This window comes from Mirounga angustirostris, unplaced genomic scaffold, assembly GCF_029215605.1.
Source record: "Mirounga angustirostris isolate CCGP_5_RB_7025 unplaced genomic scaffold, mMirAng1.0.hap1 SCAF_9, whole genome shotgun sequence".
NCBI classification, from domain to species: Eukaryota; Metazoa; Chordata; class Mammalia; order Carnivora; family Phocidae; genus Mirounga; species Mirounga angustirostris.
Window position 1 is genome coordinate 142,649,845 of NW_026991717.1, and position 67,572 is coordinate 142,717,416.

The 67,572-nt window shown below is 65.3% G+C and overlaps 1 protein-coding gene across 2 annotated transcripts; it reads left to right on the forward strand.

Annotated features, from left to right (window-relative positions):
* Positions 1-7,544: 7,544 nt before the first annotated feature.
* KIF26A (kinesin family member 26A) lies at positions 7,545-47,408 on the forward strand. 2 transcript variants are annotated; one of them, XM_045901626.3, is made up of 16 exons: positions 7,545-7,768; positions 8,120-8,365; positions 20,385-20,831; positions 28,048-28,238; positions 34,564-34,753; positions 39,068-39,277; positions 39,800-39,893; positions 40,184-40,446; positions 40,579-40,744; positions 40,855-41,017; positions 41,396-41,510; positions 42,162-45,000; positions 45,534-45,739; positions 45,841-45,861; positions 46,242-46,389; positions 46,645-47,408. In XM_045901626.3, exons 1-16 carry the CDS (start codon positions 7,727-7,729, stop codon positions 46,824-46,826), a joined length of 5,523 nt encoding a protein of 1,840 aa, XP_045757582.2. In that variant the 5' UTR covers positions 7,545-7,726; the 3' UTR covers positions 46,827-47,408. The 2 variants fall into 2 exon arrangements, with proteins under 2 accessions (XP_045757582.2, XP_045757581.2); XM_045901625.3 differs by having other exon boundaries at positions 7,546-7,768; positions 41,348-41,510.
* The last annotated feature ends 20,164 nt before the right edge of the window (positions 47,409-67,572 follow it).

Consider the following 67,572-nt stretch of genomic DNA (forward strand, 5'->3'; position numbering starts at 1 on the left):
GAGGCCACACTGAGGGGTTCCCACCCCCCACGGGTCCCTCCGCCCCAGTCACTGCCCGTCCCTGGAGGGAGAGGGAGCAAGAACACGAGGGGAGAAGGAAGTCAGCGGTGTGTGGGGCAGGTGGGCTGAGGCCTGCGGGGTGGGGTGGGAGGAACACAGGAGGCCCCTGGAGGGGATGCTGGTGAGGCCACTGGGCCTCTTGGTGCACCCCTCACCCTCAGCGGTCTAGGGAAAGCCCCTGCCTCTCTCAGGCCTCAGTTTCCCTATCTGCACAAGTATCTTCTGTTGGTTCCTGGTGTTGTTTTGAAATTTCAAAACAGGTGATCTCCTACTTTTCCTTCCACCAGAGACTGTGGCCAAGGTGCGCCATCTTCTGGCCGTAGGTGGCAGTGCCCGTTCTAGAGGCGGCTGTGTGACGGGCTCCCCAGAGTCCTGCCTCTTCTGTGACCCCGTGGAGCCTGGGAGCTGGGGAGGCGGGGGTCTGCTTCTGCTCCCTGTCAATGCTTGGCCTGAGCAGGGCTCCGGGAGCCCAGACATGAGTCTAATTCCTGCTCTGGAGAGGCACAGGCGCGGAAGTACCCGGGCTTGGGGACTGGTCCTGTCTGCGGCTGGGAGCTTTCCTGGAAGAGGGGGCATCTGAGTTTGGCCTGAAGGTGGAGTTGGCCAGCCCTGCGGGAGAGGTCCAGGCGAGAGGACGCAGCTGCAGGACTTGGCTCCGAGTGGGCGGGAGAGGGGGGCTGAGCCGAGTAGAGGAGGGCCAGGCTGGCTGAGGGACTGCCCCTTCTGGCTCGGATTTCTACCAGGTGCCGGGAGCCCTGGCAAGCTGGGCGGGAGGGCCGGCATGCTCCGTTGTCACAGTGAGGGCACCGGGCACTGGTTGAGGGGTTTGGGGGCCACTTGGTGCTGCTATGGGAAGGCTTCCATCTGGGCCTGCAAGTGTCGTCAAGGTCGTCAAGGCTGACCTGGAGGGGGTTGCTGGGAGGGCCTGGTCAAGTCATCCCAGGGGCGGGGGCTGGCACTGCAGCCTTGCTCTGGGTGGGGTGGGGAGGAGGAGGAGTCAGTTTGGGGCCGCGAGGAGGCCAGAGCAGAGATCCGGGCTGTGGGCGGGGGGGGCTGGGCCAAGGTGAGGGATGGAGAGACAGGAGCCTCTCTGCAGTGGGAATTCACACAGGAATTGGCAACAAACACCATGCCCAGGATTCACTCATGCTTCTATTTCTTCAACAAATATCAGGGGGTATCTACTCTGTGCCAGGGACGTGGGAGACAGCTGACACTCTAATGGGGATGATGGACGATGAACGAGACAAAGAGGAAACATTTATAGTGGTTCACGATGGGGGCTAAGGAGGAAAATGAAAGCACCCCAGGTCTGGGAGATGGTGGGAGGGGCTGGAGTTGCAGGTATGGTGGGCAGGGAAGGAAGGCTTTGCTGAGGGACCTACCAGAAGACTCCTGAAGAGGGAGAGAGAGAGCCCTGTGGATGTCTGGGGAGCAGCACCCCTGCAGTCGTCCCACCGTCGGTGGGCCCCGAGTTTAGAAACGGTGAGGAAGCCTGTGGGGCTGGAGCAGAGCGAGGAGGTCGGTGAGGCCTTGCGGGGCACCGGGGCTCAAGAGATGGGAAGCAGGGGTTTGAGCAGAGAGGCCCTGTGGTCTCACCCACCTTCTTAAAGGCTCCCCCCGCTGCTGTGTGGAGAGCCGACTGAAGGGGCCGCAGAGCGCCGGGTGGGGGCTGCGGCAGTAAATGTGATGTCGGCAGAGATGGGGCCTGGGCGGCGCAGGCCGTGGAAAGTGGGTTTTGGCTCTGGACCTGCTGCCAAGGTAGCGGGGCCAGGAGGTCCTGGTGGCTAGGACGTGTTGGCGGTGAGAGCAAGCAGGAGTCAAGGCTGACTCTAGGTTGACTGGACTGAGTGAATGAGCAGATGAATCGTGGAGAACCCACCTCCCCCCACTCCCTCGCCCACCCCCCTTCCTGGAGCCCCTCCCCACCGAGTGGAGGAAAGGCCGGGGCGGGTCCTGGAGCAGCTCCGCCCCCTGCTGGCGCTGGCCGAGGTGCTGAAGCCACAGCGCCTGCCCCGGTCTGAGAGCTCTGGGCCTGGGGCTCCTCCTGGCCTTGGGGTGCCCAGCAGGGGCGGGCACACAGCAGGAGGGGCAGTGGGGCTGGCACAGTGAGGGTCCCTGTCCTACAGGGAGCCGGCCCGACGGCCGGTCTCCCTCTCTACCTGACAGACCCTGATCCCACCGTGCACTGTGGGGCTGACTGCCTTGGGCTTCTGCTTCTGCCCCCAGGCTGGGAGCTCCCAGGTGAGGGTCCCCATCCGTCCCGCGCCTCCACAGCGGCACTGCTGAGGCCACTGAGGCCAGGCCCTGGGGGCGAGGGGGGCGAAGAGGTAGCAGGACATAGGGGTTCTTGATCATGGGGGCACTGCATGGGACGAATTCTGGCAGGTTTCTTTGCCACTCCGTGCCTATTTCCTCGCTTCAAAACGGGAATCACAGGAATATGGTCAAGGGGGCAACACAGAGGGTGGTCCACAGCTGATGCTAGTGTTTGCTTGTCCAGCAGAGCGGACTGCCTTCCCACAAGCACGCAGGCGCCCCTGAAGGCTGCCCTCAGAGCTGGGGGTCTTCCCTCGTGGACACGGCTGGGTGGTCATCCCTGGCTGCTCTCCCGAGGCATCCTTCGCCCATCCTTCCACCCCCAGCAGGGGTGCCGAGGGGAGCCTTGTGAGCCGACCAGGCCTGCGGAAGTGTGGGAGGGTCCCAAGGCCCCTTTGAGACGAGGGGGAAGTTTCCTTCTCTCCCCACTCTTGGAGGAGATGGGTGCATCTCTAGTGCTTGCACCTCAGATCATTCGACCTCAGGTCGCCTCAGATCATTTGACACTTCCTTATCTCTTCATTAGACCCTAACGGCCAGGGTTACAATCCCACAGGAGTTAAAACCACGCAAAGGGAAATAAAGTGGAAGTGTAAGCCTCCCCCTGACTCCACCTTCTCCTCTTCCTGGAGGCAATGACACTTCCCTATCTCCTGTGTCTCCACGGAGGGTCCAAGCCTTTATGGGCAGAACTCGCTAGAAAAGACAAACCTGACCATGCCCTAAAGTGTGTCTGGGGCTTCTTTCCAAGAGCTCCGGGTTTTGACCTGCGTGCACTGTCATGGAGGGTCAAGTGTTAGAATTCGGATCCGGTTTTCCTCCACCGCAGAGACTGCTGGTTCTCCCGGGTGCACCGTGGGGTGTGTCAGGGTGCCAGGGGACCTGCCCAGCCCTCCCATTGCTGGCTGAAAGGACTGGCCCCTTCTTTTAAAGGCTGCCGTGGGATTGAGCTGGAGGCCACCACAGGGCATTGGGCCCAGGAAGGACTAGTCTGTGAGTAAAGCAGGGGCAGGAGGGCTCCCACTGTCTCTGGCAATCCTGGAGAGATGGTGGTATGCTGGGCTCAGGGCTCCCCACACCTGACGCCGGAATCTGACCACTCCAGCCCAGTATCCTCCTGCCTCCTTGAAATATTGCCACGTGGGTTCTGATTGGAAGCTGAGTCCAGCAATTAATCCCGTCAGAACTCCACTCAATTGCAGGGGGTTTTCTGTTTTGCTCCCTTGGCCTAGATTTCCCCAGGGACAGCTCTGACCGGCGCCGCGTGCTTGGTAAATTAAACGTTAAAAATAATCTCCACGATGACTCTAATCAATCCACTGAGATGGCGGGCAGCCTCCCCCCAGAAGAGCTGGGTCCACTGGAGGGACGCCCCCCCGCCCCAGGCTCGGGGTCTTGAAGGGGGGCAGGACAGTTCTCCCTAATGCCTGCCTATGGGGGAGGGGAGAAGGTGGGAGGTCCCCAGGGTGGCCTGCTGGAGCCCAGCTCCCCCTAAATCCAGACTGTGGGAGCCCAGAGGAGGGGGCTGGAGACTGGAGTTGGGGGGGGGACTCGGGCCCCTCTTACAGCTTGTCCTGATCTCTGCCCCAGGCCAGTGGGGGCCATGGGGGCAGAGAGGGGGCAGCTCCTGTCGGGGTGTCTCTCCTCACTGGAAGCCTGGGTGGGGGCAGGGTGCTGGCAGTAGCTGGCCCTGTGACCCACAGATAAGGTGTTGACCATGTGTCTTTTGGGTGCAGTCAGGTGGAAACAATGTCCTTCAGCGTCCATCTGTGGGAGTCAGGGGGAGGTACCTGGGGAGCAGGAGGGTCTCCTGGCCCACAGGGGCGTTGGGGGGTGGGAAGATTCCATGGTCCTTCCATGGGGCCGAGGGGATGGCCTGGCTGGCCCAAGGGTAGCACACTAGCCAAGCTGTTGTGTCCTGCCATCTGGACAGCAGGGCTTCTGGAAGGGCCAGCGCTCTGACCTCCAGGCCCCCGATTGCTCTCCAATCTTCTCCCCCTTGGCGCTTACCTTCCAGGTCCTGTTCAAGGCCCATCTTCCTAGCACTGTTCCCTGACACCTCCTCCCCTTAACTCTCAGACCTTCCCCAGGGGCCCAGGTTATGTAGGCAACCTTGTCTCTCTGCTCAGTCCTCCCCAGGCAGGTGTCCCGCGGACCCCTTCTGCCCCCCCCCCCCCCCGGGGCCGCACACATTAGGAGCCACGGATCTGGCTCGGACTTGTTATCTGGGCAGATCTACCCTTGATCCATCCCGAACTCCGACCATAATTTGGCCTGGCCAGGCGACTAGCAGGAATCCTCCAGCCCGTGGGGAGTTACCAGGGGGGCCAGAGGCAGAGAAGCTGCTGGTGGCGGCGGAACTGGGGTCCTGCCTACAGGCCGAGGCTGGGGCTTGGGGTGGACGCTTCGATGCAGCCGCCCTAGACAGGGGCGTTCCGGAGCATGGGCAGAGCGCGGAGCACACAGCCACTGGGCTCCCCACGCGTCTGCAGGGACGGGGACTCCCCGGGATGGATTCGAGAGGGGAAGGGCTGAGGTATGGCCTCTGTTCACAGAGGTTTCCGGAGGTCCTGCTCAGCGCCGCCGCTCCCCCACCCCCCACCAGCCCTGAGCTCCCCGGCCAGGGCATCTGGCAGGGGCCCGGAGTCAGGGAGTGAGGACCCAGGCCGGGCCCTGGTCCGCCCCGTCAGCCGCCCCCCGGCAGGCGGGCCTTCGGTTCCCCGCGCCCCTTCGCCTCGGGTCCGCACCGCCGGGTGTCTGGCTCGTCGGCGCGGCGGAGGGGGCGCTGTCGGCGCGGGCGGGCGGGGCCGGAGCGCGGGGGCGCGCGGCGCGGCGCGAGCGCAGGGGCCGCGGGCGCGGGGCGCGGAGGGCTGGGGGCCTGGCGGGCGGCCCTGCGCCGAGCGGGGCGCGGCGGCGGCGGCGGCGGGCGCGCGGCCAGTGAGCGCGCGAGCGGCGGCGGCGGCGGCGGCGGGAGGAGCTCCCGGCCGCTCCCCGCGCTCGGCTCCCCGCGCTCGGCTCCCCGCGCTCGGCTCCCCGCGCTCGGCTCCTCCATGGCGCTGCCGGGGCCTCCCGAGCCGCCCCGCGGCGCGCCCCGCAAGGCGCCCAGCCTGCTGGAGATGGGGGCGCTCTGTCTGGACTCGGAGATCATTCTGGGCTTCACCAGCCACCTCCTGCGGCGGCGGGCCAAGGTGAGGGCCGGGCGGCGGGACCCGCGGGCGGCAGAGGCGCTGTCCCGAGACTTTGCGGCGCAGGGAAGGGGGCAGCAGGTCCCGAGCAGCGTCCCGCAGGCCGGGCCGGGACCCGCTGCCGCACTTCCCGCCTTAGTGCGGTCCCACGTCCCTCTCCCCCTGAGGCTGTGTCCCGAGCCGAGGCAGTCAGCTGGCGCGGAGAGAGCAGCGCGGGGACTCCGGGTCCCACGGCGCGCCTTGCCGGGGGGCCGGGGGTCTCGCGGCAGATCCGGAGTCCCCGAGGTGACTCCGGGTCCTGCGCGCACCTGCGGGTTCTGCCGGGCTGCGTGCGGTCCCTCTCCGGGAACCCGGGTGTGGGGTGTGCGTGTGTGTGCGGTGCCGACCGCACTGAAGTTGCGGGCGTGGCCGGGCCCGGGCGTCGGACCCGGGCGCTCGGCCACGGTGGGTTTCTGCGGGCGACTGTGGGGAGTGCGTGCGTGGCACAGAGCCGCACTTCTCGGGCCCGGGTGTGTGTGTGCGTGTCCCAGACTAGCTGAGGGGCGGGGAACGGTGCGGTCTGCAGGCGATGCGGCGCGGGGACTGCCCCGCGATACCCAGATCCGGATGGGGCCTGACGCCTGTTTCCCTTCGAGCGGCCGAGATGAGATGGGAGGGGACAAGAGCTTGGGCCCCCGGCTCGGGTGGAAAGGGGCCGGAGGCTGTGGGATTGCGGAGAGAGAGTGGGGAGCCCCTGCCCACCTTATTGCCCACGACCTCCACCACGTGCCAGATTAGGAAGGACTCGGAAAGCCGGGCGGGGAGGTGTTACGATCCACTGTTCATCTTGGGGGAGTGCGTCCGTGGGCAGGGAGGACCTTCCAAGTAAAAGGGTGGTGGGCAAAATGTAATGAACGTGTCGCCTTGAGGGGCGCAGGCGAGGCGAGGAGCAGTCCAAATCGGTGTGAGGGTCTGTGTGCGAGGGGAGTCGCGGGCCGGGGTCTCCGACTGGACCACGGCCCGCCAGCCGGCCCCTTCTCTGGCCGGGCTCTTCCTGGTGCCCGGGGCTCGTGGCGCCCGGTCGCTGCAGTCTCGCGCTGGCCAACAGGGGGCGCTCGCGCCACGGGAAGCCCGCGGCCGCGCCCTCCGAACCCGACCCGGGATTTCGGGCCGACGGGGAGCCTGGACCCGGAGCGGCCCGCGCCTCGGACAGCGGCGACTCTTAGGGCCGGGCTGGAGCGGGAGCAGCCGGTCGCCGACACGGGGGGCGACCTCTCAGCCGGAGACAAACAGGCAATTAATTCCGGAGCCAAGGTCCCATCTGCCAGGCCGGCCGACAACAGGTCCCGTGCACGTCCCCGGGGCCCGCCGCGCCACCTCCTGCCGCTTCCCGGGCGCACAGCGCGCACACCCACTTTCCCGCACACGCGAGGCTGCGAAGACACGCGTGCCGCTTGCAGACTCGCCAAGAAACGCGTACTCTGGCGCAGGCACTGCGCGTTCCGAGGCGCGCACCGCGGCGACACTCACCTACGTGCGACTGTTAGACCCGAAGGGTGGCCAGCGACCCACGGAGTGCGCTGGATTTGCAGGAAAAAGCGAGGGGAGTCTGGGTCGGCGTTCAGCCCCCTCCTCGTCCCGCCTAGCTGGGCGACCTGGGGCAAGACCTCCCCCTATGCCGCCTCAGTTTCCTCGCCTGTAAAGTGAGGAGTGGGTCGGTGCCTCCCAGGAGACGCGCGGACCCCACTGTCCCGCGAGAGGAGCAGGAAGGCGCATGCGCGCAAGTGTCCCGGGTCTCTCGCGGAGGCCCCTAGCGCCCCTCCCTCGGGCTGGGACTCGCCGAACAGGTTGGGGTCCTTGCAGGGGGAGGGGCCGCGCGTCGAGGAGGGCCCCCTCCCCCACGCGCAGCCGAGCGGAGGGCCTGGGCGGGGCGGGACGGCCCGCCCGGAGCCCAGCTCCCCGGCCCCGCCCCCGCCCCGCCCCGCCCGCCCCGCCCTCGCCTCTCCGGCTCGCACGCCCGCCGCCGCCGCAGCCGCGCGCTCTCCTCCACTCGCCCGCGCCGCCAACTTCGGAGCGGCCGGCCGGACCATGGGGGCTCGCCCGGGCCGGGTCACGTAGCTGCGGCGACCCCGGAGAGCCCTCGCGGCCCGAAGCGCCCGCCCGGCCCTTCCCGCGCCCAGGGCATGGGCGGCCGCGGGTCTCCGCTGTGCACTGCGCCACCCGCGGTACGCGCGGCCGGGCCCCGAGAGGGAGGCGGCGGCGGGGCGCGCACGGGCGCCCCGAGACGGAGTCCCGGACGCCGAGGATGCTCGCGGGGTGCGCTGCGCCCCCTGGGGGCCGCGCCTGGAGCGGAGCGCGGGGGGCGCCGGGCCTCCTGCTGGGAGGGACCCGGATCCCGACCTCGCGGGCTGGAAGGAGAGGGTGGGTGGCAGGTTCGCGCCCCGCGCTCCCAGCTTTGCCGAGTGCCTCACTCTGCGGCCGGGACGCGCTGAGTTCTGGAGTCACCGGTGCTGGGCCCCCGGGTGGCACTGCTCGGGGGCCCGGGCTCACGTCCCCTTCTGCCCCCCACCCCGCAGGTGGCCGAGGGCGGCCCGGCCCGCGAGCCGCCGCAGCTGCTGGAGGTGCCCCCTCGCAAGAGGCTGCCCAACGGGCCCGAGCAGGACCCATGCGGCAGCCGCCCAGCGCCCGAGGGCGCCGGTGCGGGCGCGGAGCAGGGCCACTCGGCGGGCGGAGGCGGCTGGTGCCGCCACTGCCACACGAAGCTCGCCGAGCTCAAGCGACAGGCGTGGAAGCTGGTCAGCGGGCCCGGGACACCCCTCCGGGTAAGTGACCCTCCCTCGGGCCGGCTTCTCCCGTGCTGCCATCTGGGAGACCTTGGCTCCCGGAGGGAGGCGAGGTTGCACCGAGCGTTTTTTGGCTCCTTCTCCTCTCCCGGCTTGGGTTTCCCCTCCTGTAACCCGGTGTGTGTGAGTTGGAGCAGCTCATCCTAAGAGGCTCCGCGGTGGGATCCGAGGGGGGTTGGGCAGGTGTTTCTCCACGGAGTCACAGATGTCCCACAGCTGGAAGCACAGTCTGTGTTTGGGAGGGGGAAGGGAGAGAGGGAGATGGCACGGACTCCACCCAGGGCGGGACAGCTCCCCCCCGTGCCAGCAGCAAGAGGTTACTTGGTGCGTTGTTGCCCTTGGGGCACCTGGGCCCCCAGCCAGGTGTCTGGAAATTGCACACCTGGGGCAGGAGGGCTTGGAGGACCAGAGGGTGGGCCTGCCGCTGTGAGGGGGGCCCTGCCTTCCCCCTTTCCCTGGGTCATGAATAAGAATCGTGTGTGGGACACAGCCGGGGGCTTTGCCACCTTGGGCAGTGGCCACCCATTTGGGAATGGAGCGGCTGGGCCCCAGCAGCCTAGGTGTTTGCCCGCCGAGGGGGCTCTGCCAGATTCTTCAGCCAATGGGCTTGCCCTGGTCTTGGAAGGAGCTGGGACCATTGTTCAAGGAACAATGAGCCCTGGAAGTTTGCAAAGCCTGGGAAGGTGGGGGTCTCCAGAGGAAGCCCTTCCCGCCAGACCTTCAGTCTTTTTGAAAGCTTTCTTGGGAAGTCCGCATAATCCCCATTGAATCTAAATATAGTTCTCTAAGGAGACTTAGCAGGCCGGGATGGGGGCGAGAGCCTGGGTTCCAGGGGGTCCCATGGTGTTCCTGTCTTGGGCAGGGCGGGGAAGGGAGGTGAGTCTGGTTTCTGTGGCCAGGAGAGGGGACCTGTGGCCTGCCCTGGGGTGGGGCTGGACCCTCCTGATCTGCTGCTTAGAGCGGGGTGCAGCCTTTCCAGGCTCTGTGCCCCCAGATGGCCTGAATCTGGTTGGAAAGACAGCAGAGGACCTTCAGGGCCTCATGAGAGAGTGGTTTGGGACAGACTTCTGGGGGGCCTGTCAGAACTACTGGGCCATCTTATTACCCCATTAGGGGAACCGGGACCGAGAGAGGAGGGGCTTCAGTGACTGAGCTGGGTTTTGCCTGGCGGTGTTGGGCATGTGGCCAGCTGGTTGCAGGTGGGCGTGGGATCCTGGTGGAGAGCCCCTCATGGGGGTGGGGGTGTGGCCTAGTGGTCTCTTCCTGCCCATGCTGATCAGGGAAGCCTCCTGACCACCCAGAGTGTTCACCTCCCACCTGCCCTGGCCTATTCTGAGTTTGGCAGTACCCCTCAGTGCCAGGTGGGGGCTCACCCCTTTTCCTGGCCGTCCCTGGTACCCAACAGCATGCTCACCCAGCAGACCAGGGTCCCGTGCTTTGTTCTTGGTCTGCGGCCCCTCCCCCGATGTGTTTCCTCCTTTGTCAGATGGGTGTAGCCTCTTGGGGCCCTTCTGGGAGTGGGATCCAACCTGTAGGATGATGTGCCCAAGGGAGGGAAGGCCCCATTATCCATTGTTTTTCCAGTGAGGATGGAGGCAGGTCCTGCGGGGCTTCTGGCCCTCGGGCTGAGCCACCCAAGCCAGGGGACATGGGGGTCTGGGCCTGAGACCCTGGGACCTTGGTAGATGTCATTGTCTTGGGCAACCCAGGATCTCCCCAGCACCCCGGCTGAATCTCAGCAACCTCTCCCGCCTGCCCCAGAACTTTCTTCAGGGAGGGCTGTGGAGGTGGCGTTTAGGATGTGTGCATGGACCCGCTTCTGCTTTTGATTAGGGAGGTAGTTGGGGAGACCTGTGTGTGACTGGCTTTGGGTGAGCCCAGTGCTCCTCCGAGCCTGGCCCAGGTCCAGAAACCCTGGGCTCTGTTTTGAGGCCAGCAAGGCACTGGAGCATGGAGTTGGTGTTCTAGGATTTTCCGTAGGGGGCCCTTTCTTGTTTTTCATCATGCACAGATAAACTTCATAAGGACAGCACTTCAGATTGGGGTGGGGGGCTTGCTGGGGTCCCGTGGCTGGGGTAGGGGGTTGGAGCTGGACCCCAGCCTGGCTACTGGAGGCCCTCACCTTAGGGGTCCCTGTTTGATCTCAGGTGGAGAGGGAGGCTTGCGAGGGTGGAGGGACAGTGGATGTTAGCCAGCCCAAGGTCACCCCATCCTGTGCCCCTGGCGTCCGCCCAGCTGGCTCCTTGCCCACTCTCCTTATTGGTAGACAGCTCTCTGCTCTGGGACCTCGGGCAGGTTTGTTGAGATCTGGGACCATGTTTGTACCCTTTTCGCAGGCAGGTAGAGCAGGGCCAACACTTGCTCAGCCCTTGCTGCTTTGGTGGGATGTGGGCTCGAGGGTCATTCTGTGCCTGGGTCTTGGTGCCCATGGGGGTTGAGTGGGGGCAGTTGGAGCCCTACCCAGTCATCAGGTGGCCTGCCTGTCCCTTGCTGCTATGTCCTCTCTTCAATCTGTGCCTGCCTCAGTTTCCCCACTGGGGAAGTGAGGGTGACCGTGGTCCCTACCGAGGGAGGTCATCTGTGTGGAGTGGATAGGACTGTGCCCTGATGTCCCCGGGAGCATGGGAGGGAACGTGCTCTGCCTGCCCAGGTGGTAGCCTGGGAGGCTGTCCTACCTGAACCAAGAAGGGTAGTGGGCCTGGGTGTGGGGGAGACACCTCACTGCTCCCGGCCCCCCTCAGTGTGCCCACCTCGGCTCTCACCAGGTTCCCCAGGCCTTGTGTCCAGGTGACCCCTTCAGGACCCTTCCATGGCTTATAGCCATGACCTCTGGACTGGCCCGCAACCTCCTGTGGCCTTGCCCCCTGTGGGCCCTGCTACAGGCACTTGTCTCCTCCCTGGACCCCCAGCGTCCCTGGGCCACCCTGCCAATTCTCTGCTCGGAGCTCCCTGGGCCCCTCCCAGGGGGCCCTGCCTCTGAGAAGTCTGCTGGAGGCTCGCAACACCTCCCTCGAAGGGACCAAAGCCAGGCCTCCTCTTCCGCCACACCTGAGTGCCCCCCAGCTTAGCACTGGGCCCTCTGTCCTTCTCATTCCCCAAGCCAGAACCCGAGGCCCTGGCCTTACCCATTCTGTGTCCTCACCCGCCACGGTGAGCTGGTCACCAGGTTCCTGCAGACCCCTTTCAGCGTCCCCTCCAGTCTGGTCCCCGATGCCCGCCCACCCCCACCTCCCACCCTCAGGGCACCCAGAGGGGACGTGCTGAACCATGGACCATTTGGAGGGGTCTTCGGCTGGAGTCCCAGTCCTCTTGTCCTGTCCTGGCCCTGTCAGACTGAGGCTCACTGGAAGGCGCGCCCCTGCACACGGGGTCACCTCTGCCTGAAGTCCCCATCCTCTCCCTCCCCCCACCTCTGTCACAAGTGCTCCTTTTGCATACCCCCAGCCCTCGTCCTGCCCGTGCTTAGTGCTCAGTTGGCAGACCCGCAGCCCCAGTCGCCAGCGTCCCCGGTACCAGAGCTTGCGCGGCCGACCGTGGGGGGGACACTCAGACACGCTGACTGGTCCACTCTGAGTTCACGGCTCTGGCTTATCCTCCATGGTCGATGAGCCTCCCTCCCGTCCTCTAAGCTTCCCCTCCCCCCATCTCTGGGAGGCCACCGCTGCTGTGGACAATGACCCCTGACCCAGTTCTTTCTCAGCCCCTTCCACGCGCCTTGGCCACTGTGTGGTTTCCATGCCCTCTGCTGCCCCGAGGCCAGGAGCTCTGTCAGGGCAGGCGTGGGGTCCAGCTAACCCAGAGAAGTTTGTTGAATGACTAAGTGATCAGGCTTTTCCTCCCACACCCCTCCGTGTTCACCCCCATGACTGCCGGGCTGGATTCCTGCTCTCCTGTCCCCCAGCCTGGGGGACAGCCCCCGTGGAGGATGGCGATCTCTACCCTCCTTGCGGCAGTGGGGGCCCGGATCCTGCTGGGGGAGCCCACTCCAGCCGCCAGTCAGATGGTCATGGAGAGGTGGTGCCTCCTCCAGAGACCCTGTGACATTCGCCATGTCATTACTGGTGCTGAATTGATTAGCGCCTCTGATGGGGGAAAGAGATCAATTCTCATTTAGCTCTTGCAGATCTCTTGCTCACCCTGGCAGGGGGTCTCATCGTCTTAGCCCCCTGTGAGCTCCAGGACTGCTGCTGATGGTCCGTGACGGCTGGTGCGGCCCCCAGGCATTTGCCCACACTTTGCATCACGCTGGACAGCGAGTCTGAAGGCTTCTGGGGAGAGGCATGGGCTCCCGTCCAGTGCACGCCTCGGGGTCACCTAACTAGGCTCCTAAGGCTGGCGTCCTGGAGACCCTCCTGCTTCTCTCTGGGGTCTGGTTCTGGAGGAGGGGGGTGGCGGTTCTGCCAGCTTGGCATTCACCTTTCACTCCCCCTGCCGGGAAGCCATCCAGGCCCCCTGCGTGCTCTGTGTCCATGGCCCCCAGCTCTGACTGCACTGACATGCGGTAGTGGGGTCCCGAGTCTGCTGTCCCAACTGGCCTGTGGTCTTGGGAGGGCAGGGGCTGAGCCCGGCTGGTATGGGACATTTGCTGCCTGCAGTCAGAGTCCCCAAACCCCTGTTCCCTGCACTGTTTGGAGCCTGGTCTGAGCTCTGCCGGGTTCTGGGGCACCCCCTGTGCCAGGGCCACAGTGTTTGCCTTGGGGCTGCACAGGCTGGGGAGCTCAGCATCAGCAGTGTTCCCCAGCTGAGCCAGGCGCTGGCAGGCTCTGGAGGCAGCCAGGGAGGTGTGAGAGGGGCGGGAGCTCCCTGGGGCTGGTGGCTGGGCAGTGTCCCAGCTGGCAGGGGCCCGGATGACTCAGCTGCGAAGGGTTAAGTCTGTGGGGCTCGGAGGCTCCCAGGCCACTCGGGGGGACCGAGCCTGGGCAGGGCGAGGGAGGAGGCCGGGTTAGGCCGAGCCTTGCCATCTGGCCTCCGTGAGACCTCAGCTGGCCCCTCCCCACCTGGGCTGGCTCCTTCCTCCCTAGATAGACAGTGGTCTAGCCAGTGTCCCCTGGTGTCCTTTGGTCCAGTAACGGAATGATGGGCTTCTTGCGCCCGTCTTAACTCCTGCTGGTCCAGGGTCTCAGGGAGTGAGGGTGGGCAGTGGGGGGTGCGGTTTGTGAGCCACGGCCCTCTGAGCACCAGCCACAAGCAGAGGTAAAGCTTCAGGAGCTGGCTGGGGTGTGGGCCCCGCAGTCCCAGCCCTCGTGCCTCGTGGGAGGGAGTCTGCTTGAGGGGGTCTGGTTGCACTCTGAGGTGGGGCTGAGCCAGGGATGTGCGTGGTGGTGACAGAACTCGCTGCCTCTTTGCGGAGAGGAGCAGGGTCCGGGAGGGCTGAGTCCCTTGCTCCTCCTGGGTTAAGAGGGGGGCATTTTCCCTTTTGGTGTCACATTTTGTGGCTGGGGGACTCCCATGGGGCCGTGTGCAGGGTTCCTGGCACTCCATGGTAGGGGTTCCCTGGCCTCATCTGGTCTCCATCCCCCTGGCAGCATCCCAGCCTTCGGCTCTGAGTGCTGGGCTGGGGCAGGGGTGGGTGGGCTCGGCCAGGCGCCTGGGGCCGACAGATTTATGGTCCCGCATGGCCCAGGGCCAGTGGCTCTGCATTCACCTCTGACCCTGTGTGATGGATGCTGGCCCATGCCGCTGCCTGTTTCTGGGTGGAACCTGCCAGTCGCTGGCCCTGCCCCGTACCCTGCTTGGGGCAGGGCTGCAGGGTCGGCCCGTCCCTAAAATCCCCATACCCCCTTCATAGCCACGGCGCAAGGCCACAGCCCAGCCCCACAGACTTGGCCTGTCTAAAACCCAAGGGATTGTCTGGAAGCCATTTCGGCGTGGCTTGCTTGGTGGTTGCCAGTAATGTGGCTACAGGCCCTCCTGATCTCATCCCTGGGGTCCCCTCGCCTTGGCCCTGTCCCTTCTCGAACCCTCCACACTTTGAGCCCCAGCCTTGCTGCCCAAGGTTGCTGATCCAGGTGTCTTAGGCTCAGGCTCAGGGTAGCGGGAGGAGTAATGTGGTTCCCAGCGGGGTGGGCGTGTGTAGAGATGGGTCTGTGGCCGCCGTGCTCTGGCTCGTGTCCAGCCGGTGCAGTGGGCCAGCAGGAGGCCTAGGGGTGCCTGGCAGTGGTGTGTCTGGATGCCGGATCCCAAGATGGTGTTGGGACCCGTGCTGCCTCGTGTCTGTCCTCTCTGCTGGGTAAGTGGCAAGGAGGGCCGGCTGGGTTTGTGCTGTGGGACGGGCTGCCCTTGTGGGGAGTGGGATCCCTCCTCTCTTGGAACGCCCCTGAGGCCTGGTGAGGAGAGGAGCCTCGGGGTGGACACCCAGGGTACCTGGCCTGTGGGGCTGTGCTTTGGACAGGGGAGCAGGGAGCTGGGCAGACGGGAGGGCTGAGACCAGCAACCGGTCAGCAGGCCTCTGAGCAAAACACACTGAACCCTACCAGCCTACGTAGTGGGGGAGGGAAGAGCGGGTGCAGGGATGTGAGTGACCTGCCTGAGGCCACTCACCCTGGTGCTTTCCCTCCAGTGTTTGTGTGCACAACTGAAGTGCTGTGGGCCTGGGAGAGAGGGCTTTGCAGAGGGGCATCTAGGAGGGCCTCCTAGAGGAGGCGGCATTTACTCTCGGTTAGAATTAGACCCACAGAGATGGGGTGAGGGTCCCCGGGAGGAGGGAACATTAAGAGCTCCAAGATGGGGGTGGCTGGAGCACGCATGGAGACTGCCCCGGGGTGCCAGGTAGAACACAGAGGGGAAACCAGGATGGGGTCAAGGGTCAGGAGGTGTGGTGGAGGGGAGTCACACTCCAGCCCTGGAGCAGAGGTTGGGGCCTGGGGTGTCCTGGGAGGTCCTGGGATTCAACAGCTGCAGCCAGGGCCTCTCCCGGCAGCCTCACCGGAGGTACCTGTTGGTTGGGTGCACGTCTGGGCTGGGGCCAGCAGGAGAACGTGGGTTACTGGGGCCAGCTGAGGGGCGGGGGCTCCATTCCACATCTGTACCTGCCCTGTGCTCGCGGGGCCACCCACCCAGGTCAGCGTCCGGCTCCCTGGGGTTCCGAGCCCTCCGAGGGGCACGGGGGAGCCCTGGCCATGGCCGGGCTTGCAGGGTACAGCATGGGCCCCACGCTGGTGGTGAGAATCTGCTGTGCCCCTTGCTCAGATGAGGGAGAGGAGGTCCCTGGGGGCTGCAGCCACACCCACGGAGTCGGCCTGAAAGCCCCGTCTGGGCAAGCTCCGGGCTCCCCCGAAGTGTGTGGAGCGCCTCCTCCCGGGATACCAGCCTCCCTATCCCCTGCTCCCGCTGAGGCCATCCCACTGGCCTGGCCTCCAGCCGCCAGGATCCCCACCGCCCTGCGTGGCAGCGTGGCGTTGGCTGGACAGGGGAGGCCATTGAAGGGAGGGGGTCTCAATGAACTAGTGTGTGCCCTGAGCTGCCCAGCTGGCTGGTGCCTGGCACGGGGCCTTGGGGACAGGTGCCAGTCTGTGCTGGGTGGGCCGGGCTGCGGCCCCCGCTCTCCCCACCCCAGCCTCTGACAGAGGAGGGGAGTCAGTGTCGGCTCTGGGGCCTTCAGAACTGCAGACCGGTGGGCCCGGAGTGGCCTCCAGGGTTCTGGCTGGCAGATGGGGGAGGGTCTGGTTTGGGGGTCCCCAGGTCTTCCTGCTACACCCGGTAGACGTAGGTGGGCAGGGCCTCTGGCTGACAGTTGGGCCCGAGGTGAGGTGCCTGGCTGGTGGGAGGGGCCGGTGTGGCCCAGGTGTGGCTGGCTGGCAAACCGAACCCCCGCCACCCCCCCTCCGGGTTCACCAGGCTGCACGCGACATTGGAATGTCCTCGCCAACAGAGCCGCGAGAGAGCAGCGCCTGGCCCAGCAGCCGGGGTCCCTTCCTGGACCTGCCATCAGCTCCGGAAGCGGTGGCCAAACACGGCCCGGGTGCTTTGTTTGTGGAGGGAAGGGAGGAGGAGGGAGAGGGGTTATGGCCAGGGAGGACCCCGCGTTCCATGTGGGCAGCGTGGCGGGCCAGGGAGGGGCACCCCCAGGCCTCGGGGCGCTCTTCCAGGTGTGGCCTCGGGGCCTGTTTGTCCTCCTAGAGGCCCTGCCAGTGAACCCTCTTTCTAAAGACAGGGTGACGGGCTCAGGGAGGGTCATCTCGCAGCTCTGAGGTCTGGGAGTTTCTCCCAACTGGGGAGCAGAGCCCCTTCCTTCCTCCCCATGTTGGCCTCAGCTTGAGGATCTGGTCAGCTCCCGTCCCGCCCTGTGGGTGGGCTCGGCTGGCCCTGGGCTGGGAGAAGCCTCTCCCGGCAGGACGATGGGGCAGCTCAGCCCCGAGAAGTCACTCTGGGCCTCCGATGCAGGAGAAAATGGAAGGATTACTTAAAGCAACTTGGAGACCCCAGAAAGGAGATGAAAAATGGCAAGTCATTATTTTTAACTGGGGGGAGGCTCCCTAAAACCCCGGCGGCATGATGGGTAGGTAGTGTGCAGTGCTAAATTGAATCAAATTAAGAAAAATATTTTCCAAATGCAAGTAAAATATCTGTTTAATTAGACTGTAGAGAGAAAATGGAAAGTAATATTTTGCAGTGGGGTAATCACTGTCTTTCTGAAGGTGCTGGGCTCCAGAGAGGGGGTGGGTGATAAGTAGCCTGGCGGCTGGGGGCTTTCGGGGGTCAACATTCCAGAAATTGGGCCAACGACCCCTCTGGGGCTTGGGCCTGTGGACCCTGGGAGCTGCCCGGAGGCTCCCTTGGCTGGGAGAGGAGAAGGGCCGGCTGCCCCTCGCAGCCTTCCCAGCCCCCATGTACTGCGGTCTTGGGGCTGTTGGCTTGTGATGTGAAGGCTGAAGGCCACCGTGGTCCTGGAGGGGGGAGGGGGGTGGGGCTGCAGGGGCTGCCCAGCTTTCGTCTCTGTGAAGGCCTCCCAGGGGTCACAGGTGCGGTGGCAGGTGCCAGCCCCCCTCCTTGGAGTCCTGAACACTGGGCCCGGGTGCCGCGGGCGGGGGCGGGGTGGAGCTTGCCGTTTGCCAAGCTGGTCCAGCAGACTGGGGAGGCCTGGGGTCCCTCCAGTGTGGGGCGTGTGTCCAGGTGAGGAGCGTGCAGTGAGTGTCCTGGGCTGCTCAGGGGGCTTGCTTTGGCCTGAGCAGCGAGCGCGCCCCGCCCTGGCCTGCTCCGTGCTGGCCCAGCCTAGTGCTGCCTGGCCCGACAGAGGGGCTCAGCCCCACGGGGTCTCCGTGTGGTCACCCAGGGCAGGTCCCTCTGTCTCGTGTGTGTGACACGAGATAGAGGTTGCAGAGATGCCCCGTGTCCCTGCCGTGCCAACAGCCCTCTGAGCCCACTGCAGTGATGGGGAGGCCCCCTCGGCTGCCAGCTCTGGGAAGGGGTGGATGGCCCCGCGGTGGGCTTTGGCCCTGGGATGGGCCCAGGTGTGTCTGGGCCGGGCCTCCTGGGGGCTCGTAATGCAGGAATTGGGTTTGGTGTGCCCCTCCCAGCCCCTCATCGGAGCAGACCTCCGTGGTTCCCTCCTGGAGCTTGGATGCCCAGAGCCTGAGGCCTTGGTGGGGCTGGGGCCTCCCTGACAGCTGCCATCTGGATTCCTGATGACACAGCTGGGAGGGGGATTTGCTCTGGCTTCCTGTCGCCTTGCCTGCAGCCCCCCTGCGCCCGGCCAGCCAGCGTGGTGGTGGGGGTCTGGTGCAGGCTCAGGTCAGTAAGCGCCCCCACCCCCTGCTCTGCCTTTCCTTCCTGCCTCCTCTGTGCCAGCCACGCAGGGGGTGCCCTGGGGCTCCCCCAGAGGCCCGAGTTCCCCAGGCCAGGCCAAGGCACTGGAACAATGGGTAGCTGGGTCGGGGGGGGGGGGGCGGGGGGCCTGGGTGGGGCCGGGCGCCCTTTCAAGTCGGCTAATGGCTTCAGCAGGCCGCACTTCCTTCCTCTCGCAAGGTCCACCATTAGCAGCCTCCCGCTGAGTGGAAAAACCGGAGTAATCCGAGCCGGGCCCTGGAAAACAGGCCGGGAGTGACAAGTGACCGGGCCGGGCCCTGTGTGAGCCCGGCCTGTGGCTGGGGGACGGGCGTCGGGGTTCCATCTGTGGCCCCGCCTGCCAGCCCCGGTGGGCGCTCCTGCAGAGTTTCCATGGGCCTCCCCCCGACCCTGCGCCCGGCCTCCCGCAGCGGGGCTGTGGAGCGGCTGAGGGTGTCCGCTAATCGGGACCAGACATGCTGGCGCTTCAGACGCTCTGGAGCCCACCAGCCCTCGCCCGAGAAAACCCAGGCCTTCCGGAGGGGCCCGCAAGTCGGGCAGCTGGTGCGCCTGGCCTGGCCAGGGCCACCCTTTCACGGGCGCTGACCTACCTGGGGTATGTGGCGACAGCAGTGGTCTGTGGCTGAGGCTGAGTGGGGCTTCCGCAGAGCACAGATGGGGGAGCAGAGCCGGCGCCCCCTCCCAGCGAGGCCACCCTGCCACAGCTGGTCCCGAGCATCTGTGTGCAGGGTCAGGCTGGCCACGGTCAGGCTCCGGGAGCCTGGCTGCAGTGAATGAGATGCACCTGGTGGAATGGTGGCCTCAGCTTCCTCTTCTGAGTGACGGGTGTATCGGGGGAGGCCATAGTCCTTTTGGGGCCAGCAGCGCAGCTGGACTGGAGTCAGGTCTTGCCGTGTGGCCAGGAGGGAATGGCCTGGGGCCAGGTAGGGAAAAGGCTCCAGCTTGGGGAGTGGGAGCAGGTCTCTGCTGGCGTGGGGGAGGGGGCAGCTGGAGGGCCAGCCGAGTTGCCCAGCTGGCCACAGGGAAGACATGGGCCAGCATATGGGGTTGGTTTTGTCGAGGGCCCTGGGAATGTCCTGGGCGGTCATGGCCGCAGCTGGGCTGGGCCAGTGCTTTGTCGAGGCGCTTCCCTGGCCAGGCACCTGTGGCTGGGCCTTGCCTCTCAGGGGAGGGGAGGATGCGGAGGGGCTGGCCCTGGCTTAGACCCTGACTGGTCCCCACAGGGCTGCCCAGGGAGGCGCCAAGGCAGAGCCCGGTGAGGCGGTCGAGAGACAGGGTGTGAGCCCAGGGAATAGGAGTCTTGATAACGTCTTTTCAGTGAGGTTCCTTCTGAGGATTGGCTCTCTCCTCCTCCTCCTTCTTCCAGACGTGTCACCTCTTCCAGGAAGCCCTCCCTGACCTCCAGGCCCTGGGCTGAGCTGACTCTCGTCCTTAGCCCTTTCTGGGCACCGGGCTCACAGTTAGGGAGACCCGTGTGTCCCCCTCATGCAGCGCACAGCTTGGCAGCCACCAAGCCCCACAGACGCTGGGGGCCAAGCCTGTGCGGGCGGTCGCGTGGGGTGGTCATCTGGCACTTGCACATCCGTCCTCAGGTGGACCTGGGCCTGCCTGCCTCACCCTTCCCGGTGTCACTGCGTGGCCTGACGTCCGCGGGCTCGGGTGAGCGCGGGGCCGCTGTTCACTTTCCCGCAGATCCCGGCTTCCCAAAGGCAGGGTGAGGGTGTCCAGCCCTCCCGCCCCACCTCCAGTGGGGTCGAGCCGGTGGTCCCCTCAGGGCTCTGGACGGATGTGGCTTTCGCCGGGGGCCCCGGGGGTGCTGACTGCACGCAGCCAGGCCATGCAAGGGCCCTGGGCCGGGCTGGGGCTGGGGGCGTCTGGCCCTGCTTCTGCCAGCCTCCTGGTGACTTCTCGACCACCTGGCCTAGGCCGCTTGCGGCCGGTTGTCGGCTGACGCCTCGTTCGCCACGAGTGAGCTCGGTAATGAGGGCGGGAGGAGGCAGGTAGTTGTCAGGGGCACCGTGGGCCTCGCTATTAAGCTCCGATAATTATTTTCCTGCCGGGCTCATGCTGACGAAACCGTTTGGGGCTTATTAATCAGTTATGGATGACGCGGCGGCCACAGCATGAGCTGGGCCGGCGCCGCGGGGGGTGAGGCACGAAGGGCTGGGTCCTGGTGCCCAGGCACTGACCACCTTTGTCCCTTGCCCCCCCCCAGGACCCTTGCCTCTCTGCTCTGCTTCTCGACCAGCTGCCTGGGGCCCCGTCTGCCTGCCGCCCGGAGGCCGAGCGCCGCTGTGACGTCTGCACGACACACCTGAACCAGCTGACGCGGGAGGCCCTGCGGCTGCTGCAGGCTCCCGCCAGCCGCGAGGACCCCAACGGCCCTCCCGGAGGCCCTGGCCTCGCGCCCCCCAGCCTCGGCGCCGGGCGCGGCCCGCGGGACGCAGCCGGGCCTGCGGGTCCGCCGGGCAGGCCGCCGGGCCGGCTGGGGCCGGACAAGAGGAAGGGGCTGGCCTGGCCGTCTGGGCCCAGTGTGCAGGTGTCTGTGGCACCAGCCGGCCTGGGCGGAGCCCTGAGCACCGTCACCATCCAGGCCCAGCAGTGCCTGGAGGGCATGTGGAGCGTGTCGAGGGTCAACAGCTTCCTGCCGCCATCCTGCCTGGTGAGTCCGCCGGGCGGGTGGGCTGCCGGCCTCCTGGGACCACCAGGCAGGGCAGTGGGCAGCTGGGTCAGACCTGGGTTCCCCATGGGGGTCCCGGTCCACATCTCGGCATGGCCCACGCTGAGCAGGCTCAGTGCCCCCCCCCGCCCCCGTATCAAGGGGCCGTGCACACGGGGGGAGGCCCGTCGGGTCCGCCGGCAGAGCCACGGTGGGCAGGGTCCTCCCGCGTCCCCCGGGGCGTCCATCACGTGACACCTGCCTGTGTGGTCGGGGAGGGTGTTGGCCACTTCCGCTTCCGAGAGCACATGTGGTGCCGCGGGCTGACGGGAGGGCTCCCGGGACAGGGTCAGACCCTCCTCAGGGTGAGTGACACATCTCCCTGTGAGGAGGGGTCCGCAGCGGCCCCGCCCCTCCAGGCTCTCCTGCCATGCTAGGCGCCCCCCCCCGCCGGCTGTGGCCCAGCTGACAGAGCTTGGAGTGTAGGGTGAGGCCCGCAGGGGGTGGAGGAGGTCTCTGTCCACTCCTGTGGCCTCTCAGGAGACGCCTCTTTTCAGTTGGCTGCAGAGGCTCTCCTCCTCGGGTGCACCAGATTGTCGCCCACGCCAGGGGGCACAGCCTCCGTGGAACCAGCTCTGGGCGCCAGTGGGCACTGTGGGTGCCGTGGACTTGGGCCAGGTGTCCTCCAGCAGAGCCCTGGGCCGGTGTCACCCCCGTAGGTTGGGATGAAGCCAGCCTTGCAGGGCGGAGCTGAGGCCAGCCGCGTTCCCGCTAGCCACAGAGCTTGGCTGCTGGTGGTCTCTCCCAGTGTCTGCTGCGCCCCCAGTTTTCCATTGAGCAGAAAGTATACTAGGATAGGAGTTGGGATGGGGGTGGTTGTTGGATTAGGGGTCTCCCGGGACACTGGAGGGAGTTGGTTTGGGTTTGGGTAGTACATGAGGTTAACTGTCCTGGGAAGGCCTTTCCCCAGAAAGCACCTGGCTGCTCTGCCCGAGCCTCGGGGGATACCTTCTCCCAGGGGTCTGTGCCCTCAGATGTGCCCACCTATTTAGTTGAGGACTGAGACTGACAGACAGCCCAGCCTAGGGGTTCATCAGGCAAACAAGTAGGAAGGACCTTCCAAGCAGAAGGAACCCTCTGTGTGGAAGCCCAGAGGTGTGAAGCGTGAGGCCTCCCTGGAGGTGGGAAGTGTGAGGCTTCCCTGGAGGTGTGAAGCATCCAGGCCTCCCTGGAGGTGTGAAGCATGAGGTCTCCCTGGAGATACGAAGTACGGAGGCCTCGTTGGAGATATGAAACATCCAGGCCTCCCTGGAGGTGTGAAGCATGAGGCCTCCCTGGAGGTGTGAAGCATGAGGCTTCCCTGGAGGTGTGAAGCTTCTAGACCTCCTTGGAGGTATAAAGCATGAAGCCTTCCTGGAGGTGTGAAGCATGAGGTCTCCCTGGAGGTGTGAAGCTTCTAGGCCTCCATGGAGGTGTGAAGCATCCAGGCCTCCCTGGAGGTGTGAAGCATGAGGCTTCCCTGGAGGTGTGAAGCATGAGGTCTCCCTGGAGATGTGAAGCATGGAGGCCTTCCTGGAGGTGTGAAGCATGAGGCCTCCCTGGAGGTGTGAAGCACAGAGGCTTCCCTGGAGGTGTGAAGCATGTGGTCTCCCTGGAGGTGTGAAGCATGAGGCTTCCCTAGAGGTGTGAAGCACAGAGGCCTTTCTGGAGGTGTGAAGCATCCAGGCCTCCCTGGAAGTGTGAAGTAGGAAGCCTCCTTGGAGGTGTGAAGCATGAGGCTTCCTTGGAGGTGTGAAGCATCCAGACCTCCCTGGAGGTGTGAAGCTTGAGGTCTCCCTGGAGGTGTGAGGCCTTATCAGGAGATAGGGCTGGGGTTGGGGTAGCGGAGGAGGGGGAAGAGGGGTCAGGGGCCCAGGCCAGGCTGTGTTGGTGTGTGCGGATGCGTGGAGAAGCGTTCCCGTTGCCACCTGCGTCACCCACCCCCACGGAGCCAGGGGCAGAGGTCAGTGGATGACTATGAAAGCTAGTTTTGCTTGGTCCGTTCTCCAGTCACTGCAGAGCTGGCTGCACAAACTTCCCCAGTGAGCGTCTCTGAAATAGAGCAGTGCGTAGACCTTCCCTGTGGGCTCTGTGCTCTGTGGGGCCATGGGGGATGGAGGCACAGGGAGGGTCCTTAGCTTCTGGGGCAGGGTCGCATACAATCCTAAAGCAGGACAGACCCCTGCCCTGTCCCCACCCCTTGGCTCATTGGCCCTTCTGAGTTCAGTGAGGCCATGCTGGTTGATATTCCTACCTCTGGCGTGGTCTTTGAAGAGATCCTGAGCTGGACCCTGTGACCCATTGCTGGGGCTGGTCCTCCAGAGGGCACTCTGTCCTTAGGGCCTCCCTGGCTCTTGGCAGCTTGGGGCTGGGGTGCACAGGGGTCAGGGAAGAACTTGGGGTCTTGTGCTAGCTTCCGTTTGGTGTGAAGATGCCCTCTCGGTGTGGTCTTGCTGTTTCTGAGTCCTCCATTATTAAATCTTGGGGTGAAGCCAAGAAGAGGGAGGCCAGCCCCCACCATACATGCTGGGGGCCTCCTGGCCTGAGAGCTGGGCTTCCTGGGAGGAATGTGCTGGGGGCAGCATTGAGTTGGGGAGGCAGCTCGGGAGAGCTGGGTGGCTTCCTGGAGGAAGTGGCATTGAGCTGGGCCCAGAGAGATGTGTCAGAGATGGTGGGCCCAGCACCATGGTGTGGTGGGGAGTGTGGGGGCCATCAGCAATAGCAGGGGGCTCCTTAGCTGGGGAGGGAGCTGAATGCATGTCTTGCTGGGGCCTGGAGGGCCGGGCAGAGAGGGTGGTTGGCCTTCACTCTGAGAGTGCCCAGGAGGTAGAAGATGGACAGGAGCTGACAGTGGGAGCGAGCGGGGTTGGTGCAGCCGGTGTTGGGAGGCTTTATGCCTCCGTGGGCCCTGGGGGATGTCGCTGGCCTCTTGCCGGGCAGCCCTGCCTGCAGCCAGCACGTTGTAAAACGTGGGCATTTAAGGCTCTCTCTCTGTTTTATGTGCACATTGATTGCGTTCGGGGTGGGTGGGAATGGATTTATAATTAGACAACAGTCCTGGCGATCAATGGGGAGATTATTAGAAGCATAAATAGAACTTTAGGATTCAGATGAGGTAATTTCCCCAGAACCAGGGCATCGATCGCTAGAAGTGGCTCTGGAATGTTAAACTCTCAGGAGGAAGTGCGTCTGGAGGACGCGCTGCCAGTCTGCACGACAGCCCCTCCACGGCCTTGGGGGGTGACTGTTTCCAGCAGACGCAGAGCCCTCTGGCTGGGAGGGCCGGGCTGCTGTCCTCCGTTCTAGTGTGTGGAGAGGAGGCAGATTGTGGCAGGGGTGGTCTTTGGAGGACCCCGGGCTCTGAGGGCCCAGAACATTCTGGGTGCTGGGGCTGCGAGCCTGCCCCATGGTCCTGCAGGGGGTCAAGTCATGGGCCTGGCCACCTGGAGAGCTAGCCATGGCTGTGATCAAAACTGAAGCCCACCTCCCTCGTCTGGGAGCACCGAGCTCGGCCCTTTCTGGCTCCTTCCACCTCCCCGGTGTCCAGTGATGCTTCCTGGTTGTGGGCCCCCCGGCGGTGGACAGTCTGACGTTGGGTGGAGGCAGCCCTGCTGCTGTAGAGGACGGAGGTGCGCGCGGGAGCCGGGCTCTGGCCTGTTGCTGCCCTGGCCGTGGTGATGGCCGTGGGCCCGCCAGCTCCTCCGCCCCGGCCTGCTCCCCTGGGTCAGGCTGTGAACTGCGGCCTGCCCCATGCTGACAGATGTCCACAGGACACCTGCACTCATCTCACAACCGCAGTCTGTGACCGTGCACGGTCGGTTGGGAGGAGCACGGGCCGGGGCAGCCAGAGGGGGGCCCGGTGGTCTGCTGCCAGGCCAGCAGAATCTGTGCAAACCTTCCCGCGTCCTAGGGCTTAGAGTCCAGGGAGAACCCAGAGCCAGGGGCTCCTGACGGGCCATGGGGGCTGGGGCAGTGGCTGCCTGGATAGGGAGGATGGAGGGCTTCCTGGAGGAGGTGCTGCACACTTCTCTGATGTGCAGAACAGGAGATGAGGTCATTTTGGTGGTGGCAGATTGTGTGGCACCAGCTTGGGAGTATTGCTGACCCTGGACCAGCCTGCTTGCCTCCCCCCGTCGCTGGGATCCCCGGTGGGGCCTCTGGTAGGTGCCCACCCATCCTCAGGGATGTGGCTGGGCTGGCAGGGAGTGGAGGGTTCTGGCCTGTCTCTCTGACCAGGTCCATTGCTGGCGCCCTCTCTGGGCCTCAGTTTACCCGCCCCTGGAATGGACGTTGGACCAGATGGGCCCCTCCTCCATGTGAGGCTGCTTCTGTGACTGGGGCTGGGGGCTGGGGGTGGGACAGGGCACTTGTAAGGGTCAGGATGTCCTTAGCCTGAGGCCCCCTCGGGGTGACCAGGCGGAGCTTTGAGGGGCAGGTGGGTCTGCCTCCTGAACCTCTGGTTCCGGGCACACGCCCCGTGAGCGGCCCGTGCCCCGCGCTGGGTCCAGACTGTCTGCATGGTTCGGTCCTGGCTGTTGCTAGCCCCCCGCCCCCTCGGCTGTCTCCCCGCCCCCGTGGCTTGAAGTGACCCCCAGGGAGGTACTCACCCTGTCCTTCACGTGCCAGAATTGGACGGATGTTGGAGCTCAGGCCCAGAGTGTTCCTGAGAAGGGTTAGCCTGGCGTTTCCCAAACTGTGCTCCACGGAACTCCCCCTCCCCGCAACTCCCCCGCCCTGGGGGCGCTGGCTGGTGTTGGGCGCCTCCGCTGGGGCCCCGGGATGGCGTGGCCTGCCTCATGCTCTCCTCTCTTCATGCTTCTCTTTCGTTGCTGCTCTGGTGCCTCCATCTCGTTTTGTTCGGCCGCCCGCCCGCCCCTCCCCTCCACCCCCTTTCTTCTGTCCTCCTGTTGTGGTCATCCCTCCCGCTGTCCTCCCTCCCGCCCCCTCCGGCTTCTTTTGGCATGCCTGGGTTCTGCTCCTGGCAGGAATCGGCAGTGGCCGTCCCGATGGCCGGAGCCGTGTCTCGGCAGCTCGTGGGATGGTGGAGCCGAGGCGCGTGCGGGACTCCTGAGACAGGTCAGTGCGGGCGGCCTGCGCCCTCGCCGGGTGGTGCCGGAACATTCTGGCTGGAGGCGGACAGGCTGCATGCGACGGTGGGCTGGCCCGGGCTCTGTGGGAGTGGACGGAGGGGCCGTGGAGGGCCATGGTGCGGCGGCTCTGCCCCCTCTGTGACCCCACCCCTGCTTTGGTCCCCTGCGGTCCAGGATGCCTCACTGAACAGTGACCAGGCCTGGCCGGGGCTGCTGGGCCTGGGCCCCACGGCAGAGCTGCCCCGGGGGCTGGATGCATGTTTGAGGCCATGGAGGATTGTGTATCATGTGCGTGTGAGGCAGGACTGGGAGGACAGGCCGATGTCCAGCCGTCAGGGAGTCCTTAGGGCTGGCTGCCCCATGTTACTCACGCATTTGCCCTGAGCGTCCACAGCCTCCTGGAGACGAAGCAGCTTTGGGTTCTTGTTGGCTAGGTCTAGGCCTGGCTGACCCTCCTTCTGGAATGTTCCCTGTGAGCTGGTGCCCCCTCCGTTCCAGCAGCCCCATTTCCCTCAGGCCTAGGGGTTGCCTCCCAGCTGTGGGCTGGGTCTGTCCTGTGTCTGTGTCCCTGCCAGGCTCCGTGCTCCTGGGAGACAAATTTATGGAGCACCTACGATGTACCAGGCAGGGTGTTAGCACAAGGATGTGGAGGAGACCAGGTATGTGTGATAGGACGTGAAAGGTGCTCGTGAAAGCTGGTGGAATCGGAAACTATGATGCTGAGCATGGCCCTATTACTCCCAGGGGTGGGGCGCAGGAAGCACTGGACAGACTGAGGGAAGCTGAAGAGGGGTCAGTGGGCCGGGGAGGCCAGGACAGGGCACCTGGGCAGGGGCAGGGAGTGGCCTGGAGAAGGACAGGGCTGGCTAGGCTGGGTTCTGAGGGATGCATAGGAGTTCCTGTCCTCTGGGCAGAGGCAAGGCAGGTGCAGGTTGTGGTGGGTAAGGGCCTGAGCTGTTTCAGGTTCACCCTTCTCTGCTACTGACCTATCCTCGAAGCCCTGGGGGAGTGGCTGGGGTTCTGGGGGCCAGGGCGGGAGTGGTGTGTGGCTTCCATCTAGCTTAAAGTGTGGGGCTCTCTGTGACCTTCCTTTGCAGACATGGTTTTACTGTGTCCCAGGAGGGGTTGGAAGCTGGTGCTGACCACGGGCTGGGCAGGGTGAGACCCTCTGCCATGGTGGGGGGTGGTGCTGCCCCGAGGTGGCAGGACCTCCTTCAGAACGTTCCTCTGGGGCGTGTGGTGGCTTGTCCTGCTGCCACCCTGGCCTCTGGCTGTGTCACTTGGGAGACCCCGAGGACGTTGGGCCCTCCAGAATGTGACTGCTGCCCGGGCTCTCCACCCTCAGGGTCACTGGGCAGGCCCACGTCCTGTCAGCATGGGGACGCCCATCCTCCCCAGCTGGGCCAGAGGATGCCTCAGGCAGTGCTCTGGGGAGCCCTGGAGGCTGGGGACAGGGGGCCCTTGGGGCAGCGGATGGGGCTGGGTGTGGCCAGGCTGAGGCAGTCTGCTTCCTTCCCCCGCTCTGCCGGGGGCCAGGTCTGGCCTGGGGGTCCAGGGCCCGACAAGTGCACATAAATGTAATAGATGGTGGCCGGATCTCCAGTTTGCTGGCGCCGACTTAGGGATCATTCAATTACATTTGTGCTTCATTACAGGGCTGTCTCCCTCTCTAGAATTTATTTTAGCTAATTAGTTGGAAATGCCAGAGTAGTATTTCAGATGACGGGAACATCATACATTATCATACACAGGGCAATTAGTGCTTGTGACAAATATTTATTGTGGTTTCTTCTTGGCTCGTGCCTCTGGGCGCTCCCAGGTGGGTGACCCGGGGTGAGGGGTGTGGGGATCCCTGTCCCTCTGTCTTGACTACAGATGTGCTCACGACATTTCTGGAACTCGATGTGGGAGAGGCTAGAAAGTCTGGTCCCTGGGTGGGCACGTGTGTCCACGTCTGCTCCGTGGGCCCCGCTGGGCTGGCAGGTCCCGCGAGTGCGGGGCCCCGGGGAGCATGCTGGGGCTCTGGGGCGCGCAGCTCGGCCTCCCCAGCACGTGTGTGTCCCTCACGCGGGCTCCCTCCTTCCCACCAGGCTGAGGCTGCGGTGGCTGCCGTGGCGGTGGCAGACACGGTCCGGGATGGCGCCCCCACCTTGGGCTCTGACGGCGTGTCGAAGACGTGGGGCCGCAGCGGGGCCTGCACAACAGCTTTGGTCAGCCCGGCCCCGGGCGTCCCGGCGGGGGGCTCCACGGGCCCGTCGGCGGCAGCCTCCTTCTTCATTAGGTAAGTCCTCCGCAGCTTCTCGGCGGGGCCTGGGTCTGGCTGGGGGCCCCTCGGACAGGCACTGTGGGCGGGGACCTCGGCTGCTGGCCCCTGGGGCCCGCGGGCCTTCCCGGCCAGAACGGCACCCCGGGCGGACGGGGGGTGGGGGGGCGTGCTGCCACCGGGCACCACGTCGGCAGCCATGGGCATCGGAGGCCTCTCGGCCTGGGGGTGGACGCAGCCACGGACAGGCTTCGAACCGAGTCTCTGCCCCTTCTGAGCTGTGTAACTGCAGACAAGTCACACAAGTCGTCTGTGCCTCAGTTTACTCTCCTGTCAGATGGTGCTTTCCTCAGAGTTGCAGCGAGGTGCAGCGAGGTGATCTCCGTGGCGGCCCCACATGAGGAGGCTCAGCCCTGCATGTCCTGGGGCGTGGGCTCGGGCCCTAGATAGCAGGCTGCCGCAGGCTTGGGGGGGCCGGGGGTGGAATGGGGCTTGAGGGAGGGTCCTGGGGTGAAGGAGGACATTGGGGTGAGCTAGGGAGGGTGTCCTGGGGGGCAGAGTCCCGGGGGGGGGGTGGCTGCTGGCACATTTACTGTTGCTAGAGCCCTGGAGCTCGCGTGGTCCTGTCCCAGCCTGAGCTCCGGTGCGTGGTTGGGACTGGAGCCCCGGGTTTGGTCCCTCCAGGTCCTCAGGTCCTGGGGATGTGGGCTGGTGTAGCCCAGGCCCGGCAGGTGCAGAGGTGGGAAGTGGTGTGGGAACAGGGGTTCCTTCCCGCCCCCCCCGCCCCGCTGCTGCCCCTGGGGAGCTGTCCTTTGGCTTCGCCCCTCCTGACAGGGCGCTCGGGTTCTGCACACAGGAGGCCGAGCCTTCGTCCTGCGCGGAGGACTGTGGATTACAGGTTATAATGGTGGTAATGAACGGTAATGGCAGGCCCAGCCGCGGGTCACTGTCCCATTAGCAGCCCTGGCGGGCACTGATAAGCTCATCCATGAATCATGCGCTGGCGGCGGAGCCGGGCGCCTTATCAGCAGGGGCTGCGGATTTGCCTGGGGAGTGAGTGGTGGTGCGTGTGACGGGCGGGTGACACTCCGGCTGTGGGGCAGGTGGGGGGCCTGCCCCGCGGCTGGGGAGTCCCGTGCAGGGCACGAGAGGGGCAACGTGGGCAGCGGGGGAGGCCCCTTCCGGGTTCGCCCCTGTCTCTAGGGCTGTCCTTGTGGCCGTGCTCACTCAGGCCACGCTTGCGGGAGGATCTTCAGCCTCTGAAAAGGAAGAACGGCCCCAGTGGCCCCTGGTTGTGGGGGCCACACTGACTCATTAGTAACCCCGTGGCCTGCAGAGCAGGTGCTGGCTGCCTTTTGTCTCCATTGGAGCCAGGCTGCTGCTGACCTTGGGAAGTTACCATAGAAACAAGTGCTGGGGACAGCGGGAGGCAAGTTTTCCGATGGGGCGGGAGGCGGGGAGCGCTGCCTGCTTCCATTACTTCCAGCCTGTTGGACGGCCCTGAATTGCAGCAGCTTCTAGAAGAGTCGTGGGCCAAGCTGGGGCGGGGGGCGTCTGGTGGGGAATGCCATTGAGAGCTTGTGCTTGACTCGGGTCAGAGCCCGTCTGCTCGCTGGCGCTGTAGGACCCTTAACCCCTGGGTGGGATGGGAGTGCTCCTGTTTAGTGTGTGGGTGTGCTGGGGGAGGCTGTGGCTCAGAGGGAGAAGGGGCTTGTCTAGGGTCCCCGAGAGATCCCGCCCCGTGGGCCTCAGGCATGCGTGGGTGTGTGTTCTGTGCTCCCACCTGAGCCCAGCCCATGCCCTGCCCCTTGGCTCGCTGGCTGGGGGTCTGTGGAGCTCTGATGGCAGTGCGTGTCGGAAGGGACAGAGCAGAGTGCTGTCCATGCTGTTGAGGGCCGTGGAGGTGGGGCTGGAGTGCTGAGTCTGGCATTTGCTGAGGGGCGGCAGAATTGGGGGGAGGTTGGGCGTGTGGGTTCTCCTTTGATCCTGGAGCACTCCCCGCTGGCCGGCCCTAGCCTCAGGCCTTCCCACGACCTCTGAGCTCCCCACCCTGATTTGGGGAAACCAAGGTGGTTTGGGGAAACCAAGATGGAACGTGGTTGCATGGGGACCATAGAGCATGGGGCTGAGGCCTGGCGCCCTGCACCCCTCAGCTGGGCCCCGCTGGGCCCTTCAGGCTTGGCGGCCACGGCCTTGGCTGAGAGCTCAGTATGCAGACCCGACCTGAGTTCTGAAAAAGCTGGGCGGCCATAACTACATTTTTCCTGGAGGCTTTCGTGACCTTGACTCCCCTTTCCTGAGCCCTCCTATTCCCACCTCTGCAGGATCCCTTCCTCCAAGATGTCTCCATTAGTGGTCTTTTGGGCCTTTCTGGGGGTCACCTCCCAAATTCCTGAATGTAGATAGATGTTTTGGAAGAATGGCTGGGGTCTCCTGGGCAGGGGCTGGGAGGGGGAGGGGTGAGTTTCCTTCGGGTGCTAGGACATCCGCTACACTCATAGCTGCCCCCCCACCCCATTGCAGCCGCCGTGGAGCCCCCTCCCTGGTGTCTGCCTGGATGCCTAGCCCACGGAACGTCAGGCCCGGCACCCAGCAGAGGTCCCGAACCCGAGGGGCTGCTGCCCGGGGGCACCCAGAGCAGGGGGCTCTGCGGGGAGTGCCTCTCACCTCCAAGCTGGGGCGGAGGAAGCCTCACAGTCTCTGGGTGAGGGTCCCAGGGGACACGAAAAACGCCCGCCATGGTAGTAGGTGTCAGAGCTCTGGCTGTGAAGACCTTGGTCCCTGGTGCCAGCGGTGTAGGGCCCTCTTGGCAGCTCTGCACCTCTGGGCCCCCCGTGGGCAGATCTGGGGGCTCCCGGGGCCTGTGGGTGGCAGTTCCCTGTGGGCTGGATGCAGGGTGGTGGGGCGTGGCCGGGGCCACCAGCCTCATCCTGGCCCAGCGAGTTAGGAAGCCCTGGGTTGGCCGTGCCCAACACCCACACGTGTCCGAAAAGCCCTGAGACCCTCGCAGAGGTAAGGGCCTCGCCATCAAGGCTAACTGCCTGGGAAACCACCTTCTCATTTGGAAGAGGCGCCTTTTCTTTGTAAAAAGGCGAACTGTTCCCTGAGGGGAGTTGGAGGTGCCCATTCCCCAGCCACTCACTCACTCATTCATTCAGCCATGCATTCATTCATCCTGCACACCTGCTCATCTGTTCACTGCACACCCCCTCATCCACGCACCTGCTCCCCTGAGCACCTGCCGACCCGTGCACCCGCCGACCCACGCACCCGCCGACCCAGGCACCCGCTGACCCAGGCACCTGCTGACCCACCCACTCGCTCACTCACACACCCACGCCCAGCCGTGTCAGGGCGTCCTGAGCGTCCCGTGTTGCCTTGGGCTTGGCAAACACCTGCCCTCGGGAGACCCCGCTTGGTGGACTTGTGTCTCAGGACAGGGACTGGTTCCTATAGGAGCAGGAGGCTCTGCGAAGCCCAGCTTGGGGGCATCACGGCGGGCTTCCTGGAGGAGTGTCTTCTGAGGGGTGAAGTTGCTATTTGTCCAGTCTTCTCTTCAGAGCCAGGCCACTCAGACTTGCCTATAATCCCCTGCATGTCTCGCCTCCTGCTACTCCTCACCCCTGCAGGTCCCACCCTGGGCCCCCACCTCCAACAGTGCAGTGAGCCGTCCCGGTCCTGGGTGGGGTGCTCTGAGAGGCCCGGCATCACCTGCCCCTGCTCTCTGCGCCTTCACTGGTCAGGAACCAGGTCTGTGCTCCCGAAGGCTGCAGCTTTTGAGGCTTGAGGGCCAGCCCAGCCCCCAGAGGGCGTCCCCCGCCCCGGGCCTATGGACTGAGGTGCAGCTGCTGGGTTTGTACTGGTAGTTAACAGGGGCCTGGATTTCATCAAAGGAGAGAGTGCCCGTCCTGGGCCCTTGTTAATGCAGTGACATGCCTTTGAGTCACGCCTGGTGGGGTGAGCCTGGAAGAGCAGGACCTGGAGGGCTGGGCGGGCCAGGGCACAGCTCCTCCGCTCCCAGGCCCTCGGGGGCTGACCACAGGGCTGGGGAGGGTGGAGGGGGTGCTCTGAGTTAGGTCAGACCACAGGGTGGAGATGCCTGGCCAATAATATTCCAGACTCCCAGGCTGGCCGGACCTCAGAAAGTGCCAGGCCCAGCCTCTGTGCAGGTGTGACCAGAAGGTGTCCAGTGGGGAAGGACGCCTCCCATGCTGCTCTGCTAGGGCCCTGAGGGTGACCTGCATGCGCCGAGGGCTGTGCTGCGGACCCCTGGCTCTTGAGAGGGTCACGGAGGGTGCAGACCCACCAGGCAAAGCACTGCCCTCCGGTCATGGCCTCTGCAGACTGGAGGTTCCGACCGACGTTGCTCTGGCCTCCCCCAGCGCCTTCCCCATCAGCCACGGGTCCTTCTCAGCCTCTACATCCCCTGGGGCTGCCTGCCGGGGGCTTGTTCTCCGGGTCAGGTTGTAGCTCCTTCCCACGGGGCAGCTAGCAGGAAGCCGTGGCGTAGCCCGAGGTGGTTGGGGTCCAGGACTGGTGTCCGAGGCTGGGGGGGGTAGGGTGGGGGAGCCCCAGACTCCCACGGCCCCCTGCCCAGGTCTCCCTGGTCCTTGCCCTGCCCAGCCCTGACTGCCCCCAGGGTCAGTCGCTGCAGTTTGGGTTAGTGGCCGTGCCCTGTGGCCTTCCTAGAGTTGCTCTTGCTCCCCCACTCACCCCCATTCCTCCTCCTGCGCCCCGATGATGCTCTCAGCCACCATTCTGCCCCTGGTCTGCAGTGTGATTCTCAGGGAGTTTTGAGGTTTACAAATATGGGGCTCGGGGAGGAATCGGGCTCATGTTGGCTTGTGGCCCGAGAAAGCAAGCGCCCCGGCTCAGGGCTCCCTGTGCCCCCAGGTCTTGGGCTCCTCCTGGGCAGCGTGTGGGCTCCACTCTCCAGACCCCCTGCCCCCGCCCCGCTGGGGCACCACCGGCCACCACTCTAATAAGGATCCGCCACGCATCGTAGATTACTTTTATTTCCCGCCATGACACCTCACTAGGAGGAAAGCCGACCCCGGGGTCCCTTAAAAGACAACTCCTATTAAAGACGAGTGGGGTTAACCAAAATGCCGGCGGCAGATCGCAGGGTGGGAGGCTGGCTGAGGGCCGGGCTGCCCCGTGTGGGCAGGCCCTTCTGTGGGCGTCCTTCGGAAGTGGGCCCCTGGGGGGGGTTGGGCCCCGTAGGGCGCAGAAGAGAGATGCAGGTGGGTGTTGGTGCTTCAGCCCCGGGCTCAGCTCACATCCCAGCATACCCCCTCTCGCTGGGGGCCCCTGCCCGCGTGAACGGGGTGACAGGCCAGGCCATCTGGGCGGTGGGGGTGGAGTGCGAACACGGACCCAGGCCCATCTGTGTCACCTGGTGTCGCCTGTTCTGGAGGGTGGGGGCTCTGATGCCGGGCCAGCTCTCACTTGGTGCCATGGGGAAGATGTGCTGGAGTCGCTGTGGGGAGACCCTGGCGGGAGGGTCGGTGGGAACCAAGACCCAGGAGCGTGGCGGGCCCGTGGTGTGCACGCGTGTGCGTGCGTGTGTAGGAGGGTGCTCTGGGAGTCCGGAACAGTGGCTCTCACATGTGTACCAGAAGCCTCCCCAGGGTGAAGACCCCGGGGCCTGGGCAGACTGTGGGTTCCCTGGGGACGCCGTGGGGGGCTGGCGGGGCCACATCACGCAGGGCTCCAGTGCCGGCTGAGGATGGTGGTGAAGGGGGCAGGGACGGTTGGGGCTTTGCTGGAGGCGCCTCCCTGGGCTGAGGGGCCTTGGAGGCTGAGGCCGCAGGGGCAGCATTTCCGGTAGGAGCCGGGGGCCGGGTGCGGGCGGTGGGGTGGGGCCTGGGGGCCACGGTGATCACGGGCACACCAGGCTTCCCTGGGCTTCTCCTGTTTGCCAGCACTGCCCTGGCTGCCTTGGACGCTTTAGCTACTCAGGGCTGCACACAAGGGCCTTGCTGGTCGTGTCAGCCCAGGTTAGCGATGGGGAGACTGAGGCACAGAGACTAAGCCACCATGCCCGGGTCACACGGCTTATGAGTGGCTGACCTCAGCACACTCCGGCCTGCCCCCCACCCCACAGCAGCTGCTGGGTTGGGGACCCAGGGCAGACGGAGCTCGGTGGGAAGAGGGCGCACTCAGTGCAGGGTGAGGGGAGGGGCGTCTGTTGCCTGGCCTGGCCAGGACAGGACACAGCAACCCCAGCCCTGGGCCCCCCCCAGCCCTGGGGCCCCCCCGGGCTGTGGGGCCGACTTGGGGCGGGGCAGGCGACCAGAACAGTGCCGAGTGCCCCACCTGCCCCCTCTCCTCCCCTCCCCAGGGCTGCCCAGAAGCTCAGCCTGGCCTCCAAGCGCAAGAAACCTCATCCGCCGCCGGCCCCTGCTGCCCGCAGCGCCTCCCCCTACCCCACAGACTTCAGCGGGGTCCTGCAGCTGTGGCCGCCCCCCACGCCCCCCTGCCTGCTCAGGGCCGCCTCCAAGGTTAAGGACAACCCCGGCAGTGTTGGAAAGGTAGGCCCACCCCTGATGGGGGGATGACCCCGGGGGCTGGTAGGTGGGATGAAGCCAGGGATATCTGAGGAGGTGCTGGGAGGGGGCACAGGAGATGGAGGGATCCTGTGTCCTTCTCCCAGGTTGGGCAGGGTGGGGTGCAGACAGGGAGACTGAGGCCCAGGCCCACCTTGGCAGCTCAGGGTGGCAATAGGAGCCTCGGAGACTGTGGTGGGGCTTCAGGAAATGGGTGAGGGTCCCAGGGATGCTGGTCTCAGTGGGGTGGGACAGCCAGGGCTTCCTGGGACTAGGGGTTGGGGTCTGACCCCCAGGGACCCCCCCATACCTTGTGTCTGTTGGCATGCTGCTGTGAGGTGGGGCTCCAGGGCAGGGATGGGACCCCTCTAGGCCAACGTGTGATCGATCACCTGGTTCAGGTGGGGAGACTGAGGCCAAGAGGGGGGAAGGGCCTTGCCGTGGAACAGGCTGGCCGGCCCCTGGCTCTGATCCCTGGCTTTCATGGCCTTTTGCCGAGATTGAGCTTCTGTCCCGGCCCCATCTGGTTGGCTCGTATTGCACCCTGGCCTTACTCGAGGTCCTGCGTGTGTGGGATGTGTGTGAGCACGTTAGTGAGGTGGGCTCTTTGTGCCTGTTGAGGGTGGGGAGACTGAGGCACAGTCACTCAGCTCTGAGGGTGAGGATTGGACCTGACCCCGAGGGTGTACCCTGAGCATTTTCCTGATTTTCTGCCTACACTGTTCCCGGTGGCCACTCCCAGGTACTACCTCCCCAAGGGTGGCTGGGATTGGGGTGGACCCCCCACACTCCAGTGCCCAGAGGCTCACCCCCTGCAGAGGGGGTTGGCGGGGTTCCAGGCTCTCCCGGGCTCAGCCCGCCCCACCCCGCCTGGGACATGCCTCATGGGCTGGGCTCCTGGTGCCGGGGTCTGCTGAGGGTACCCTGCCCCAGGCCTGAGCCACGCCCCCCAGTCTCATGGTGACTCTGCCGGGCTGCTCCTCTGGAAGCCTCCTCTCACCCTGCCACCCCCACGCCCTCACAAGCCCGAGAGCCTACAGCCCTGGCCAAGCCTCACTGCATCGGAGTCCCTGGGAGCTCGCTAGAGTGGGGGGTCTCAGCCCCGCCCGCCTTGGCTCTGGAAATGCAGGGCTGTGGTGGGCACACTCAGCTGGACGGGGCAGAGTGGCTGCAGGGGAGGGGCCCCAACAGCTCTGGGCCTGGCTCTGACCTTGGCCCGCTCACTCGGCCTGTCTGGACCGCTTGGGCTTCTCTGTCTGAAGGGGGGGGCGGGTGGGGCTGGGCTGCGTGACTCCGGCCCAGTAACCGCTGCGTTACCGGGGCACCGGGGCGCCGGCAAGCCTCCACCACCTCCTGGGGCCCGGCGTCCACCCAGGTATTCTGGGGCAGGCCGCGGCTCCCTTTTCTGCGAGGTAGACGAGCCCCCTCCCCTCCCCTCACCTCAGTCCCTCAACACAGGGAGCCCCTGGCCACCAGTCCACTCGCTGCCCCGAGCCCCCTCCCTGGCTCCCTGGACGTTATTTGCACGAATGTCACAGTCAGAAATGCCTCCTGAAAGGCATTTCATATTGTCACAGAAAAGAAGTTAGATTACATTCGATTCTTGACATTAATGTGCTACTTAAGATAATTCATCATCTGGCAGTATTAAAAAAGACGTCCTTTCTGTGGGTGCTGAGCAGTGCCCCTCCCCCCTCGCCGCCTGGGCCACCTCTTCAGAGTGGAAGCCCTTTTTTATGCAAAACGTGTTTTTTCCCTACCTGGCAGCTATTCAGCGGGGCTTTGTAATATCTGAACATTTCGGGGAGAGACTCAGCCTCCCTTGCCTCCTGCAAAGACCCTGTCATTTCCTGGCGGGAACGACAGGATCCTTGCAGACAATGGCCTGTGCGTTCAGCTAGGACGGGGTGATGGCCCGCCGGGTCCGCCCTGTCCCCTCTCTGCAGGCTGGGGCTCCCCGCGTGGGGACTCTCGTGGCTGGCTCCCCGCGGCACCACTGGGGCATTTCCTGCCCTGCAAGAGCCCGGCCTCGGCCTCCCCCCACCCCAGGAATCCCCTCCAATCCGCACAACCCATTTGGCTCCTGAAGTGGCCGGGAGTTCGCGCTGAAAAAAAAATTGCCAGAAATTACCGGGAAGTGCACATTTTCGTCTGCTTGGCAGCGGCACTTGGAAATGAAATAGTTTTGTTCGCGTCGTCGGGGAATAAAAGAATCGATTCTCGCCTGATGGAGCCCAGGTTCAGGGAGTGCAGCGGAGAAGTGTTTCTATAGGTTTCTCCCCGGAGGATGTACCCTCCTTCCTGGAACGATTTTGCATGTCAATTTGCCGCATGCTGAAGGAGAGAAGATGAGCCTTGCGTGAACTACCCACAGTAAACCAATTTTGCCGGCGTTATGTATCTGTCACTTACAATTAAATCCGTGAAAAATATCGGCTCTGAAATGAGTCTGCTAATTTGATTTATGCTGTAGTGGAGAAATCGAAGATTTCATTGGGGAGCGGAAGGTGGTGTCCTTCAGCAGAAAGTGGAGTCTGGTGCCGCTCGCAGGGGGGACCCTAGTTCACCAGGGCTCCTCCAGGTCAGAAGGCGCCCCTGGGGCCATGCAGAAGATGGGGCTTGGGGTGTTTCTTCTCCAGATTTTGGGGTGTCTGCAGCGCAGCTTGCTCTGGGCTCTTGGGTCTAGGTCCCGGCCCCCCTCCCCACTGAGCCTCTGTTCCCTCGAGGGCGTTGGGGCCGGTGGTCTGGCCGCAGGGATGCCTGTCTTCTGTGGAGCCCAGCACGGGGGTGGGGGACAGAGGATGGGGGGCACACTTTTGTGTCTGTTTTTGTGTTTTAGGGTCACATGGGAGCAGAGGCTGCTTGGTCCCTTGCCAGGGCCCCCAGGCTAAGGCCCTGTTCTGTCCCCTGCGTTCCCCCACCTGTGCCCCCTGTCCAGGCCTCAGTGTCTCCAGCACCTCGGGGCAGCACCTTTCCCTCGGGGAGGATTACCATGTCCTCTTCCTTCCCAGTGTGTCCTTCCACTGGCCTGGAATCCAGCCAGTGCCTGGGGTTTGAGTTGGGCTTCCCAGCTGGCTCTGGGGTCAGAGCCCCGGTCCCTCAGCTTCTCCCCTAGGCTGTACCCCTTTTGTGCCTTTGTCCCTCCGGTCCCAGTGCGGCCAGAGGCACTCAAGGCTCCTGACCGGCCGGGGGAGCTGGCAGGGAGGGGCTTCTTAGAGGAGGTGGAGGCTGGACTGACCTGGGGGCCTGGGGCTGCCCTTTGGCAGCTGGGGGCACATCCTTGCCATGGTCGCCCCAGCCCCCACCCCAAGCCCACCTTCCCTGAGGCTGCACCTTGCAGCTTCCTGAGCCCGGCCGGCTGAGGTCGGGAGAGGAGGTGCAGCCCGTCCCTTCCCCTTGGGGCTGGAGAATGCACCCCCAGGGGAGCACTCTGAGAAGGGGCCGGGCCCTGTTGGCAGGGTGTGGGGGCCGTGCACCTTCCTTCCGTGGGGGGGACTGCGTCTTGGGGCCTCTTCTGCTTGCCTCTCTGGCTTCCCTTCTTCCTCTGCCCTCAGCTTGGGATTTGGGATTTGAGGAGACCCACTCCCAGGCTGTATGACCTGGTGACACAGTCGACCTGACCTGTCCGCATGTTTCCTCCCTCCTTAAGCCGAAGTGGGCCTGGGAGGGGGGTGGCCGGCAGAGCTGCGTGGGGTTGATTCGGGTCCCAAGGGCTCTGTGCCTCTGGGTTGAGCTCACTTAGCTTCCAGCTGTGCCTCGGAGGCAGCGGAGGGTGTGGAGGAACCCCAAATCAAGGGCAGGTGGGGTGCTCTTGGGTGCCATCCCACAATTCTGTCCCTCTGTTCACTGGGGGTGCCTGGAGCCTGTTCCCCTCTCTTGCCTTTTCCCCCTTCTGTGCTCCACCATCCATCCCCACCAGTGTCCTGTCCTCCCCCACCGCGTGCTCCCGTGGGCCCCCCACCATCCTGTCCTCCCCCGCCCTGTCCTCCCCCACCTGGTACTCCTCTATGCTCCCCCTCTCCTCCTGCACCCTCGTGCTCCCCTCTTCTGGCCCCTGCTCCTCCTCTGCTCACTGCCCCGCACCAGGCTAGCGTCCCCTCAGTGAGCCTTGCTTTCTGCCTGCCTGGCTGATCTCATATGGGATCTGGGGTGCAGGCATCCACATTCCTGCGGTGGGGATCCCCGTGCCGAGGCCTGGCCCGCTGTCTCAACTCGCGCGAGTTCCTCCTGCCCTGTAATTAGCGGCCACTGGGCGGGTGGGCGGCTGCTCAGATGCCCTCTCCCGCCCGCCTCCTCCAGGTGAAGGTCATGCTGCGGATCTGGCCGGCACAGGGGGTGCAGCCCTCGGCCGAGTCCACGTCCTTCCTGAAGGTGGACCCACGCAAGAAGCAGGTGACCCTGTACGACCCGGCCGCTGGGCCCCCGGGCAGCTCAGGCCCCCGCCGAGCCTCTGCTACGGCTCCCAAGATGTTTGCCTTCGATGCGGTCTTCCCCCAGGACTCGGAGCAGGTGAGGGTGGCGGGCACCCCCAGGGGCTGGGGCCAGGCCTGCGCTTGCTTCTGGTGCCCAGGGAGGAAAAGGAGGGAGGCAAGAGCGAGGTCCAGTGGCCCAGGCCCAGCCTGTGGTGCATCACCCTCCTCCTTGGCCCGGCCCTGGGGGCCTCCCACCCTCCTCCCGGCCTAGTTGTCAGGCCACTTGCGGGGAAGGGCTCTGGGTTTTCGGTGGGCTCTGTGGAAGCTTTGTGAGCAGGGTTTGCTGTTTGCTGGGTGTGTGCATGCATCTGGGGTGCGGTGTGGTCTGTGTCCCAAGTTGCCTCCACGAGGGCAGCGTGAGCCGTGTGCCTGCCTGGCTCACGCCGCGTGTGTTGGGTGTGCACGTGGAGAGCTCCGTGTCCTGGGGCCTGCGTGTGCCAGGCTGCCCACCTTGTGAGTTGCCAGCCTGCATGGGATGGGGACAGACAGGTGTGGTGGGAGGCTGGGTGTTGTCCCCTTGACCCTGGCGGCTGCCTGGCTTTCTGTGCCCCTCTCCCAGGCTGAGGTCTGCTCGGGGACGGTGGCTGATGTGCTCCAGTCAGTGGTCAGTGGGGCTGATGGCTGCATTTTTTCCTTCGGCCACACGAGCCTTGGTAAGCATCCCCCATCACCCCGTCTCCACAGTCTCTGGGCCTCATCTTGCAGGCGGGAAGGGGGATATGGGTCATCCCATACGGGCAGAGGATGGGCCCAAGGGCCGGGGAGGGGGACACGTGGAGAGGAAGCCCCCTGCAGTCCTGGGAGGCAGGGGGCCCCTGGGTCTCAGCGGCCCCACATTGGCCCTGAGGGTCCCAGGCCGGCCCCTGGAGGCAGCGGGCGTGGCTGGGCTCTGAGGGTGTGTCAGGCTGCGTGTGGGGCCCTGACACGCCCACGTGCCCCCCAGGCAAGTCCTACACCATGATTGGGAAGGACAGCTCGCCCCAGAGCCTGGGCATTGTGCCCTGCGCCATTTCCTGGCTCTTCAGGCTCATTGAGGAGCGCAAGGAGAGGACCGGCACGCGCTTCTCGGTGCGCATGTCGGCTCTGGAGGTGTGCGGCCCTGACGAGGGCCTGAGGGACCTGCTGGCCGAGCTGGCCTCCGGCAGCCTCCAGGACGCCCAGTCCCCGGGCATGTACCTGCGGGAGGACCCTGTGTGTGGGGCGCAGGTACACCACCGGCCCCGCGGCCACGGGGGTTGGGGGACAGGGCCACGGGTCTTGGGGGGCGGCGAGGGTGGCCTCCGGGAGGCAGGCCCAGACCACAGCTTGCACGCCGCCCTCCCCTCCGCCCGCCCCCAGCTGCCGAACCAGAGTGAGCTTCGGGCGCCCACGGCAGAGAAGGCAGCCTGGTACCTGGATGCGGCGCTGGCGGCCCGCAGCGCCCGCCGGCCCAGCTGCAGCTCACACCTGCTCTTCACGCTGCACGTCTACCAGTACCGCGTGGAGAAGTGCGGCCGGGGCGGAAGTAGGTGTCGGCTCGTGCGCCCCCCGCCCGCCCTGCCCGCGGCGCCCGGGGGTTCGGGGGCCCGGGGGCCCTGGGGGCTGCGCCGCCACCTTCCTGCCCTGTGCTTTCAGTGTCTGGGGGCCGCAGCCGCCTGCATCTCATCGACCTGGGCGGCTGTGAGGGGGCGCCCAGCCGGGGCGGGGAGGCCCCCGGGGGACCCTCGTGTCTGTCTCTGTCGGCCTTGGGCAGTGTCATCTTGGCCCTGGTCAGCGGGGCCAAGCACGTGCCCTACAGGTGAGTGGTGGGCTCCTCGGCGGGCAGGGCGGGGGTGGCCCCTGGGGAGCCAGCCAAGGGCATGGCGGGCGCGTCCAGTGGGCCTGGAACCCTGAGCTCCTTGGGTCTCTGTCCCCCTCACCCGCCGGGCCTCGTTGCTGGAGGGCTTGTGGGGGGTCCTGGCCCCGAGGGCCGGACGCCAGAGTTGAACCTGGGCTCCAGGCATGGCCCTGTCCTGGGGAGAGGCCTGCCTCCTTCCCTCCCTCCCGCCCTGTAGCACCCCCACGCCCAGCCTCCCACCCTGACATCCCCTCCCCAGGCCCTTAGCCTCTGAGCAACCCTCGCCCCCAGGGAGCACAGGCTCACCATGCTGCTGAGTGAGTCCCTGGCCACCCCCAGCTGCCGGGCCACCATGATCGCCCACGTCTCGGACGCGCCCGCTCGCCACGCCGAAACGCTCAGCACCGTGCAGCTAGCTGCCCGTATCCACCGCCTGCGCAGGAAGAAGGTCAAGGTTGGCTCTGTCTCCTGCCCGCCCCTCCCACCCCGAGGACCCTCCGAGTGCCCCTGCCTGGCATGGTGAGGGGCCTGCTGCCCATCCCTGGCTGGACTCCCCGTGGGCTCACAGGACTGCACCCTTGTGGCTCTGCCTGGACAAGGCAGGGAGCCGTGCCCCAAATCACCTGGCGCCTCAGGCAGGACTGGAACTGCTCCCAAGGGGGCTTGCGGTTGCCGTGTGCCTGGTCGGGGGTTGGCCTGCGGTCCCCATGGCCTGCGCCCCTCCTGAGCCTGGCCCCGGGCGCCAGCCAGCAGGGCGCTTCCTGGGCAGCCCTCAGCAGGGGCAGGAGGGTAGGACTGGGGGGCCCTGGGGCCAGACGGACCTGCGTCTGAATCCTGGATTCGCAGTTATGTGCGGTGTGGCCGTGGGGTGTGTTCTTGCCTCCCGGTGGTTCGGCTTAATGCTGTTTCCTTGAACTCTCCGGAGAAGATTCGGTTATGCTTGGCGCCTGAGCCCTCTAGTGCTGCCGCCGCCTCGCTGGGGTGTGGTGGGTGGATGCCACCGTCGTGTCCTTCCCCGGCTGCGGCGTGGGCGTGTGCTGCTAGGACGTGGGGCATGAGGCGGTGGGTGAGGCGGCCACTCACGCGGGCCTGCTCTGCCCCGCAGTACGCGTCCAGCTCCTCAGGCGGGGACAGCTCCTGTGAGGAAGGCCGCGCCCGCCGCCCCCCACACCTGCGACCCTTCCACGCCCGCTCTGTGGCCCCGGAGCCCGGCCGCCTGGCGCCCAGCTCGCCCGGAGACCCCGAGTACTCCTCCAGCAGCGAGCAGTCCTGTGACACGGTCATCTACGTGGGGCCCGGCGGGGCGGCGCTGTCGGACCGCGAGCTCACCGACAACGAGGGCCCGCCCGACTTCGTGCCCATCATCCCCGCGCTCAGCCGCCGCCGGCCCTCCGCGGGCCCGAGAGACGCCGACCACTTCCGTTGTAGCACCTTCGCCGAGCTGCAGGAGCGGCTGGAGGGCATCGATGGCAGCGAGGGCCCCTCAGGAGCCCTGGGTGTCCCCGGCGGAGCCCAGGCTGGCCCGGCCTGCGGGGGCAGGAAGCCCTCGCCGCCCGAGGCCGCCACCCCCAGGAAGGCTGTGGGCTCCCCACTGGCTGCCAGCACGCCCCGGGGCGGCCCCGCCCCAGACACCTGCCGGGGTGCCCTGGAGCCCTCCAAGGCCGGTGCCGACCAGACGGAGGGTGGCAGCACGTGGCCCGAGCTGCCCGGGCCAGACAAGGCTGCACGGGGAGGAGGCAGGCGGCCGCTGCCCAGCCCGGCGCCCCCGCCTCCTCGGCAGCTGGAAGCCAGCAGAGCGCCAGAGGACCCCGGGGGAGGGCACGCTGATGGAGTTGTACGGACGCCCCCCGTGGGCAGGAGTGGGCAGGCGGGCGGCCCCCGCCCCTCTGCACAAGGCCGGCGTCTGGAGCGGGGCCTGCTGACCACCACGGTGACGCTGCAGCAGCCCGTGGAGCTCAACGGCGAGGATGAGCTGGTGTTCACGGTGGTGGAGGAGCTGTCCCTGGGCGGGCTGGCCGGCTCCAGCCGCCCCACCAGCCTGGCCAGCTTCGGCAGCAACTGCTCTCTGCAGGCCCTGGCCTCGGGGTCGAGGCCGGTGAGCATCATCAGCAGCATCAACGACGAGTTCGATGCCTACACCACGCAGGCCCCTGGCGGGCCCTCAGAGGGAGCCGCCTGGGCTGGTAGCAGCCACGGCTCCTCCGTCAGCTCCTGGCTCAGTGAGGTCAGCGTCTGCACGGACGACCACCTCAGCCCCACGCCACAGCCGCCCTTCCGGGCCAGCCCTGACTCGCCAGCAGGGCCCGACCCCCTGGGCCCCCCGCTCCCGGGCGGCTCCCCGGATGAGGGCGGCTGTCGGTTCCCAGAGCACGGCGGACCGGACAGCCCTGGCCTGGCCCAGAGTCCTCGTCCTGGGGACGTGGCTGCTGCAGCCCCCGCCGCCCGACCTGGCAGGGAGTCCCCGGCCGCGTCCCCGTGGGGGGCGGCCCCAGCACAGACCATCCACTCCAGCCTCCCCCGGAAACCGAGGACTTCCTCGGCGGCCGGTGGTGCAGGCGGTGTTCGCCTGGCCGCGAGCCCGCCTGGCCCCGGGGGCCTATTCGAGGACCCCTGGCTGCTTCGGGCAGATGAACGTGGCCCGCTCCCGGTGGCCTCTGCCAGCAGGGCTGCCGGCCCAGCGCCGGGGCTGGCTTGTGGCCGGAGGGTAGTGGACGGCTGTGAGGGGGCAGCCAGGGCGGCCCACAGGCCAGAGGCCGTGGCGCAGATCCCGCCGCTGCGGAGGGGGGCCACCACGCTGGGTGTGACCACGCCCACCGCATCCTGCAGGGACGCCCTGGCCGCCGCGGCCGCCTGCTTGGGCAACGCGAAGCCTGCCCCCAGCAGCAAGAAGAGTGTGGCTCCCAAGGGAGGCCTGTTCCCGAGGCCCAGTGGCGCGGCCCCCCCGGCCCCTCCCGTGCGCAAGTCCAGCCTGGAACACAAGAGCAGCCCGGCCCTGGCCGCTCCCCAGGCCGGGGCCCTGACCCGGGCTGCGGCTGCTGCCCTCCTCCGAGGGGAGGAGGAGGCCAGGCCCGGTGGCCGGGCTGACCACCCCGTCCCCAGGGCCACGTCCAGCCTGAAGGCCCGGGCTGGCAGGGCGGAGGCCGCGTACCGCCCCGGCGCCCACGGCTCCCTGGAGCGCTGTGAAGGCCTGGCGCACGGCACTGGCAAGCCCAGGGAGGCTCCTGGGAGGCCGGCCCGGGCCGTGCCCAGGTTGGGCGTGCCGTCCACCAGCCCCATGCCTGGGCCCGCTCCTGCCTGGAGGGGCAGCCCGGCCAAAGGTGCGGGGGCCCCGAAGCCCCCGGCTGGCGGGGGCAAGGGCCGCAGCCTAGCAGCCGGGGGGTCGAGGGCCCTGGGTCCTCCGGGGAAGCCCCTGGCCGCGGCGGTGGGCAGGACCCCCGGCGGCCCCGTGACGGCGCCCAGGGCGGCCCCGCGGGCCGTGCCGGGCGCCGGGGCCAAGGCCAGCCGGGGCACCATCATGGGCACCAAGCAGGCGCTGCGGGCCGCCCACAGCCGCGTCAACGAGCTGGCCGGGGGCGGCCCCTCCCGGGGCTCGGCGGACTCGGACAGCGGCAGCGACAGCGGCGTGACCGTGGGGGAGGAGCCGCCGCCCGCCCCCTTGCTGCCCTCGCCCTACAGCAAGGTGACGGCCCCGCGGCGGCCCCGCCGGGGCAGCAGCGGCCACGGCAGCGACAACAGCAGCGTGCTGAGCGGCGAGCTACCGCCCGCCATGGGCCGCACGGCCCTGTTCTACCACAGCGGCGGCAGCAGCGGCTACGAGAGCGTGCTGCGCGACAGCGAGGCCACCGGCAGCGCCTCCTCGGCCCCCGACTCCATGAGCGACAGCGGGGCCGCCTCCCCGGGCGCCCGCTCCCGCAGCCTCAGGTCCCCCAAGAAGAGGGCCACAGGTGGGTGGCCGAGGCCGGGGCCGAGCCGCCGCAGCGGGCTGGGGAGGGCCGGCGTGCGCGGGCCGCTCCGATGGGGCGCGGGGGCCGGGGCAGGCCTCGGTCTGGGGGTCCCGGCTCGGGCCCAGCCGCCTGGGAGCCCCCCAGCCAGCGTGGAGGGGCCCCGGTGGGCTGGGCCGGCTGCTTGCTCCGAGCGCGGCGGACGGAGTGGGCGGCAGCTGGGGCGGGGAGCGGGACGTGAGGGGGGCGCCGCTTGGGCTCAGGACTGGCCCCAGGGGGCAGCGGGGGGCGGGGGCCTTGAGCAGGGGCCCAGTGTGCCTGGGGTGCTGAGGTGCTGGGTGTCGAGGGCTGCCCGGGGGAGAGGCCGGCCAAGAGGCTGGGCCGCGTCGGGCGGCGGGAGCAGCTGTCCAGGGCAGAGCTGGCTCTTAGGGGCGGGGGGTCCCGGACGGCCCCTGTGTCTGCCCCCCCTCAGCCCCTGGCCAGGCGCCGGGGCCTGGGCCCCAGCCCCCGCTCACCCAGCGCCCCCACTGCCCCAGGTCTGCAGCGGAGACGGCTGATCCCGGCCCCCATGCCCGACACTGCTGCCCTGGGCCGCAAGCCCAGCCTCCCCGGGCAGTGGGTGGACCTGCCGCCGCCCCTGGCCGGCTCCCTGAAGGAGCCCTTCGAGATCAAGGTGTACGAGATCGATGACGTGGAGCGCTTGCAGCGACACCGCCCACCCCCAAGGGAGGACCCGGCTGAGGTCAGGGCCGGGCCGGGGGTCAGAGGTCCTGGAGGGCAGGGTGGGCCCCTGGGGCTGTGGCCCAGCAGCCAGCTGACCTCCCCTCCCCCTCTTGCCCTCAGCCCTCCCAGGATGTGGAGAAGGTAGGAACCAGCCCTCCCCAGCCCTGAACCCGGAGTGGCCTCGATGCCCACTCTGGGCAGAGCAGGCGGTCGGAGGGGTCCTGAGGTCACCACCGTTGTCCCGTGGAGCTGCACCTGATGGAGGGTTTCCCACCGCTGTGCCCCTTGGGCCCGGGTCCAGGTTCCAGGCAGGCACCGGCAGGCTGCTTTGAGAGCACCTGGCGTGAGCCTCACCCGTGGGGGGGCCCGGGTGTGACCCTCGCCCACCTTTGAGGCCCCACTGTACATTTGCCCGGCCTGGAGGCTGGAGGACGTGGCCACGGCCAAGGCCCGGGTTGCTGGGAGAGCCTGGGAGTAGGTGGTCCTGCGTGCCTGAGGCCCTGCCCGCCCCTTGCCCCCAGGGTCTGGCGTGCACCAGTGCCCTGCGGCTGGCCGAGCGCAGGCAGCAGCGGCTTCGGGAGGTGCAGGCCAAGCACGAGCACCTGTGCGGGGAGTTGGCGGAGACCCAGGGCCGGCTGATGGTGGAGCCCGGCCGCTGGCTGGAGCAGTGTGAGTCCCCCGCCCCGCCTCCGCTGGGGCGCAGTGAGGCTCCCCGTGCAGGGGAGGCAAGGCTTGCGGGACCCTAAGCTCCGCCCTGCGCCCCCTGCCCTGGCTCGCCTCGCCTGCTCTGCACCCCCAAGCCGGCCACTGCCCTCGAGAGCGCCGGCCGCCCTCCCGCACCTTGGCCGGATGGGGACCCAGACGCTGGGAGGGGACAGAAGCGTTTCCTCGGCCCCTGACCCGCCGCCCACTGTCCCTCCACAGTCGAGGTGGACCCGGAGCTGGAGCCCGAGTCGCCTGAGTACTTGGCGGCTCTGGAGCGAGCCACGGCCGCCTTGGAGCAGTGCGTGAACCTGTGCAAGGCCCATGTCATGATGGTCACCTGCTTCGACATCAGTGTCGCCGTCCCCACCGCCACGCCGGCGCCACAGGAGGTGGACGTCTGAGGCTGGGCGCTGGGGCGGGGGGGGGGGGGACGTGGGATGGAGTGAGGATGTGGCGGGGGCTGGGGGACGAGGATGCAGAGGGTCCGGTGTGGGACCGGCGGGGGGGCTCCGAGGCGGCGAGGGTGAGGGAGGGGCTGGCCGGGCGGAGAGGACGGCCGGAGCGAGGGAGTGTGCCGGAGAGGACACGGTCACCACCCAGACAGCAGCGCAAGTGCCTTTATACCGTGACTCGGACTTCTCTCTTTTTGCGTTTGGTGCTAAGGACTCAAGACACCAGCAGACGGTGTGCTCGGGCTGTGGCCTGGGGGGCGGCGGGGGCCGTCCAGGTGCCAGTGCCGGGCCCGGGCCTCTTCCCAGCCAGGCAGTTTCATGTAGCAGGACCGCTCTGGGCCCAGCCGGCCCGTGGGTCAGGATGCAGGATTATTTTTCCTTTACAGCTGTTTTCTCTTGGCAGAGCCGGTCCCGGTGGTCCCCAGACCCCTGTCAGCACGTCGTCCTTGCGGCAGATCGCGCCAGGGCGGGGTTGCAGGGGGTCCCCCGGGCAGGGAGGGCCAACCTTCCCTCCCCCCCGGGACCTGCTCTGTCCTGAGGACACAGGGAGGGCAGTGCCCACAAGGCGCCTTCTTCTACGGCAGGAATTTTTACCAAAACCACAAGCAAAAAACAAAACCAACACACACACAAAATGGGGCGGGGGTAAGGGTTTTGTAAAGGTTCTGTTAGGTTCATATTTTTATATCATTTTGCCTATAAATGCAGTATTTGCAGTGGGAATTTGGAGACAAATGATCTATGTTTTTATGGTTTTCTATGGACGGTATCCCTCAGGCCGGGCTCTTTCCGGGGGGCGCCCTGGGCAGGGCGGGGGTCCTCGGGCGGCACTTCTTGCCAAATGCAGACCGGGGGCGAGCCTGCCGACGCATGTGTGTTCCCCGTCACAATGGGCTCTGCTTTCCGGCCCTTGTGCATTTTCTAGGGGTGTCCAGACCTTTGTACAAATGTGTAGGTAACATCTTGCTACAGCTTTTATTTGTGAATAAAAAACACATCAGTTGTTAAAATGGCTCCTGAGCTCACTGGGCGCGCTGCCCTCCGAGGGTCCTGGGGCGAGGGGGCCTCAGGGCGTTGGAGGGACACGTCTTCAGGACAGCAGGAGACTTGCCTTCTGCCCACTGGCCCTCCAGCAGCCTCTGTGGGGACCAGCCTTGCAGGCAAGCGGCGACAGAACAGTGGTGGACAGATGGCGGGAAGGCTGGGATTCAAACCCCATTCCCTCTCTGACGCCCTTCCTGAGCTCTTGGGGTCCCCAGGCTGAGGCAGGGATCCCGGGGCCCGGGCCGGGCTGGCGGGGAAACAGTATTCTCTGGTGGGCTCCAGGGCCCTTCCCAGGGGTGGTGTTAGCTGGGGAAATTGAGGCAGGTGCTGGAGCGGCCCCCGGGAGAGCCTCATCTCCTTCCTTTGGCCCCGCCAGTCTTTACAGGAGACAGGTGAGTAGACACGCTGGACGCCTCAGGCTCAGGACCCCCGGAGTTGGCAGGAGCCCCCACTGGGCACACTCCCCACCCCACACCTCTCTGCGGGCCTCAGGCTGCTCCACCTGAAGCTCAAACTGTGGTCCCGAGCAACCCCGGCTGCTGCCCCCACCCCACCTCCGTGCCCCCCCCCACTCTGGTGCAGGCGCGGCCCCTCCCAGCTGGCGGGGCCCTTCCTAGTGAGGTCCAGGACGCCCCCTCCAGCATGGGGCTGCTCCATCCTGCATATCACACCTTGTGTGGTCTCTGCCTATACGGCCGGCCTCCATGGGGCCTCGAAAGGGTGGGGTGTGATCTGAGTCATTGCTGCACCCCCACGTCGGGCGCAGGGCTGGGCCTCCATGGGGCCTCGGGGGATACTTGCTGGAGGAAAGAATGAATGAATGAGCAAGTAAGTGAAGTTTCTCTTCAAGGGGGAGGTCTAGCTTGGGGCAGAGGCAGGTCCGAGACCCCACAGCCTCGGACAGTTTCCCAAGTGCCCCCTTGGATCCTCTGGTCTGTCATCCTCCGTACCAAGCCCCCTGCCCCAGACTGCCTTCCTGCTCCCTGCTGCCCATGACACCTGGCCCCCGCCCCATGGGATCGGGGTCCCATGTCAGCGGGGGCATTGGGGGCCCAGACCACCCCAGGCTCTCTCTTTCTCTTGTGAGGCCAGGTTTGGTCCCCAGAAGGAGCCCAGCCCTATACTGCCACCACGGAGCCTGCTTCTCTGCCACTGAATCTGGGAGGCTCTGAGGGGTCCAGGCGGGTGTGGTGGGACTCTGCATGGGATGGGGAGATAGAGCCTTTTGGGACCTGATATCCAAGGACAGGGGCTGAGAAGCCCACCTGGTCCGAGGATCCCGTGGGCCTGGTCCAGCTGGCTGTGACCCAGGGTCCGACCTTGCTTTGCAGAGGTGCTGGCCCGGCCTGGAGACTCCCTCCATCCTGAGGGACCAGGGCGGTGCTGGGGTCGGGGAGGTCACCTAGGAAGCTGGGGGAGGCCTGCCTGTGAGTCCAGGTCACGGTGCCTGGACCATCTTGCCAGGGCTGTTGTGGGGGATGGGTGGCCCTTGGGGTGCCGATTGGGTCCCTTGTTCCTGCAGAGAACACCCCTTGCTCCTTCTCCCACTCCTCAATCCCTGGAGGGGCCCTTTCTGCCCTTGCCCTTTTCTGACTCCCCACCCCAGCCCCTGTCCTGGCTGGGGGTCTCTGTGGAGCAGGCCCAGGCTGGGGATGGCTGACCTTGGGGTCCAGCCGGTGGAGCCTACTTCCCACAGTCCAGGGGAAGCTCTGGGAGGGCGGTGCCTGCTCTTCTGTCCTGGGGGCAGTCTGGGAGCCGGGGGCGCCTTTCATCTGGGACATCAAAGCCCTCAGCCCTGTCATTACAGGCTGGGAACCCAGCTGGGGAGTGCCCATTTTATGGATGGGAAAGCGCCGTTGCCCGGGACCCAGCTCTTTGACCAAAGCCAAATCAGCCCGTGTCAGGGCCCCAGTCGGCGGTCTGTGGGCATCCTGCTTCTGGAGCAACGGAACCCCAGCGTGGCCTCCGGCTCCCACTCTTATGTTCTTTCTTCTTGGGGGCGGTGCAGAATTCTCAGGGTTGGGGAGAGAGGGTTTTCTGTGGGGCCAGGGTCAGCCAACCCTGGAGATGAGCGTGCTGGCCAGGGGAGGCCGAGGCACCCGCCTGGGCCATCTGGAGACAAGGACAGGAGTGGCCCAGGCGGCATCTCTCACGGCCTCCAAGGCCGGCCTGGCGCCCGGCCAGCCTGCTCCCCTGGGTGAGGTGCCTGCCTGACTCACTCTGCGAGTCCAGGCCTGCTCTGCCCGCCCTGCCCACCCCAGCCCTGGGCACCGGGAGGCCACCTAGGAAGGCGGGGCCAGGTGGAGGTCAGGCGGGGCTGGATGACTGGGGCAGGGGGCTCAGGGACCAGGGGTGGCTGGGAGCAGGCCAGAGCCAAGTGGGGGGCAGGCGGCTGGTGCAGGAGTTGGGCACCTGGCCTGCAGCCCCCAGGCAGTGCCTCTCCCAGGGTCCAGAGCCTGCCCCCTTCTTCCTGGGCCTTACTCTGGGCAAAGGGGCATGATGACCTCCCACCCGAGGGTTTCAGGAGCCAGGGGACCAGCCTGGAGCTTTAAGAGTGAGTGTTTAGCTCTCCTCTTCTGATGCCCAGCACACAATGGCCGTGGGGAGAGTGAGGTTGGCAGGACAGTGGGAGGGATGGTGGCAGGGTGGGGTCATCACTGTGGCAGCAGGGATCCTGGGGATGGTGGTGGCAGGGATGGGTGAGCCTGGTACCTTTTGGAGCTCGGAGTAGCATGCTTTCTGTCTGCCTTGGGCCCTTTTGTGCCTGTGGGGCCATCTGTCTCCTGGCCCATGGCCCCCGTGAGGACAGCTGTGGGGTCCCATCCCCTCCTGACCTACGACCCCCGGGGAAATGGGGGTGAGGTCACACCAGCAGCCTCCGGGGGCTCCCACTGGGCCCCAGCCCTGCAGCCCGGCGGGGGTGGCCTGAGGTGAGGGTTCCTAAATCAATAGGGTCACCACCCAGTGACCAGCCTATGCAGCTGCCCATCAGGGCACTGGGCACTTTGCTGAGGTCTGGGGCAGAGCTGCCGCCGAGGGCAGGGGCGCCTCAGTGTCCTCCAGACTTGGAGAGTGTGTTCACGGCAGGGCATCTCTCCACCCCGGGTCTCCCCCAGGGCTAACCCCCGCCCCCCTCCAGCTGCAGGGGCTGTCTGGGGGGTGCGCCGTCCCAGGGGAGTCTGAACATTCCCCACCCCCGCTGCATGGGGCCTGCCTGTGGCCCTGGGTCAGGGGAGAGCTGGTCTCAGGGCTGTAGACCCCCTGCCAGCTCCACTCTGGGGACAGGAGCTGGGGGGACCCAGCAGCCCCCGCCCCTCCCAACAGGGTGCCCGAGGGTCCTGGGGGGCTGGGGCTTGGCCCTGGAGTCTGCAGCAAACAGGAAGCGCGGAGGGTGACTTCTCCCTCCTGATAGTGTGTTTACCGAGGCAGGATCCAGGCCCCATTTCCACACAGGAAGCCTGGGAGGCTGGGAGGGGGCCGGGAAGGAATTCCCTGGGCCAGCCAAGAAGCTGGCTTCCTGTGGGCTAGGTCTGCAGTGCATGCACGTGTGTTTGTGTGTGTGTGTGCATGTACGTGTGTGCGTGGGGGGCCGCCAAGAACCCCGAGAGAAGCCTCCCCACCCACAACTCAGGGCTGGGGGCCCTGAAGCCCTGTGACCCCACTCCGTGTTGTGACTGGGGACACTGAGGCCCCATGAGACCCAGGACAGGGCCGAGGGGTATGGCGCCTTCCCCTCCTGAGTCTAGCGTGGCCAGGGGGCTGGTGGGAGCGCAGGGACATTTGAGGTCTCAGGGGAAGGCCTTCTGTGGGGGGTGGGAGCAGAGGGTACGGCCCCACCATGGGTCTGCACCTGGAGCAGGTTCTGTGGGCCCTCCCTCCCTGCCCACGGTTCTGCCCCACGGTCGCCAGGCTCCAGGCCCAGCTGTAGCCTGGGGCACCAATGCCCTTGTGACCTGGTCACCCCATCCCAGATTAAAAACCACACATGCCCCTCAGCTTTCTAAATGAATGACCTTTTTAGCTGGGTCCTGGAAGCCTTTCATGGATGTGCCCCTGCCTCCCTCCTCCCCACTCCTCCCCCTCCTCCCTCCCCTCCCTCTTCTCCTCGCCCTTCCCCTTCCTCCTCCCTTCCCCTCAACCCTCCTCTCCCCTCCCCCACTCCCTCCCCCTTCTCTCCGCTTGCCTCTCCCTCCCCTCTCTCCTCCCCCTCCTCTGCCCTCCCTGCTCTCTCCTTCTCCACCTTGTGAAATGGGCCCCCAGAGACAAGTACGGAACTGCAAACGCACCCGCCACCCAGCCCCGTCAAACCTTAGCCTCTTGCTTGTGTTCATTTTAGAATCACCTTCCACAATAAACGTAGTCCTGGATTCACAGAAGAGTTCGGAGGGCCGTTCGGAGCCCCGCACCCACGCTCAGTCTCCCTGACGCTGAATCTCGCAGTGCGGTAGGGCCGGCAGCTAGAGCCAGTGCTTGCGCAGGTTTCGCCTCCTGCGCCTCTGGTCCAGGGTCCCGAGCAGCGCGCTGCGGGGGCACCTCCCTAGGTTATTTGGAACCCCCACAAGAGGCCGGCTCTTCTCTCTTCATTCGCCGCTCGCTGCCGTCCACGAGTGAGGATGCTGACTGCATACTTTGGGCTAAAATCCCATACCACTTAATGCTGTTACAGAGTGGTTGCGGCTCGGGCCGCCGGGAGCCCTTGCTGCTGCCGGGGCCGTATTTGAGGTCCTTGAGGATTTTGCAAGGACGACCCGTGCCTTCCAGTGTGGCACGGTGTGGAGGGGGGGTCCTGCGCCCGGCCTGCGGCGCACAGGGTCCCTGCCCGGCCTGGCCTCCCTACTGACCCCTCACTGTTGCCACCTGGCTTCCGAGCCCGTAGGCCCTGGTCCTCTGACGTGACCGCTGTGCGGCCCTGGGCGGCGGGGGCTGTGGTCTCTGCGCGTCCAGGTGGGGGGAGCACAGCCGGCCTGGGCCTTCCCCCAGGGCTCCCTGACTGCCGCAGGGAGGCAGCCCCGGGGCTGTGAGCAGGAACCCGCTCCTCACCTCTGGGCAGCTCTGGAGACCTGGGAGTCTGGAGCGGGCGATGGGGCCCCTGGGGGCTGCCCGAGGCCAGGTGGGGCCCTTCCATGGTCACGGCTGGGTGGCCAGGCTCGGGCCTCACAGCGAACCAGGGTCTGCCCGGGAGGAAGGGGTGTGTGGGAGGCGGCCTGCTGTCTGGTTGGAGCAGGGTTGCGTAGGTGCGGGGCTGTGGCCACAGTGCCCAGCGTACCTGCCGGCCCAGGTGGGTCCTGGGGCTGGAGAGCAGGCAGTGACGTCTCTGAGAACCCGCAGGGCGGCTCCGGGTGAGGTCACCCAATACCTGCCTTCACACTGTCATCACTTGGGAAGTATGAGGTCAGCTGGGACATGCCCCCCGCCCCAGGGCAGCCAGGCCCCCTATTTCATCAGCGGGTCTGCTCTGCACCCCCCGCCCCCCGCCCAGTCTCCAGGCACGGCTGTTCTGGGCACCATGGTTTAGGTGAATAAATGGCTTCACCTGTCCCCTGAAGAAGACACGTGGGCCCCACAGAGAGAAAGCTCCCAAGCTGGGGGCCTTAGAAGGGAGCCCCACATAGCTGGGCGGCGGGGGCCAGGGTCTCTGGGGTGAGTTTGTTACAGGCTGGACCCCTGGGGACGGGGGGTCCTGGGCAGATCCTCCCCTCCTGTGCCTTGATTTCCCCTCCTGCAGAAGGAGGTGCTGCCTGACAGCGTCTGAGTCAGCCCTAGACAGTGAACGCAGGTCTCCACAGTTTGGAATAAATCTCTCCTGTTTCTCCAGCAGCAGAGACATCGGGCCGTATTTCTTGCCGCCCTCGGTGGCAGTCCGGGGACGCTCATCTGCCTGGCAGAGTGGTGATGTTCTAAATCCAGCGCCCAGCCCTGATTTGTGGGCCTGTCTGTGCTGGTGTGGGGTATGCTGGCATCTTTATGAGACAGGATGAGCCTCGGCTGAGAACCCAGGCCGGGGGGCGGGGGGCGGTCTGCTGCCTGAGCTGCCCCCCCCTTCCCGCCTCCGTGCACACCCGTGTCCCCTGAGGGAGCTAGCACCCTTGCCTCCCACAACGGCTTCTGACCTCGGGTTTCTGGAGCCTTCTGGGGATTTCCAGGGCTTTCTGGAGGCTGAGCAGGACTGGCTTTTTCAGAGACATGGTGCCCACATTTCATATGTCTTAAGCCAGTGCCCTCAAGCCCCCCTGGCAACCCCACGGGTCCACTCAGAGGGGCACTCCCGGCAGCAAAAGCCCCAGGATTTCCCAAGGATGAATGTTCCGGGCTCTGTGATGTGCTGGGGGTGCTGGGGGATGCCGAAGATGCCTGGGAAGCTCCAGCCGGGGTCTCCCCTCCTCGGGCCCTTTGGGCCTGGAACCCCTAGCCTGAGGGAGGCCCCCAAACTACACATCCTGGTCCCCAGGCTCTGGGGGGGCCTCAGAGCAGCAGAACAGAAGGTTCTGAGCTCGGCGGCCTGAGTTCATTATTCCCTTAGAAACACCTCAGTGGCCCTGGGGGACACCCCTGGAGATCCCCAGTTAGCCCTAGCTGGGGGGGTGGCTGGGGGCCTGGGTGGGAGACACACAGGGCTTCCTGGGGACAGTCCTGGGACAGACAGCTTGGGCTGGGAGCCTGGCATGCTTTGAGCCCTCCAGGGTTGGGGGAGGGTGGCAGAGGGGGTGGCAGGACCCAGGGGACCAGACAGAGGCATGGGGTCAGGGTGAGGAGGGGGCTGGCTGGCTAACTGGGGGCTTGTGTTTACTCATTTCCTGTCATGCTGATCTGTGGGGAGATTGAGTCCCGGGGGTGGGGGGAATGTGTGTCGGGCCATGCAATTTGTTAATAAGCCGCAGAGGAAAACAGATCTCGGCGGGAAGCACGCCTCCCCCAGAAGGCCAGATTTACGGATCGGTGTGCATTCATGCACACGCACAAGCAGACACATGCGCACACACGTGTGCGGGACTTGCAGACCCCGTGCTTCGTGCTTGTCATGTCGAAGTTCTTGGACTCCCGGCACGGGGCGGGCGGGGTCCCTTTCCCCAGCCCTCCACCCCCAGTTCTTTCCGGCAAGTCTGCGGGGAGGACCCTGGTGTTGGTTCCCACAAATTTGGGCTCCCAGCGCAAACCTGCTCCCGGAGCCCTGGGGGTGCCCTGGTGGGATGGCTCCCTGCTGCCCAGAGGGGATGCGGAGCCCAGAGCCCTGGTCCTGGCCTCTTTCCCCACCTCCCCTGGTCCCGGTGGGATGGCCAGCCCCGGGCCCAGTGACAGACGCGGTGAGTTTCTGAGCAGAGGATGGGTGGGGTGGGCGTCCCAAACTCGGCACCTCCGGACACCCAGGGCGGTCTGCATGGAAAGTCCAGATTCCCGACCAACCCGGCAGCAGGAGGCCCCTGAGCTGCAGTCAGTGGGAGGGAGGTGGGGGGCAGGGCCCGGTGCCCTTGGCTGATGCTTCAGGGGAAGCACTTTTCTGCTAGGGAGGCCCCTTCACCAGCCTCCCTGCTGTGTTGCCGAGTGTGGGGGGGTCCTCAAGTGTCACTGAAGAGTCTGCTGATCGGCCGCTCAGGCTGATGGCATCCGAGCCGGTCCTACTACCAGCCCCTCTACGGTGGGGGTGGGCACAGTCCCTTGGCAGGAGGGGGTTCTAGGCTCCTGGCAGCCAGAGTGAGGTGAGCCCTCCTTTCCAAGAGGCCCCCAGGAGTGGGGGGCCCGGGCCTGGGCGGGGAGCGGGGGTAGGGTGGCTGCAGGAGGTGGGCGTGGGAGGTGGCACACGGGCACTGGGACCAACCAGGGTGAGGGCAGCCAGCTGGCAGGCTGGGTGGATGCTGGTTTGGGGGCACTCGCCCTTTAAAACATGATTCTTTCCACATTCTTTCTCCCGGTTTGTTTGTTTCTCCAGAAATGATCCTCTCCAGAGCCCCCATGGCCCTCCAGGCAGAGAGGTGCCTGGCTCTGGAGCTGGCGGGGTGTGGCTGGTCTGGGGGGTCGGGCCGTCCCAGCGCTCTGGCTGACAGCACCCTCTCTCCACCCCCCCGCCCCCCCCCGCCCCCGGTCAGGCCTCAGCTGGGCGATGCTGGATCTGCCTTCCTTCAGGCCTGAGCTTGCTTTGGAGAAGCCAAAGCCCTTCCCGGCTGAGGCCCTTAGCTCCCTCCTTCATCCTGCAGGCCTGCTGTGCACTGGGCCCTGGGAGCCACAGCAGGGTAGCCGACGGGGGGCGGGCAGGACGGGAGCTGAGTGGGTGCCCAAGCAGGTGTGCCCGAGATGCTCTGGGAGCAGCCAGCCTGGGAGGAGGCCCTTCCCGGGAGCCTCCTGCTCAGGTGCCCGAAGTGACGCTTTGTGGCGGCTGTCCCCCCCAACCCTATTCCTGCTCTTTTCATGGAGACTGCAGGGCTGGGGTGCCTAGGTCAGCTCCGAACCACAGCGTCTGCATAGCCTCCTTCGGCAAGGAAGGGGAAACTGAGGCACAGGACGACGGGGCACTGCTGAGGCCTCCTGGGTAGTCAGAGGGGTCAGGCCTGGACCCCAGCGTCCCCAGGTCTCCATCACCACTTTTCCTGTCTGGTCTCCCTTACCTGTGTCTGCTTCCTCTGTCTCTCTTTGTCCCTCACTGACCGGCACTGTCCCCAGCCCGTTTGGAACACCTCACCAGCCTTGGTCACCTGCCCCAGTGCCTGGTCATGGGCGAGGACTAGGGACATCCGTGAGCCTGGTTTCCAGACCTGGGCCCAGCATTTTGATCACAAGGTGGCCTCTCCCCAGAGTGGGGCAGGAGACGGGGCGGGGGCAGTGGGGGGCAGCTCTGACTCAGGCTTCTGGTGTCCCCACCTCTCTCAGAACCAGCCTCCTTCTGCCATAGCTGTCTGGGGGGCTCTGGCCTCCCCCACCTTCTGGACCCTCATCAGAGCCCCTCCTGAACTGGGGCTCGGGCAGCAGGGGAGGGTCTCCTGCCCTCAGACTAGCAGGAGGGGGGGTGTCCCCCTCTGTGTCCCCCACTTGAGTGCTGGGGTCAGGACCAGCTGCTCAGCAGGAGGAGGGCGATAGGTGAGGTCCGAGTGAGGCCTGAGGGAGCTGTTCCTTTGGGTGGTGATGGAAGCTTCTAGAAGCTTTTCATCTGCTCTAGGCCTTCACCCCAAGCTCTGTTCAAGGCTTCAGCTCCTGTCCCAGCTATTCCTCTGGGGGCCCTGAGGGCCTGGCTCTGACTTGCATTTGTGACACTGTCCTGTATGTGGGGGTCTGTGCCTGTGAAGGTCTGGGAGCCTGAGGCAAGGAGGATGTACGTGTCTCAGGGTCTGTGATCCGAGGCAGGAGGGTTTAGGGAGCCGAGAGTCTGGGGTTCTGAGGGTCTAGCTCAGGGCCTTGGGAACCTGGAGTTCAGTACAAGTATTTTCTTTTAGAAGCTCCCACAGGCCACGATTGTCCACGAGCTGGCACCAGCCAGGGCACGCAAAGGGGCAGGTGGGCCTCGAGTGGCCCATGGCCTCATCTAGAGACCTGGGCAGCCTTGCCCAGACCCTCGACAGCCTCCCCAAAGGCGGTGGGCCAGAGACCCCATGGAGGCAGCAGGAGTGAGCCTCAGGGAAGGGGGAGGCGAGGGAGGGGCAGGGAAGCTTCTAGGGGTGGGATGCAGGATGCAGGGGAGGGGGCAGGGCTGAGACCGGCACAATCCCAGGCGCCCACTTGTGTTCATGCTCAGCTGTGGCCACCTTGCAATTCTTGATTCCTGGCCCTGGGGGATTTGGGCCCCACCTGCTCCCTTCTAGGAGCTGGCTGCCTTGGGAGTTGGGCAGTGAACCCCAGTCCCTCCCTTCTGCCTCTTCTCCCCGTCCCCCACCATTGAGCCAGATCCAGAGATCACAGATCAGATGTTGGGGACTTCTGGTGGGGGCGGGGGGACGGGCTCCGGTTGCGGTGGCGTCACCAAAAGCTGCCGTGTGACCTAAGCTATCTCCTAGATGTCTCTGGTCATCACTGTCCTCCGCGGTAAAATGAGGACACTGACCCTTGATGTTTCTGCTTTGGAGCTAGCTCAGATCTGTGACCTTAGCCCTCCAGGCCTCAGTTTTCCCCTCAGGGGCCTGGGGGCCCCTAGACAGTGGGGGACCCCAAATTGAGAGAGCAGAAGAGGGCCTGTGGGTGGAAGAGGCCCCGCAGGTGAGGGGCCGAGATGGGGAGAGGCAGGTGGGACTCTCGACCCTGGAGGAGGGGCCCTGGGCCAAGGCTTCCCCACACCTCCTTCTGGGGGAGTCCCAGTGGGATTCCGAGGGTTGGTCCCCCAGCGGGGCTGCCACGGGAAGGCCAAGAGCCGCTCGCAAATCTGCACGGCTGCCGACTTAGCCACTGACGCGGAGTGAGACGGCTGTTAGTGCTGACCTCCTGGGCCGGACATGCCTGTCACCGAGCTGGAGCGGCAGGAGGGGCCTCTGTCCGGGGACTGCCTGCCTGACCCCTCTGCCCAGGGCCCTCTGGGCCCTGTCTCCACGCACGGGGGCTCTGAGACTCGTCCAGGGTCACGGGGGTCCGTGGTTGGTGACTGGTCCCAGTGCCTCGCCCAGCCAGACTGTCAGGGTACAAAATCCTACCGGCTGTGTGACCTCAGGCATGTTGCTGAACTTCTCTGGGCCTCTCTTTGCTACTCTGGAGAACGGGGACACAGTCTCACCACCCCACAGGGCTCCGGAAAGAACCTAACCTGGTGAAGGGCGTGGGTCTGCGTGTCTGCGTGTCTGTGTGCGCACACATGGGCAGTGGGTGTTGGCCCCAGTGTGCAAGCAGCTCGGACTCTGGGCTGGGGTCCCCCTGCGGCACCCTTCTGGGGTGACCGTGGATGATGGTAAGGCCCCGGGGATCAGGCTTCTGCCCCTGGGGTGTACAGGTGGAGAGATGCAGGCCCCTAGGAGGGGATGGCAGGAGTGCTCCCTCCTGCTTGTCCTGCTTGGCTCGGGCTCTGTCCTGCTCCCCTGAGACCTGTCAGTCCCGAGGGAATTAGCCCGGGAGGCTGGTTTCCTGTCTCCTCCATGATCCTTGGGGCCCTGTGTCCCCAGAGCAGCTCGGCGTCTGGAGCTGGGCCAGCCAGAGGACTGTGGCCGGGGGCACGCGGCTGCAGGAAGGGGTGTGGGATGGGGGGCAGCAAGCAGGGGCAGGGGAGTGGGGCCGCAAGCTGGGGGAGGCTGAGGGGGAGCGGGAGGACTGAGGCAGGGGGAGCGGGAGGACTGAGGCAGGGGGAGAGGGAAGGGGCTGGGATTTCGGGGGTGGGATCACCCCATGGGAGTGTGTAGGGGGTGGGCCCACCGTGATGGGTGAGAAGTAGGGAAGTGGAGGTGGGGACACAGCCCTGCCCCTGTATGTCCCCAGCTCCCTCCTCCAGGAAGCCCCCTGGGCCTGGCCTAGCCCTCTCCCCCTGCCTTCCTGCCTGAGCCTTGGGGCTGCCCTCGTCCTGCCCTCGTCCTGCCCTCGAGGGTCTCATCCAGAGCCAGGGGCAAGGGCAAGGGCAGGGGCGGGGCCTGGGATGCGGCTCACCGTCCAGGCCCGTGCTCTCAGTCAGGCGAGGAGGGCCCCCCAGGCTCGCGGGCTCAGAGACAGCCGCTCAGGCAGGTGGAATCACAGCTGTGGGCGCCAATATATGGGCTGTGAACGCTGGTGCTGGAGCAGGGCGATTAGACTTGCAGATGGACCCACCGCCCCGGAACGGGGGCCCGGGTGAGACCCCAGCCCTGTTTACGGGGCTGGCATCCCAGCGCAGGCTGGGAGCCCAGGGCTGGGTGGAGTCACCCTGCACAGGCCCATCAGCAGCCCCCCCGGTCACTGACAGGCCTGGTCTCAGCTGCAGGGGAAGGGGCTGCTCCCCCTGGCATCTGGGACCCCTCATCCCTCGCCTCCCTCCCCGCTGGATGCTCCTCAGCTCCCGGGGGTGTCCCTGCTCTGTCCCTTTGGCGGGCCTCCTCTGGCGGGCTGCACTCTTCCCGGGGACCACCTCACCCCTGTAAGGTGTGGCTTCTCTTCTCCTCTAGACACTGGGGTCCCCAAATCTCAGATCTGTGGCTCTGCTGCCCCCCCACCCCCTGCATCTGCCCTGTGCCCTTCTGGCTCCCTCACATCTGCAGGATTCAAGTCTGCACTCCCTCAAATCCACCCTGTGTGCTCCCCAAATTCCTCCCCCTTCCCCCACTGGGTGTGACCAGGGCTCCTGATGCCTCCAAGCCCATCCGCACAACCACACTCAGGCGCCCTGTCCTGGCAGAGGGAGGAACGGAAGGGGTGTCTCCCCCACACTCAGGCCAGAAGGCCCTCCCTGCTCACAACTCGGCATTTCACTCAACAAGACAACGGACAGGGGCGCCTGGGGGGCTCAGTCGGTGGAGTGTCTGGCATGGCTGAGGTCATGATCCCAGGGTCCTGGGATCGAGTCCCACGTGAGGGTCCCCGTTCAGTGGTGAGTCTGCTTTTCCCTCTCCCTCTGTCGCTCCCCCTGCTTGTTTTCTCTTTCTCTCTCCCTCTCTCTCTCAAATAAATAAATAAAATCTTTAAAAAAACCCCCCAAAACAAGACAAAGAACATTTATTTCCTGTGAAATCTGGTCCGCTTCTTTTAGTCTGTTTTTGGTCATTGCTGTCTGTTTGCTGCGTTGCTTCCCGACAAGGACCGGCTGCATAATCCTGGGTGCGTTTTGTGGCCTGTCGGACACATTCCTCGTGGATGTACCTGAGCGCCCTCTGCTCTTTCAAAGAAATGTAGGATTGAGTAGGATTCTCTGTTGCTCAGCTCAGGCCCAGAGCACTGAAGGACAAGTGGAGGTTTGGGGCGGCGGGGGCAGATGTCAGAGACCCAGCCTCTGTCCCACAAGCCCGATGAGCTTGGGAATGAGGCGGTGCTGTCCGGGGGCAGGCGGCCGTCTCACTGCTGGGTCCCCACAGCAGGACCTACGATCCAGCCGGTGACCTACAGTCTGGCAGGTGACGGAGGCCAGGAGACATGGCAGAGAAAGTGTGTGGGGGGCTCCGAGGAAGGGAGGGCCTTCCCCCCGGGGGCAGGGGTGCTGAGGGAAGGCTTCCTGGAAGAGAGGGCTCTCATTGGGACCCTGGAAGGCAGAGAGGAGCAGACAGGCAGAAGGGACAGCCGGGAACCGAAGGATGGAGAGGTCATTGCAGGGGATTTGCCGGGTGAGGCGGGCAGTTTAGCGGCTCTGCTGCCTTGCCTGGGTGGTGGGGGGCGCGGGGGGGGGCCCAAGCGGGGGTGGCCAGGCGGGCGTGCTGCCGAGGGGGGCCGAGGGAGGACATGCTGCCCGTCTCCCTCCTCCTTCGTGGGTGGGGATGGAGAGCATGCCCTTAGCAAGCACCAGGACCCCATCGCCTCCTCGGGCGGGCTTGCCCCGTGGCTCCGGGTCTCTCGGTCCGCGGGGCACAGGGGCCAGCACGGAGCTCGTGTTCGGCGTGCTGCACCCCGGGGCACGGCCTCGCCCACAGCCATTCCGGCTCGGGAGCCTGGCGAGGCCCGGGACTGCGGGACTGGCAGCACACGGACTTTGTTCCTTGGCTGGGGCCGGTTTCGTTCCTCCTTCATTCCTGTGGGAGAGCGGGGCGGAGGGGGGACCGTGCCGGGAGCTGGAGCGAGCGGCTACACTTGCAGGGACCTCGTGAGCCGGTGGTTGTTCGGCAGAGTTGTCGGTAAGTAGAACGAAATCATGCTCCTGCCCTCGTGAGGGCATGAAACGCTCACCGGGGCCCGCCCAGCGCAGTCCGAGCCCCGAGCCCAAAGGGGCTCCCGTCGAATGAGTAACGTTTGCACGAGGGGGCAGAGAGCAGGGAGAGGCCGTCAGGGGTGTGGGGCGCCAGGCTTCCTTTGTTGGCTCCCGAGACGCCACGTGGGAACCGAGGCTGGCTGGAAGTCACCGTGGGGTACCGCGCATTGCCTTGTTCCCTGTAAATTGTGCGAACACGTTCCCTAGAGCAGTGACATTTGTAATACACGCAGCACCTGCGTATCTGTCACGGTTTCTCGGGGCCCCTTGTTGGCCATTGAGCAGCGCACCCATGGGGCGGGCCAGAGCACGGTGCTTCTTAGCGCCAGGGAGAGCATATCCGGAGGCATCCGGGTGGGGAAGGAGATGACGAGGACGGGATGGGTGGTGGTCGTCGGGACACAGCTTGCCAAGGAGAGGGGCCGAGGCGTGGAGGGGCAGAGGCGGCCTTCATGATGGCTGGGTGGGGAAGGGAGGGTGAGGAGGCAGCCGATGCCCTCCCCGCCCCAGCTCGGGTTAGAAGGGGTCAGCAGTGGTGGGGCTCCGATCTAGCGGCTTGCATTTCCTTTGTGGAACGGAGGGTGGCTCACTCCCAGGGCATGTTCCATCTGATTTGTGACAGGTGGGAGTGGCCAGTGCCCCCTTTATTAGTGCCCGCCCCCAGAGAGGCTGCCTGCCCTCCCTCAGCCCGCCTTTGCCTGTCCCCGCACTGACAGGTGCCCCCGTGGAGCACCCTGATGTGAGTGGGGCGTCTGATGTGAGCGTCCAGCCATGAGGGAACATCAGTGTGCTTGTCAGTCAGGGTGGGGGAAGTTGGCAGCACTCTCCCTGGGGCAGCCTACTGATGGCTCCAGGGATTGGACAGGCCTTGTTTGCCTGGAGCAGGGGACCCACGGGACGAGGAGGGGGGACAAGGGGTCACTGCCTCCAGCTGACCCCGGGAGCTTTGTTGCACCCACAGAGACCTGGGCCACAGGAGTGCTGGCAAGTAGAGAGGCAGGACCTCGGTGTGAAGCAAGTGCAAGGTGTGTGTTTGGACCCATCGTCTCACTGGATGAAGTGGGACCTGGCGTGCTGGCCCTGAGGTCTGTTCCAGATTTGCTGTCCATGATGCTGGGAGAAATGTCAAGCTCAGAGCCTCAGCCTCCTTGTGTCATTTCAATATGGAGAGAGAGAGTGAAATTGCTATTCCAATGACCTACTGTCACGTGTCCACTCATTCATCCATTCGATAAATCTCTATTGAATATCAGGAACTGGCCCAGGTATGGTCCTTACCCTCCTGGGACCACCTACTCCCCATATGCCCACCTGCCCATCTACCCAGCTGTCCTCCCTTTCTCTCATTCTGTTCACCACTGTTTATCCCAATTTGTCTCTCTACTGTCTCTTAGGTCCTTTTTTTTTTTTTTAAAGATTTTAATTATTTATTCATTAGAGAGAGAGAGCGAGAGAGAGAGACAGGCAGAGGGAGGAGCAAGCTCCCCAAGGAGCAGGGAGCCCGATGCAAGACTCGATCCCAGGACCCCGGGATCATGACCTGAGCCAAAGGCAGATGCTTAACCATCTGAGCCACCCAGGTGCCCTGTCTCTTAGGTCCTTAACACCTGGCTATGTGTCCAGCTATCTACTGTCTATTTGTCATATCCCCATCTATCTATTTAACTATCTGCTCGTCCATCCATCCATCCATTCACTCACCCATTCATCCATCCATCCACCTGTCCATCCACTCATCCATCCATCCATCCAACCATTCACTCACCCATTCATCCACTCATCCATCCATCCATCCAACCATTCACTCACCCATTCATCCACTCATCTATCATCTATCTATTATTTATCTATCTATCATCTATCTATCTCTATCTATCTATCTATCTATCTATCTATCTATCTATCTATCTATCTATCTATCATCATCATCTATCATCTATATCTATCCATCCATCCACTCACCCAACCATCCACCCACCCACCCATCCACTCATCCATCCATCCATCTATCCATCCACTCACCCACTTATCCAACAGTAATCAGTAATTAGGGCTACTTGATGCTGGACTCAGGGCTGGGATGGGGCACAGATACGAGGTAGACACGGGCCCTGCTCTTGGAGATCCCTCAGCTTGCAGGAGAAGCATACGTGGTGATTGTTTTTGCAGGGTCTGTGCAGACTTTAAAGTGTTCAAGCCACTTGGATCTCAGTGGAGCTAGGGCCAGACTCTGGCCAACCTGTACTACAGGGGAGGTGCTTGGATGGGCACTGCTGCGCCCCAGGGCACCAACTCTGTGGATTCCCGTGTAGTCAGTTGAGGCTGCATTTGAGAGGGTAGATCCCACAGCCCACCTCTCTCTTGCCCTCTCTGTTTCTGAGGATTTGGAGAAGCCCTTAGGGAGGTCAAGCCCAAAGTCACCAACGAGCCCAGGCCACTGGTACCACTCTGGCCATAAGGCCAATAGCTGGCTGCCACTTTCCACTCAGAGCAGATGTCCCTAACTCCCAAAGGGATCCAAAGTGGTGGCTGTGTCCTGAGCTCCCCGCCAGGGCTCTGGGCTGTGGTATCGTGTCTGCCTCGTCCTGCCCCCACTTTGAGCCCTGCATGAAGGCAGGGTCATCTGGACGGGAGTGGGACTGGCATCGGGCAGACACAGGCCTCACTCTGACACCTGAGCATGTGAACTTAGGCAAGTCTCTCAAACTTCCTGAGCCTGTTTTCTTATCTAGAAAATGGGACGGCTATCCCGAATCTACGGGCGCATAGCCCCAGGCTCCCGGTGTTGACCACATGGGTGGGAGTGTATTGGGGGCCACACAAGGGCCACTGGGTGGCTCAGGGAGGCTCCAGGGCCACGCACTAAGCCTGGGCACTGTGGCTCAGTGAGCCTCTCTGCTCCTCCCAGACTTGGACTGAAGCCAGAGATTTTCTCTACGACAGCGTGGCCGACACACCAAGGCAGGGCGCGGAGGAAAAGGAGCAGGAACTTGGCGCCATCTGTCTCCCAGGTGATTTGTTGGGAAACTGATGTGTAACTGCATCCTGAATCATGTCTGGCTTGTTACACACGCATTGCGAACAGACTTCTTCCTAAATTATCTTCTATGATCACCAGCAAATCCATGGGTAGTGGGCATTCGTACCCAAACCCAGCTGTTATTGGTGGAGGCAGACCCCACATTATTGACATGCCTGCCCACCCCCTCGCCGCCCCCTGTTAAAATTCATGGTCCAGCCACTCTGCAAATATTGATTCTGACCCAAGTTGGTGTTTTCCCCTTAACATTATTATAATGAGGGATAAAAATCAAATTGCCTGCACTGAAACTCGATCATTCTTCTGTGCCATTCCTCATCGATCTTTCTTTCCCCAGGTTGTACCATAAATTATTCTATTCAATTAAGTAAACTCACACATAATGGCATTTTGCAAACTGAATAATTTATTGACTGTGTTTGGCAAAAGGCTGATTTGGGGTGGGCGGGGAAGGGAGGGGGTTTGTCCTCCGCATTTCGGGGGCTGATGGGGCTGGGCTGGTGGAGGCCTGTCTGGACGGTGGGGGTGTGTGCAGGGGTTGTGTCTGCCTCCCCCAGGGGCCCGGGGTTTGCGGATGGCAGTCGGGGAGCAGAGCAGAGAAGGCTGGGCCCTGGGGAGGCTTCGTGTGGGAGTAGCAGACCCGCGCGCGGGGTTCGGGAGTGAGAGGGGGAGAGGGCTCAGGGCCGGTGGTGGGGCCCTGGCAGCCAGGGTGAGGAGCGGAGAGCTGTCCCCCTGCCTGTCTGCCCCGCCCGGCCTTGGCCTCAGCCCTGCTTCCAGCGCAACCCTGAAGTTGCTTGCTCAGGGCTGCCCGACCAGAGCGCCAGAGTGAGGGCTCCACCAGCACACGGGCTCCCGCCCAGGATGCAGCAAGCCCGAGGGCAGGGCTGGCTTCCCCCGGGGCCTCTCTCCTTGGCCTGTGGACGAGCTGTCCTCCGTCCCTGCGTCCCTGGGGTGTCTGCCTGTGCGTCCAGATCTCTTCTTCTCCTAGGACACCAGTCAGAGGGCCTAGGACCCACTTGAATGCCTCCTTTTAAAGTAATCACCTCTTTAAAGGCCCTGTCTCCAAACACAGTCAGCTCCCCAGGACCGGGGGTCAAGGCTTCACAGGTGAATCTGGGCCACACAGCTGAGCACATCCCAGCCTCCCGTGGCTGGTGCAGCCCTGTGACGGGCCTTTGGTGCTCAGGCCCAGCTGGTCTCTTCTAGCCTCCAGCCGCCTCGGCCAGGGAGACTGTGCCCAGGGGCCTGGCTGCCCCCGCCCTCCCCCATGCTCCCCAGCCTCACCCGACCCCCGGCGCCTCCTGCACCGCAGGCCTCTGCTGGGGAGAAGGACACGGGGTGCGGGTGTGGCCAAACCCCGGATGCTCCGCTGGGCGAAGGTGGATCGAGGGGCTCAGAGCTGGGCCCAGCACTGGCGGGGCTCCTGCACTTCCTGGGTCAGCAGCCTCCACAGCCCCGCACTCCCACCCCCAAGGCTTCTCCTCGGCGGGGGGGATTCTCTGCTGCCTGCCCCCCCACGCAGCCTGATGGTGGCTCTGGGGCCCTGCAGCCTCACCTGCCCTCTGTCCCCATCTCTGTGCTGGACAGCCACGCCTCCTCCTTCAGCGGGTCCCACTGCTTAAGCTCCAGACCCAGGCATCCAAACGCCCTTTGCATGTGTCCCCTGGACACCCCAGGGGCTCTGTTTCAACACATCTCAAAGAGAACTCATTGCGGCCCCCAGTCTGCCCCCCCTGCGCCCCAGGTCCCGGGTGGGGGCGGCTATTTACCTGCGGTCCAGGCCAGGGAGCTGGGCTCCCTCCTTGACCCCATCGCCACCAGGGCCCCCGAGTGGCTGGGCAGGTGGGAGCTCCTCCACCCCCCATCTGGGGCAGGGCTGAGCTGGGAGACCTACCGCTAGGTCAGCCCTGGTCGGACCTGATGCCACCTTGCCAGGGGCCAGCGCCTAGCTCCGCGCCACCCCAGACTGTCTCGCTCCCTGCCTGTGTCTCGGCCTTGAGATGGGAATAGGGCCCCCTCAGAAGTCCAAGACCAGAGAGGCCGTGGGCCAACCCTGACCCAGAAGGTGCTGTGGCGTGGGGGAGGGGTGGTGTGGGGGAGGGGCTGGTCTCTGCGGGTGGTGAGGACAGCAGGGACCAGCTTCGGCCCTTCAGAGAGATGCCCTCCTGCCCCTGCTCCACCCAGGGTCCAGCCCCCACGGGACAGGCGAGCGGAGGCCAGAGGTCTGGGACCTGCTGCAGCCTGGAGGGGCCTCCCGTGGCCCTGACTTTTCTCTTCCGTGGCTGGGGGGCTGGGCGCAGGGATTGGGATAAGGAGGGTTGCTGTGCCCAGGAGAGCCGTTGGTGCTCATCACAGCTAGAGGAGTCTGTGCTTGGCCAGAGTCCTGGGGACCCAGAGCCCGGGCAGTGAGGAGCCTCCTCCAAGGGGCCCTGGTCCAGCTGTGTGAGTGAATGAATGAATGCATGAGTGAGTGAATGATGCTGGCCTGGACTTGGGGAAGACCCCACAGAGTCCCGGGCAGAGGGGCCTGCATCTTGCTGAGGACTAATGTCAAGTTCATGTGCACTGACCACCCAGAGGCCTGACCTCCCGGTGGAGTCCAGGGCACCTCCCCCTGGCACTCAAGCCTTGGAAGCTGGTGGGCGGCAGAGGAAGGGGCCTCCCCCCTGCTGCAGGGCGGGCCGGGAGGGAGCAGGCAGGGGCTCCCCACAGTGTGGATGGGGCCAGCCTCCAGCCCTCGGCCTGGGGCTCTACTGGGCATGGAGCTCAGGCAGGAGGCTCGGAGGCTCGGAGGCCCGGGTGCGCTTCCCGTGTGTATGCATGTGGGCAGCATATCGCACTCAGTAAGCTGC

Bases quoted from the DNA above. Each gene is read 5' to 3' on its own strand.
- KIF26A (XM_045901625.3), top strand. From the start codon at position 7,727: ATGGGCGGCCGCGGGTCTCCGCTGTGCACTGCGCCACCCGCG. The intron at 34,754-39,067 runs GTAGGCCCACCC...CGCCTCCTCCAG, and splicing joins ACCCCGGCAGTGTTGGAAAG to GTGAAGGTCATGCTGCGGAT. The intron at 46,390-46,644 runs GTGAGTCCCCCG...GTCCCTCCACAG, and splicing joins CGGCCGCTGGCTGGAGCAGT to TCGAGGTGGACCCGGAGCTG.